A 67,756-nucleotide genomic window follows, 5' to 3' on the forward strand; every position below is an offset into this window, starting at 1 on the left:
AGTTCAACCAATTCTAGCCCTTACAAGCCATGAAGTATGTATGTCAAGTCTGTGTCCTTGCTGTCATCCCTGAAGACAAATAGAAATGTTTACACCTTTTGCTTCAGGTATATCATGAAATGAATACTGTTATTACCATTTTATTATTTAGCTGACTTTTGTCAAAACTGACTTAATGTTAGATAATTAACTTTAAACTTAAGCCTTTTTTATACACCACAGTAATTTTACTAAGTCAATTCAGGGTAAATACCTTGACCAATGATACTACAGAAGAGGAGTTCAAACCCAGAGACTTTTCAGCTTGCAAGACAACCATCCTAATCAGTAAGTCACCTGCTGCTACTACCATAACTTAAGATACACCACAGTATTCATATATTACTTGGCTGACATTAACTGAAAGACACTGCAGTGTTTTACCCAATTATACAGCATCCTACTTTTATTCTGGCAGCTTAAGGTTAGGTATCTTTCTCACGAGTGGTACATTAATAGCAGGTAGTGAGGCTTGAGCCAGTAACTTTCACACTGCAAGCACTTCCAGAATTGAGGTCTGTCAAAAAAGCCTTGCATTCAAGCAAACGAATTAAATACATGAATTAAAATTTGTGCAAAAGTGACAACAGAAGTAATACAGAAGTCACAATATAGAACATAGAGCTTCTGGCATAGAATCTTGCAGCTATATATTTGGGGGAATCAAACACATACTGAACTCTACCTCATTTATGCTCTGACATTCTACTGGCACCCAGATTTACACTTCTTTATTCATTTAGCAGACACTTTTCTCCAAAGTGTCAAATATCTCAGAAATTTAGCCCTGTTTATAGGTATTAATCCAGTAACATGAATTATCTGTTAGCTCATCCACGTATCTTTGGCACTTAGATTTTTCAGTGAAACATTACACCCATTTCTCATGCAATCAAAAGGATGCATCCATGAATTTTCATAATGCTTTCCCTTATGTAAACAAAATATTCTTCAAATACTAGCATTTTTTCCTCAGTAATCTGGGTAAATAAAAAAAGCAAGAGAAAATGTTAAGTCAGGATCATTCAGTGGAGAAAAAGGGTAAGATCCTCCTCACTGGAAAACATTAACTAATGACAATGTTCATGACAGCTTTTCAGGTAACCTTAGTATGTAGTTCTCTGTTTATTTGATGTAGCTGGCTAAATTTAACTATGGCACTTTGCTTATTTAGATGAGGCTAAATAATTTACTTGGATGTGTTTTTCATGTTCCAGGTCCTGGTTTTCATAGGGTACACATCAAACGACAGATTTGTGCAACGGTAATGCATATGGGCGGCGACAGCGATCAATTGCAATTTTTCGAACCATGAAATTCGAGCACTTACCCAGAGCATGGCGGAAAAGGTCTGTAAGTTGCATTAAGCAGAGACAGGTGTGACAAATGTGTGACTGTCTGCTGGCTAATCAGGGTGCAGTCACATTACCACTCAGAATTTAGCCCCAGTGACTGACAGGCCCTAATGTGAGCTGTCTCTGGCCTTGCACATCATTTTCAATTTAAACCAATATGTTTCTACACAAACTATCCACATCAATGTCCCCTCATATTTTACCCCATTGTTTTCAGAATATTGTCAAATGTTTTAATTTATCTATAGATTCTAGTTTAAATGAATACTGCCTGTAAATTTGTGCCATCCATAACACAGGTTTCTAAATGGTCTTTTTGCAAATGGACTACCCTCAACTGAAATTGTTGTAAAATGTCTCATATGTCCAAATGTATAAAATTAAAAATGCATTATACTAGAAAACCACTGAATGTGTTGCAAACACCCCAAAGAAACAGACACTTCTTTACCTTGATACCTTCTGGTGGCACACAAAACTTTACTTTCATTAATATGAAACCCTAACAAAATATAGAAGATAAAGAAAAGAGGAAAGGATTCCAGGGGAAGACTGGTTTTGGCCTATCTGGAAAGACTGGTTTATACTTTAACCTAATAATACAAGATCTTAATAACCTCATTGTAGAATATGCATTTCAGCAGAAACTGTCATAACCAATGTAATAAAGCCAATAAAAACAGTGGTGCAAAACCAATCTTTTTATATAAACACACAATATCAACTGTACAGTAGCTTTATTTCCCTTTTCTGGACTGCTGAGTGCTTAAGTGCAGTAATATATTGCTTTCATAACAGCGCGCAACCTGTATTTTCCTTTAGAAACATACTGCAATTGCAAACCTGTTGGCAGCAAGACCAAAAAAGTAATAGCGGGTGCACAACTTCCAAATAAATTCAAGTAATGAGATAAACGATTGGTACACAGGGGTTTTATGCAGTTGGCAGCCACCGACAAGCAGCCGCAAACACAGGAGGTATTTATCACGTAGGTCTCCTGACACACACACTAATGCATTACCTTCAGACTGCTGTGTGTTTGATGTTTGTGTGCAATATGAGGGTGTGGAGGAGAACTGTGCCTTAGGGGGTCCCTGCACTACCAGGCAGCTGCTCACACCTGGTCCCCATAGGAGAGTGCCCCCTCTCTCTACGGCTGTCCAGGGTTTGTCTCTAACCAGAGGCTGCAGCCAGTCTAGTAGCAAACCCCCACCGATCAGGACTAGCTTCTGCCTACAGGGCCTGAATCTGATATATCAGCCATTCATGAGCCCAGATGAAGGCAGAAGAAGCTGAGTGGCCCAAAAAAAAGGAAAAAAAAACCTGGCTGGGCCTAAGTTTCAGCGCCAAGATCAGCAGCCTTGTTCCAACAATTAAGCCCATGATGCAGGCCCACATATTCATCATCTTTATTCCCCAGTTACACTGTTCCTTTCATTGGATGATCTGTCCTGTCATTCACATTCCTCACTTGCCTGATGGTATGAAAGATCACACCATAACAAAAACTCATCTATGTAGTGCAAAAAAAAAAAAAAAAAAAAATCCAAACCTTTCCAAAACACAATTTGTACTCCAGACAAGTCAGAAGGATTCAAACATAGCTTAGGGGCCTCTTTACAAAAAACTAAGAAAGAACAGTCCTGGGTTGTGGTTCACAGCTATCAAGACTTATGATATTTGACATGGGGTACTGGGGTGTTTACATGGTTCCTGTAAAACCTCCAGCTAAATACCGGGTAAGGCACAATACACAACAGATTTTCACAGCGCACCACTCTCTTCATGAGAAAAAGCACCTATACTAGCGTGTTCAGCCTTTTACTCACAGCGTTAGCACCTGTCAGCTGACTGACTTGTTGTTCCCCATGGCTTATAAAAAATAATGATCGTGCAGTTAGGAATCAACAGTCACATCAATAAAAATTTATTGTGGGCTTCAAGGAACATTTCCTGCATTCTTAAACAGGCTAAGCTTTCACCTGCTATGTCACAGTTAACCAGAAAAAAAAATGATAAAACACACTGATAAAAAAATGAAGAAATAAGCCATCCCCATATCCAGTAGTATGGTTACATCGCAGTTTTTAAATAAAGTCTAACATTTTCAGAAAGAATCAGGATGGAATACATTGGAATAAATATGGGTGCAGCTCTTTGATTCCATGCCTACCCCTCCATCAATCTAAGTAGATTCCACTGGAGAGCACAAGGTACTTGTGTGTGTGTGTGTGTGTGTGTGTGTGTGTTTGTTTATTTAACGTTGGGTTATTTTGACAGTATTCTGCAGCAGAACTAAACATCAGCCCGTTTTCTAACAAAGGCCACGGTGGAAATGCATGGTGAAGAAACCTGTCTATTGGCTTAGCTGCTGCCAGATGTGATGATCAAACAGGCCCTCTTTCTTCCTGAAGACTGACAGTCTCTTGGCTCAAGTCCTGCCTCTCATGACTACAACGCGGACCAAGAAGAGACCAAGCAAAGAAGGGACCAGCAAGACTGGAAGGAGTGCCACAGCTGCCAAAAGACCTTTTTCCACTGCATTTCCGCTTGTACAGGTCTAGTTTGTTATTCCACTTTGCAGGATTTAGAAGAACTCAAATTACAGACTATAAACTCACTAGTAGAGTACATAAAATATTACAGAATATTAAACAACACTATCAATATTTCAAAACAAAATGCTTTGCAACTCAATTGAGCCACTGGCCTTCTTCTGAGAGCTGTTACAATTCACAATGATCTCATTTAACTAGACCGGTATAACGCTTTTCCTTTTTACATCTGGCTGGTTTACTGCTGTTTGACTGGGATAAAATGCCTACAAACTCAATTATCTACACCACTACTTTCTGACATCATTGGGCTAATACAAGCTACTCATTTCAGCGCCTTTGTGTTTTCTGCAGAGGGAAGCAAAGCTTCTCTTCATGATTGGATTAGCTTCAGATATGGTGTGTGTCTGGGAGTATTACACTTCAAATGCTCAATGTTCCTCTCCAACCCCTTCGCTTGAGGCACATGACCACAATATTACACACAATTTCTCTGCCCCTGCAAAGCCTGAACAAACACACAGAAGCCTTTCCTTCAGCTCCAATAGGCCAGCTACACCAGGGGCCCATAATCAACTCCATTGTTATGGAAACAAACACTAGTACTGACCCACCTGCATTACAGGACATCAGCCGCAAGATGGAGAAATAAGACATAGGAGGCAACTTCATACAAAAACAAGTTCCACTTTAAAAACTTTTTGGAGCATCAACAGTCAAGCTGTTGGAGATAACACACAGCTCTCTGCTCCAGTTAATGGAAAGTCACTGTTCATATAGGGACCAGGGTTTTAATGTTTATGATAAGAGATTACACATCAGAAGTAAACAGTAAGAAGTCTCAAGAGTTCCATGTAGGAAATCCAACTTATAAAAACAAAACACTGAATTTCTTATCAAAGCAAAATCAACACAGCTCTTCTACAGAATTTTCAGTTTTGTGTGTAAAGTTCCATGTCCATTGGACAAATACAGAACAAATATTGAACAAACAGTGAGACTTCAAGTGTCAGAAGACCAATTAGGAACCTGAGATGAAGCGATCTGCACTGACAAGACTTGATATATGCACAACCACAATTAAAATATTTCTCCAAACTCAAATCAAACAAACTCCCCGTTTGTCATTCTGATGCAGCTAAACAGTGCAAACTTATTGCCACTGAAAGGCAGGACACCTTATTGACAATAACAGCGAGGGAGACACTTGACAGTCCTACCTTTGCACTGTCTGAATACAAGACAAGTTGTCTAGAAGTCCCAGGCTGTCTGTAAACAGGGACCCTGACTGACGCGAGACCTAAACTGTCACTGGCGACTGATTTGCCGAATTGACAGGACGGTGGTGCCAAGTTGAGGGGATTTTTTTTTTTTTTTTTTTTAAATTTGACTGCATTAGACCCTGAACCCCATTTTCATTCACTAATTGTTTTTTGAAGGAATGACATGCGTCTTTTGCGCGCTGCAAGAAGTGTCAGCGCCTTTCATATGAAAGGTTTCACAGCAGCAAGATTGCCCTCCAGCACCTCATTTGATGTTTGAGGACTGTCACAGCATCCATGACTCCTTAAAAATCCATATTTATTTACATGCAAAGCTAATAAATAAAAAACCAAATGATTTGAAATTCAAACATCCACTAAGCCTGTCACTCAAGGCCCATTTCACTTCCCACTGCAAGAATGAGAACAGAGGAATTTGTGTCAGGCCAGGACACCGTGCAATGCCATACTTAGACTGCGTTCAAAAAAAAGGAAATTAAACACTTCTGACTGGCGTGACGGAAACACTCTGTTCCGAAAGGCATTCGCATTTAGGCATTTCTATTTTTTATTTTGAATAATGAAACCAGCCTGACCATAAACCCTGTGAATGTGTGAATGACCTACATGCAACACAACTGCTCTTTGTGTGTGAGATTGTGGCATTTAAAGAGGTTGGTTGTTCTCAATTTGAAGTGTGTAATGGCACAACTAAAACGCCCTACAAAAGGGGTATAGTTCTGAATAATCCATTTCAATTCTTTAGCCATGGAATGTAGCCTCAAACTTGTCATCCGTCAAGATGTGACTTGTCACTTGACTGAGAAATGAAGACCTTCTCAGAGCATTGCATAAATGAGTAAAAGGAATATCCACATTTATCCCCCACACAGCAGCATGTGCTACCAGATTTGCCATGGAAAGCAAAAAACACATATGTCCTTGAGCTCCATTATGGATGGCACAGATCTTGATATGAATGAAACTTCAAACATTAGACCACATGTGAGACATTTCATGTTCACACCTTCCTAAATTTTGATCACAAGTGTTTTGTAAATACACCATCACATCCAGTAAATTGAGAACTAATAACTCATGAATTTGATAGAACTCAGTAGTTCTCAGTAGTTAAGGAATAATAGTGCATATACTGTATACTTAAAACTATAACATTCACACAAGTGCATGTACAAAAAAGAGGAAAACAAAAAGTTGAAGACTTAATTGCCATAATTTTTTTTTTTTCATTTTTTTTTTTTTTTTTTTTTTAAAAAGAAAGAAATCCAGGATCCACCATTTGGAATTCTAGACATACCAGTATCAGAAGCGCACACACATTAAAATGTCTCAATACTTCTTAATTTGTGTGGAAGACATACTGTACAAAGAAAGACTTGATCTAACAGTAACTTGAGTAAATAGAGGAACTCTTGAAGGTGATAGCTTTGGCAACACTGCCACTCACTGTACGAAAGCATGCAGCACACACATACACAAACAACCAGCAGAAATACTTGCCGTCACTAAAACTGAAATATTTCATCTTGCCAGGTTTTTCTGTTTCTCATTTGGAATATCCCAAATCAAAAAGAGAAATTTTAAAAATCAAAACATATTGTTTATTACAATATACTATTTTAATCCAATTCAAATCTGAAGTTCCTTGTATTTTATTTATATTTTTAATTATATTTTTGTTGAACATTTAGTTCAACAAAAGTAGCAGTAACTACTAAATGCAGACTATAACAAACAACTATCTTTATGAAGAGCCTATCTACATATAAGTGTTTATAGCACATTTTTGCTCAAGTTGACTAAAAAAAAAAAACAAACATTTTTTGTATTTTTGTATCAAATTCAACAAGACACCATGTAGTCTAGAAAAAAGAGGAAAGGCCTGTCTTGGCACAACAATGTTCCTTACTGTGTATTAATGTAGTACGGTGACAGCCAGAAGCAACAAAGAAAAAAAAAAAACAGCAGAGGGGCTGAGAGAAAAACGAGCACGGAGTTTCTACATTTCCCCCTGCAGATGGCAAGATACATCTTTTCATTGCTATACCGACAGGGAGAGTAGCTAAGGGACCAGGCCCTGTCTGTAAAATGTGCCGGGGAACAGTAGGTACTTGGCACAAGCAGCAGAAACAATTAGTGTCACACAAAGAGGGCCGTGGCTGCGGGGAAGACGGGAGATGTGAGTGCGCAGCTTAATGTGTTCAGAGAGGAGACCTGAGACAAACACACTCACTCCCAGGCATTATTCCTCATCATTACGCATATCAACTAGGCTTCCTCTCCTCTCTCTTTTCGCTCTCCAAGGCACCACTTGCTTAATTGACGTGTATTTCTGTGTTAGGAACACGTCTGCATCCACGCATTCTTAATTATGGATTGGCGGAGGGCATGTGTCCAATGAGGACCCCCCCCATCTCAATTTTCCATTCATATCTACATAATTTTATTACACCCCAAGTGAGGGAGAAATGAGATCAATTGAGAGACAAAGTTGCTGTCATAACTTCTAATCAAATGTAATTGTTCAGGTGTACACCTTATTTGTATTCTGCTTTTAAACAAGGGGAATGCATAAAAAGTTCATGTCAGCATTGAAAGAAATTTTCCACAAATAATAATTCACGGTAATACAACTTGATATATATTACTTCATTACAGTTAATTACTGTGAGTTTGACCTGGAAACCATCAGTATTCTAGTTCTCATCCTTATTCAGTAATCTCTCACATAATTACAGTTGTAGCTACAGTAAGAATAGGAATAATTTGATAAAGGATTAACAGATTACAATACATACAGGTAAACAGCTTCAGTTTTTTTAAATAAACTATCTGTTAAATTTCAACTTTTTTCACGCTTTAACTTGTAATGGATAATTCCACTTGTAAGGGCATCAAGAAATATTCTGATCAACTCAACATTTTATATTAGGGGTTAATGCATCTGATGCATAGATTAACATCCAAGCAATAACTTTGCTTGCTAGATCACTACCATGTGACTTAAAAAAAAAAAAACAGCAAGTAAAGACTGAGTGTTCATCTTTCAGCAAGTGTTTTAAATGGCACCTTTGATTTTCATTTAATTACTACTTCAAAGTTGAATTCCATATTTCCTTCAGCAACTTGAGTAACTTTAAAAGTTCATAAGTAGTACTGGGAAATTGCAGTTTAATACTATCAATCATGTTTATATGACTATAACAAAGGTGATGCATACTGCAAGTATAACGTAAGTAATTAAGGGCCATCTATTATAACGCAGCAAGGCTATAAATGAGCCTAACTACCCTTTTCACTCTGCCATGACAAAGCAGGAACAAGCAGTACCGCAATCGTTACAGGGTTCTGCCCACTAACGTCACAACTGTCCTTCACAATCGCATTGCCATTTTGACTAATACAGACAACTGGAGAGTTTGAAGGACACCTGGGAGGAGTGTTTTAGGGGACAACTGGTAGTGTAGTAGTTACAGCTACTGCACTGCCTTCAGAACCAAGGTCTCAGGTTCGATTCCCACCTCCGGCTGTAGTACCCTTGAGCAAGGTACTTACTCATTTTGCCGTTTCATTTCGCCTTTCGGAGCCATTTTACGGTGGGTGGTGACGGCGTCCAGTGACTGGAGAAAAACTGGTAATTCAGCAGCGCGCCGCTTGTGTGTCTTGTGCAGTGAGTATATAATTAATTAATGGACTTAGTTTACACGTCGCCGGGACTCACGACTACACGCCACGATTACGAGTGCCATTTGACGATATTAAGAAGTCATACTTTGTGGCTAAATCGTTTGTATATTTTAGTTATATGTAATGTTGTCCTGGAAGATGAACCAGAAAAATTAGTCAGTCAGTGTGAGTACTTAGAAGTTAGATAAATAAACTAGCGTGCGTAGTACTTACTTCCGATTTTAAAGTCTGTATTCTATTTCCCCGATATTCGCGGCGTTTATACACCTTACACGAAAAGAAAATTAATTAGTAGGCTGGTTTAATGGCGCTAGTAGAAACGTTCATATTTTACTAATGGATTAGTCATTTTTGTCTATTTACCAAGAACACACAACAACGATCACCTGACAAACGCCACCCCCCTCTACCCCACACTCTCAAGTATACGCGCCACATAAAACGGTGACCGGCGCTCCGCCTTTGGTCGGATTGTTCATTTGAGAGAATATTCCGTACGTGGCGGTAAAATGTCCCCGTCCGGAAATCCGGAAACCATGCGATGGACAGAGTAAAGCGCTGCCGTGAAGTGCCCATGTCGCGGCTTGTCCATATGCACTGCTGGGCGTCGCCCTAGTCACCGGCTACTGCCAGTCAGTGTCGTCTTTCCTGGCCTCCGCAGCGGTGAAGGTTTAACTATCGTACCCAGGGGAGGGGACACAGCAGCCAGGATGGGACTCCAGTCTGTCGCAAGGCACCCCAAGCGGGACTCGAAACCCAGACCCACCAGCGGAGAGCGGCAGGCACAGACAGGCCAAACCCGCTGCGCCACCGTGCCCCCATGACAATACATGTACACGTAACTAAATCACATGTACAGTCAAGTTTTTCCATACTGACAGGTCTTCTTTAAAATAAAGCCTTAGAGAACTTTGTTGTGTTTTTTAACCACAATATGCTACGTTACACATGTTCTTTCTCACAAGGGAAAAGCTGCCTCTCATCTGTCAGCATGAACATTTTCAAGAGCCACAGCGCCGGTGCTAAAGACAACCCCCTGATGCAGTATGTGCTCAACCACTCCATGAGGGAACACCCCGTGCTGAAGCAGCTCAGACTGGTAATTATTTCACCTCCTAGGACAAGACGCCAGTCCTAACAATGCTGACAAAACCTAAGAGGATCAAAAATACATCAAATTGGTCGTGCCCATGCATAAGCAATTTGACATGGTTGAGGAAAGTACCACAATATGGCCAGTAGATGGCAGGCTCTTCACAAAAATTAAACATCACACTGGTAATATAGTTTGGCGATTTTTCCATGTATAATCGTAATTTGCTGCTGTTCTCTATGGACAGCGGTGTCTGACAGCTATTGTACTTAACACGCACACATTTATTAGATGGGTTTTGTTTTGGCCTAATGTATATTGATATATACAAGCAGTTAGTACTACATACCATTAAAGGCTGTGTTTTTTCTAACTTCTTGTAGAAGACATTTGAAAATCCCTATAACTACATTATGGTTCCTTGTGAACAATCTCAGTTCATGGCCAACCTAGCGAAGCTGATCAAAGCTAAGAAAGCAATTGAGATTGGTATGTATTGCTCTCCATTTCACTTTCTCATGGACAATCTCTGAAAATACTAACACAGACAACCCAGTTGCACCCTTTGCTCTTGATAAAAGTATAGCATGCTATACAGACCATATTAAACAGGTCTAATTAAATGATTGAACACCCAGGACAGTCTGCAGTTTGGCTGATACAGTGATTTTATACAGACTGCTGCCAGAATATAAATCAAGAAGTCCATTCAGTGGCCACATGGAATAACTAGTAGGGTACATTAGAAGGAGTAAAATTAAGTATATTTGGAGGCCTTTCTGGATAGATACATTGTCACATTACTTCCCATCAAACATAAGGTGAAAAAATACTTTTCCTTGAAAAAAAATACATGCATACCCATGGCCACTTCTTTATTTAGCAAGTGTCCTTTCAGGCACATACAAGCATAACAAAACAGCAAAAAAGATGCCACCAGCATTTCTCCACACAGGAGTGAACCCCACACACATATATTTGCCAGTAACTACTGTCTGTTCCAGGAGTGTACACTGGGTACAATGTTCTAAATATAGCCTTGGCATTGCCCGAAGATGGTTGTATTGTGGCCTGCGACATCAATGAAAACTATGCCAATATTGGCAAGCCTTTCTGGGCAGAGGTAAGCAAAGTTTACTTATCAAGATTTACTGTCTGAAGCAACATTTCAAATGGGTTTTTTTTCCCCCCTCTTCAATATGACAGTACTATAGGTGAGATGAGAAAACCTGTTTTACGTTTCAACTTGCATTGCTGCAATGAGTGTAAATGACTTGCCGTATCAGCTCTTCTAACAGAATCATGAACCTGGGGGAAAAAGTTGTTACAAATGGTCCTCACTGTTTTAAAACTGGGGGCACATGATGTATGGTTGAGGCACCATATGATAGATAAGATTCTTGTGCAGTAATGCGCTAAGCATCCAGGTAACATACGGCAGTGTTCTAAAATTTACAGTATGGGTCGCAAATCCTATAGAAAGTCCAAAAAGTGTCATTAATTTGTATATTAGAACCACTTTCACATTTCAGTTATCAGATTTCTCTCCAAAAATTACAAGAAAGATCTGCTTTAAGAGTTTATTTCATTACCAGTTTTTTCCAAGACTGTAAACCCTATCCCAAGTGAAATCAAGTTAAGAATAGACTTCCAGTCTCTGTTGTGTTCATAAGTTGAGGACTCGCTGTATATCCACTGGAATAACTGATGTCCATGCAGCAGAGACAAAATCGTGTTGCGGTTGCTGCTTTTGTACATTAGTGATAATGCAGAAATGATAAAGGAAGTCGATGCATCAGACCCATTGACTCCATGATACCTCAGGCTACACCAATGCAATGAACATTTGTTTTCTGGGTAAGGAAACCAACACTATAATTATGAAAGAAAACAAAACATATTTCACAGTCATCACAGGACATCATTTTCATGAAATTTCTCTTGATCATTTGTAGGCTGGCGTTGACCACAAAATTGACCTCCGCATACAGCCAGCACTAAAAACACTTGGTAATTCACAAATAAATCCAAATTTTCTGAATCAATCATTATGTGCACTGTTCTACTAGACTCATTCTTTGGTGCTCATTGAGCAGATGATCTCCTAGAAGCTGGCGAAGCTGAAACTTTTGACTTCATCTTCATCGATGCTGACAAAATAAATTATGATTACTATTATGAGAAGTCCCTTCAGCTTATCCGGAAAGGAGGGATCATAGCCATCGATAATGTGAGTATCCCATATCAGTTGATTAAAAGAAACTGTGCAGTCCTGGACATCAGTGACTTTTTTTAAGTCACTGTTTTAGTTTAGCTTTATTCCCCAGTGTATAAAACTACACATCAAGGTTATAGTACAACATGGTAGTCATGCTTTAACTTTTGCAACAGAGGAACCACCTTATTTTCTATTCTTGGCAACTAGCAGCAGTTATTCCATTGTGTCACAAATCATTATAATGATAAAATTATTTCACTTTGTCTTTCAGGTTCTTTGGAGCGGCAGAGTTATTAACCCAGCAAAGGATGATTTAGACACCCAGGCCCTTGATAAACTGAACAAGAAAATACATAAAGATGTTAGGGTTAATGTGAGCATGCTCACTGTGGGAGATGGTTTAACTTTGGCTTTTAAGTTATAAATCAGGCTACAGTGAAAATCGGGTGGGGAATCTCCATTCCAGCAACATGAAATCAGTTTTTCCATTCAATACCTGAATAAGATGTATCCTTTTTAATATTCTGTATGATAATTTGTGTGTGAGTGTCACAGAGAGAGTGTGTTTCACTGATATATGGATGAGTGACCCATTGTGAGCAGTGTCTCTAGCAGTGCAAGTCACCTTGGTGGATAAGGTTTGTGGGCTAGTAACACTACATAGTATCCATTGTAAGTTGCTTTGGAGAAAAGCATCTATTAAGTGAATAAATGTAAATTTGTCAGAATCTGCTCAAGCCAGAAAAAATATAGTTCCTTCCACTGTCCATAAACTTTCATGACCTTTTCCATTATATGGTTTACATACCCATGTAAACCATAGGCTTAAACTGTAAATAACAGCAGGCCAGTTATTACTAAAATGCCTTCTAGTAATTTAGAATGGAGAAAAAATCCTCTATTGCATGCACACAAAACATTGTTTCTCTCAGTTTACTCACACTACACATTCATTTTTCTGGTTCATCTTCCAAGGACAATGTATGATTTAATACTGTCAAGACATTTTAGCACTATGGGACATGAGGTAGGCTCTCTTTTTGAGTCTTGTAGTGGTTAATCTTTCAGGAGGAAGTGGCGATCAGGGCAACCATCTGTAACCTAAACAAGGCTGAAATACATTTCTTTAAAATGGTTTCTCCTGATGATCTTGATGAATAATTAAACTGTCCTTTCTAATCCATCTTATTTTGTCTTACTCTCAGTTCTGCTATGATAATTTGCGTATTTCATCAATTGTACTATGATTATCAGTGTTAAAGTTTTTACATGTCTTCTATGAAAATCATTTTTAATCTTTACCTACCATGTTGCTCTTGACCAATTGATCATTTAACAGATGAGATGTCAATTTCAGTGTTCTCTATTTACCTGATCACTGTCTCTTCAGGTGGTCAGTTCTACATAAAAGCCAAGAATTAGTTAACATGTAACCAAAAACTGAGTGACTGAGCAGTTAGATAGGACCTCATCTTTTGGAAAGTGATGATATGGAAAGTTAAAGGTTTCAAATCATTTCAATGAGGAGGGGGGGAAAAAATGAGTTCCACAGATCTCAAAAATCATGTTGTCACGTGGACCACTGTTCCATATGATAAAGTCAGTAAACACTGCAGCACCACATAAAAAGCATTCAAGTTTCTATATGGAAACTGTACTGCAGCTCACCAGTTTGCAAACATTTCTGCTCAATTTATTCCAATAATTTTGCCTTTTAAGACACCAAAATCTTTCAATAGTGTAAAAGATACACTCCCTACCATACCAGATGTTGTCCGGTACCTCACCAGAAAACAGCAGTGCCAACACTTTGGTGTGGTTCATGTCCTTTTTTACATACTTCAACTTTATCAATGTATGTTTAAAAACTTCAGGGAAGATATTTTGCGAAGCCTGCATACTGATCAATTGGACTGATTTAGTCAAACACTTCTGCTAGATGCTTGGACATCAAGACCAGACCTAGTCCATATTACCCTCAATGTGTGAGCAGGATACACACACACACACACACACACACACACACACACACACACACACACACACATTTTCAGAACCGCTTGTCCCATATGGGGTCACGGGGAACCGGAGCCTAACTCGGCGCAAGGCTGGAAGGAGGAGGGGACACACCCAGGACGGGACGCCAGTCTGTCACAAGGCACCCCAAGCGGGACTCGAACCCCAGACCCACCGAAGAGCAGGACTGTGGTCCAACCCACTGCGCCACCGCACCCCCCTTGAGCAGGATACAGTTTCAATCTAAAAACTAAACAGTTGGCACAGATTTCTTCAGCAACTTGGAGAGTTCATCCAAATTATCCATTTTGTTTAAGATCTCTTAGTATATATCAGCCCACACTGTACAAGTGAACTTACTCTGTACTTCGCACATATGAAAAAGACACAGTATTGCAGTGTTGCTCAGCAACCTCACTTCAGGAAATCAGAAGCTCTGAAATAATGGAGCACCTTGAATCTACAGTTGCTCCTGTTGGTGTGACATATGCAATCTTTCATGTGTTGGACCAGTTTAGACAGAAAAATTCAGCTTGTCATCTAAAAAAAAAATTGCTTCTTTAACACTGAACAAGTCACATATTCCCAGCAATGGAAATAAAGAACCAAATGAGCCTACCTGTGCCAGGCTGTGCAGTTTTCATACTCATGAGCATCTGGCTACCCTTCATTCCTAGACAAAAAGAAAGTTGAAGACTACAGAATTATTAACACTTTATTAAAAGTAATGACCACTACATTAAAGTAAAACCTCGACTAGTCTAATCTTTTCACAATGTAAATGTTCCTCAGAAAATACAAATAATTTCAAGAGTGACGCTGTTGCCACTGCTCTGTCTGGGATCAGTAGAAAACGTCGCGTAAATGCAGTCAATTACAAGTATAATTAGTAATCTATATAGTTCCTGATAACTAATTATCATTTTGCTATAATTGTTTTCATTAACGTACAACAGCCATGGCATTGGAGTGAACATGGTGTATACAACAGAACAGTACATTCCCTAATGTTTACGTGTGAATGTGCAGTTTCTTTTGTGTTAATATGTAATACGTAGAAAAGGCATGTTGTGGAAGTGATATTTTATTTAAAAAAAAAAAAAAAAAAAAAAACGAACATCCGATACCGAGTGGCGTTGAACTAGACATCAACATCCAAAAATCTTTCAGATACAGAAACACAAGTAGTACAAGTTTTTCTTGGTTTGAATTTGCATGAAAGAAAGAAAAACATTTATTAATTGCTTATTTGTAATGATTTTCGTGTCAGGTTTGGTGCTAGAATTTAAAGCAACGTACGGTGGCGTCGTCGACTTGACTTAACTCTCTCTCTCTCTCTCTCTCTCTCTGGCGATAGACTCAGACCGGTTTCTCATAAAAATTTTAAACGTTTCATTCGTTTCCTTCTCTTGGGAGAAACTTTTACTCTTTCCTTCTCTAACACAAAAACGTAAATGTTAAGGAAACCAGCAGTTTCCCCTCAACAAACTGGGAGCGATGAAAAACCTCCGCTCCGATCTGGCGCGAACGACCTGTTGCGCGCGCAGCTCCTTGGCATTGCGCCAGGCTTCAGGTGAACCCAATTACGGTATATTGGTGCAATTACACAGAACATTACTACGAATTTTTTCGATCCCTTCTCAAAGCCTGGCAAGTTGTTAGGCGCCTTTTTAAATGTATCCATGATAAAGAGAAAATGAAGAAAAGAAAGCTAAAATAATGATAATGCACGCTACTATCTGACAAAAACTAGGCCTAACTGAACGATCCAATCCATGAAGATCTGTTTCCACTATTCCTAGGCCACAGAAAGATCAGCCATAATTCTATATTCATCAGAAACTTATACATGTCCCCAACACCAGGGAGCCCAGCAAAGCCCCAATCTCTACACACCAACCTCTATGATTCCTCAGTTTCATCTGTGGGCTTTTCATTTGCCTTTAAACCTAGCCAAGTCTCATCCACTATCCAGGAAACCTTCTTTGGATCCAAGCTCAGTCCAGAACTATAAACTAGCCTCCCCCTTCACTTTTCTTTCAAAAACCAACCACAATAAACCACATAGTTTATTATCTGTTATCTGCATTCCTTCCTCAGAATGATCTCCTTGATGGATATTAGTTTGGATTCAAGATCAATCATTTCACTGAGACTGCCCTTCTCACAGTGCCAGAAGCTCTCCAGTTTGAGTTGCCTCCTGCTCCTCAGTTCTAATACTTGACCTCTCTGCAATACAGTATTTGGCTAAGTCAGCCATTACATCACTAGAGCAACTTGGAGTCAAAGGATCACCACTGAAATGGTTTCAATTGTATTTACCAGGTAGACTTTTTTCAAGGTGACTTGGTGAAGCTCCATCTCTGACACCTGGTCCTAGATGACCGATCACCATCTATAGCTCATCTTTTGTAAGATTGAGATTCTGTATCACCCTGCTGGTCATTTCGGCTGTTGGAAGCTCTCTAACAAACTGGACAATGCATTCAACTCTTCCACTTTGTCAGTAGAAGGCCTGGAGGAACCTGTTGACTGAAGTCATTCTTTTGTACACTGAAGCCATAACCTGATCTTGCAAATGCTTGGTCTGTAGTAAAGTATGAGCATACAGTATTAAAATATGGAGAAATCTTGTCTGAGTTATTGTAATTCCCTTCTGTCTGGTCGTCCAGTTTGTCACCTAACTTGTACAAAAAACACAAATGCCACAACATAAGTTGTGCTTGACCAGCTGAAGCATTTCCATGAGTTTACTTCCTCTTGACTCTCCATTACCTTCTTAAGACTGTCAATATAAATTTCAAGATTGCCTACAGCCTAAAAGATGATCAAGGGTCAGCAACCTGACACCTCCAGGACCTAATCAAGCCCAACAAAAACTGAAAGTCAGATGATTCTTGGTGTTAGCTCCGGTGTGATAGAAAAAATACCTCCCCAAAGAACTGCTAAATCACTCTAAGAGTACAAGGTTCTCAAAATCCATCTCTTTCTGACCTGTTTGTCAGGAGACAAGATTTCTGAAAAGCTTTGTAAATTTATCCAACACCATCTAATATGATAATCTGGTTTTGCTATTTATATTTCTTTTCTGTAGGAAACAGCTTGAGTAATGTGTGTTAGTTGAATGGTGGTAAACAACCTGCATTTTTAGTTATGTGTCTATGTACAGCTCTTTGTGGTTGAATGTACTTTTCTGTATTCTGAGTTTTACTTCATTTTAGAAAAAAGTATCTACAAAAGGAAAATATCAGTCTATCCATTATCCATAACTCCTTCTCCAATACAAGGTTGTTGTGGTCTGAAACCTATCCTGGAAACAGAAGACATATGGCAAGGTATACCGTGGATGGGATGCCTGTCTCTTGGAAAACAATAGCGTGCATATCCATTCACTCATACAGACACACAGCCGGCAATTCAGACTCACAGATTCACCTTAACTGCTTGTCTTTGGACTGTAGGAATAAATCAATACAAACATAGGGAAAACATGAAAACCACATAAACTGAGCTAGATTTGAACTCATATCCAAACCCACAAGAACTATTCAGTACCACCTCATGGGGTCTGACCAGCCACATTTTAGAAAGCAAAAATGCATAAACGTCCACTGTTGAAAATGTGAATTTCTTTAGATTGTGCATGTAACTTACCTATTACAACCAGAATTTACAAACAAATATATGGAAACTACATATTGACAGGTAACCATGAGGCAACTATAGGGATACGTTTTAAGGCCAAATTCTTCTGATATTTTCTCATGTGACACTAGGAGGACTCTTAAGCTCCCAGTTCCAACCCCAGTCCAAGCCTGTGGCCACCACTGATGCTTTTCCCGTCAATGAGGGCCGAGAAGTTCAGTTTCACACCTGCAACAGAAGTCAAACCAAATTTTCAAGTACTTTTAAATTAACCAGTCATGTGGAATCAATTTGTATGTTATATTGTTCCGTCATCCAAAAACAACATAAATTGACACTGATCAAGTCTTTGCACCTTATGGCAACTCATCATCAGTGCAAATAAATTTAAAGGTAACAGTCACAAGTCATTGCAAAAAATAACCATAAACTTGATGTGTGTACCTTATGTCTTCAAATGATCTTACCAGGTTGTAGGGTCTGACTGTAATCTAGTCCAACCAAACCTTCATTATTAACTTTAGCCTGTAAAAAAGGCAAAAGGCCCTTTACATTTAAAAAAGTCAGAGAAAAAAATGAAAGTCAATTAAAAATACCCCAAGAATCTGGTGGCAGTGGCATTAAAAACCACAATCCCAATAAAACTTCAAGTTTAAAAGAAATATGGCTTGTAAGTTTTGGTAAAATCCTTAAAACATCATTATAAGAAGAATGGTCCCTGCAACAGTTAAGACTGACAAAAAGCATGCTGAAAATGCGCACAACACTCACATTGATAGAAGTGTTGGAATCCAGCTGATATTTGGCTGCAACGCCAAAGCGTGTGCTGATGCTGCCTGCAGTCCATAATAAACTGACAGCGGTTTCCAGATTGTCAGCAACTTTCTGGTAAATAGACCCTCCAAATTCAGAGCCATTTTTACTGAAATAAAGGAGACATTACTTGAGAACAAATTAACCTTAAAATACTGAAGTGTACAGATGGGAACATCTCAGTGAAGATAAATAATTAACAGTTCACTGACATTTAAATGTTAGTTCAGTTATTTCCTACATTTTGACGACAGCAGAGTCAAACCAAGGACTTGAAACTGCCAGGTTATTTATCAGTAGTCTACATGCTGCTCTGTACAGAACTATGTAGCATTAATAATTTTCACGTGTGTACACTTGCCAAAATTCCCCAGTGTTCTGGCCTCCACACTTAATTTTTCCCCCCTTAGCATCCCAGAATTCTTTGCATTCTAACTTGCTTATTTGAAAGTATACCTAGACAACATTTGCAGTTTCTACTAATGGCCTCATTTGTTTTCTAACAAGAAATTAATTTAAAATGCTATTTGCTGATCAGTCTTACACGTTGGCATGCAGCTGGAAATCTCCACTCTCGTAACCAACAGCAAAATTTGTCTGTGCCACTTTAGATTTGGCTGTGTCAAAGGTCATTTGGCAGCCAGCAAGCCACCCGTTATATCCTACAACAGCTGCTCCATGAACAGCTGTAACATGGAAACCAAGGTCTACATCACAGCGAATGTTGATACAGTCACACTCATATGCAGTCTTGACCTTTCCCCTCTTCATGCTGGAAGTATGAAATCATTTTATTAAAACAAGACCAGAAGCATTCAAACTTCACGTTGACATGCTGTTAACTTGAAAGCGATCAGTCTTCCAGAAATAGAATTTAAATTAAACTGACCATTAGATTTTGGGTTTAAATGATGTTCTAATTTACTTATACGGTAACCTTTCAGACACAGAAATTTTTAAATGCTTAATTTAGATTGGCTTCTGAAGATTTTTGCAAAATCACACAGTGTAAGAAAAGTTGTCATGCATCATATGCTGAAATGGAGTATTCGCGCCATCCAGAAAGGAACAGTATTAAAGCCGACAATTATTTCAATAGATAAACCATAGAGAACATTATTTACTGGCTAACGTAAATGAACTGAATCTCCAGAAGCTTACCCGGTACTCAGGGAGAAAGCGGTATCGAATGCAATCTTTAAGCCTTTGGCAATCTATTAAACAAAATTAAAATTCTAAAGCTCTCTGCAAAGTTTTCAGGACAAAGATGCACAAATTTGACCGTTTCCTTTACACACATTATCTTTTACTGTTATTTCAGCTCCAATGGTTTTGTCAGCATTCAGCTTTTCTGTAAAGGCCACCTCATAGCTTGACCACTTGCATTTCATCTCCACGATCATATCACCAGTGCTGGTGTCAGGATGGCAAGAAGCAGAGCCTTTCAGTTCCTGCACAAGGCGTAATACACAGACAAAGGTTCAAAGCAAGAAAATACAGCTACTCTTTTCAAAACCAGATGTGCATTAAAAGAAAACCAATTAAAAGCATTTTGTTAATACATTCATTGAAAATATACATTAGTTTGCAACTTTTAATGACAGTGAACTATTTATAGCATTTCAACTTACCAGTCCAATTAGAGGCTTTGTTTTCACATCAAGTCTGAGAACACCGAAACCTGAGCGTATTCAACATTACACATGTTTTGTGCGATGGTAGTGTCAGAAGCCGTATAAAGAGATCCCGTGAAACAACAGAGAACAGACATATGTTATAAATGAAGACATGACACGTGAAAGAAATTAAGTTTGGTCTTTATAAGAAAGTGCTACATTTTGACCTGTTAATAACACTGTTGCCATACTTTCTAGAAGTGCTCTGCTGCCAACATGATTTTTTCAGTTACATGAATAGAGCAGCTGTCAAGCACGTTCATGCATTCTATACAGGGTTTACGATGTGAGATCAGAAAAATTTTACCACATCCTTTGCTGAAGATTTCTTTGGCAGATTTGCCAAGGTCACTGTATGAAGGAGGCACAGTCATTACACCTATACTAAATGAACAAAGAAGCGGTTAATAAAGGAAACCTGTTGAAATTATGACCTGCTAAGTTAATACTACTACTCCATTTTATGGCATGCACGTTGCCTTAATTAAACTGTCACAAAAATCATTTTTGGGTAAGCATTTAGAACTTTGACGGAGCAAATAATAAACTGTGTAATGAACATTGTTAGGACTGCAGTAACATGTATTAGTAATGGACAAAGACAATAGCCAAAAAACTCTACATATAGGAGCACACATGAATGGGTTTTTGTGATAAAATTTGACTGAGAGAAGAGAAATTGTAGAGTTTTGTATTTGAAAGGGTTTGATTTGTCTCTCTCGCACATGGCAAAATTTGATGAGGAAAACTTTGTATCTCCTTCTTCGGAGAGAGAGACCACTTTTTTAAACTGAAAACAGAAAAACATACCTTTTCACTACAGCGACTTTAGGAAAATGATTTTCCCTCACAGCTCTCACTGTGGTAGACCTCAAGTCAGGTTTTTGCAGCTTTGCTTTATGTAGCCTGCCAACATGCATTTCCATGACAACATTGTTGACATCATTAAAAATTCTGAGCTGCCATTTTCATATCACATGGTATGATAAATGTTAAAATGGGAGAGGCGTAGGATGTACAAAACTACAGAATTATGAAATGCTGGGTAGCAGTCAAAGTAAATAACGTGGATCAGAAAGCACTTTTTCAGTAAGACTTGAAAGAAAATTATTCCTATTATTAACATTTTCGGAAAAAATGTACAATTTATCAGTGAACCGCATATGCAACATTACATTTACATCTATTCACTTAGCAGATGCTTTTGTCCAAAGTGACATACATCTCAGCAAAAGTACAATTTATGCATTACATAAAGAGAAAGAGACACAGCTGCACACATGTGACTTAAGTAAATACTCTTTCAAAGGCCACATGTAAGATTTATTGAGATCAATGTATTGCTTATTAAAGCATGCTTATTTGTGGTGGGTATGATATGAATGTTATGGTAAGCTACTTACCTTTTTATCATTTCATGTTTTGAGCCGAAATGTGTTGTATAGAGCAATTTTTCAAAAATTCAGAGGAATATGTTGATATGATACCTGTATTAAATGATCACAAAGGAGTTCCATCCTGCTAATGCTGAGGTGTTGTCTGCAACCTGTAAACATCCAGCATATCAGCAATGAAATGTTGTGGCTGTTAAAAGTCTGTTAATACCTCAAAGTGACAGCAGAGCAGACAAATATATTTCTGGGGGAAAATATACACGATGCAACACTCCACAGGAAATTTTAAAATCATATACATACAGCTTAAATATCTAACCGGCAAGTATTTGTCAAAATTTAACGACTGGCAAAACGTGTGCAATGCTGGAAATGATCCAGCCGATCCGTTCAGACGTCGTAGCTGTCACAGAAAGATGGACAGTGTCGAGTTAGCGTAACATTTTTAGCACTGTGTGTAGTGGTATACACATACAGTACTCCGCTTTTCAGCAGTTCTCACAGTCTTCCTGCACGTCTGTATTCAGAGCACTTGATAATGTGCACTTAAACATAGGCACAATGCTTCTTGAGATTATTGCATTAAATTCACCAAGCAAAATGAAAGATTTCACACACAGCCCACACACACACACTCTACACACCCACCCCACACACCCCACCCGGTGCAGTTTTGCTGGAGCGCACCCGCTACAAAAGATGCTCCCGGCGCGCGCGGAACAGCAGCTCTGCCCTGCTCTGCTGCACCATGGAGCGTTTCACAAGTTCTCCTCCTCATGGTACAGCTCAAGCTTGGAGGAATCCCATCTCTTACTCTGCAGCGATGCCCAGCCTGTCTTCAGCATTGGGAAGAAAAGAGGAGCCCGTTCCTAGAGCTTCCATCCTGCTTTGCCCATCCAGCTTCGCGGAAAACATGCATCTTTTGGAAACCCCCAATAAAATGCTGGAGAGGGAGCTGAAGGAAGGCCGGCAGAGGAACTCAGGAAGACTTCAGCTCTGTCGCAGGTGTACAGCCCTGAGATAGCCAAGCTGAGAAGATCGATCCATGATGAAGTCGCTCTTGAAAAGCAAAAAATGAAGGTCCAACAACAACATCTAGAAGAAGATATTTGCATTCTATGAGGGACTCGAACCTGTCCAGAGCAGATTTAGAAAAGAAAGGCCGGACTCTTGTCAAGTCGAAGAGAAAATAATTCTGAGCAGTGACCACCGAGAAGAGATGGCTGAAATCACGACGCAAGTAAAACACCCAGAGGTTTCAGCAGAATTTAAACATTGTGGAAAAGAAAATATTTGCATGGTTTTGAGGGATCTTAGGAAAGAACTTGAATGCGAGGCAAGTGAGAACATCCAACAGCCAGAACGATATTTTCAGGCAGGAATCGCAAAACTGTCAGAAGCTGCAGAAATGAACAAAGAATCTATCCAAGTAGGGGAACAACAAATTAAGGAGCAAAGGCAACAACTCCAGTCCAAGACCCTTGAGCTTGAGATGGTGAACTGCAGGAAAGAAGCTCTGGAGAGGAGCAGCATCTTGTCAAAACCACTTATTTATTAGCAGGTATAGCTGTGTCTTAGCTACCTAATTCACTGATTGTGAACGTGGTGACTGAAACATAACAAATCATTTTAGCTTCTTGCTGCAGATTAATATATCCAGTTCCATCAGCTTTGTCCAAAAGAAATGTATTTCATAACCTGTACCACTTTCCTGTTTCATCACCTCTCATACCCCTGATTCCCTTTTAGGACACAATCAGACAACTAGAGAAAGAGCTAAAAGACATAAAGTGTAAACTGTCCATCCACCTGGCAGAACACCAAGACTTGCTCAGTGTGAAAATGGAATTAGACACGGACATTGCCTCTTACAGGTAAGCAGGTTGAAATTTTTGAAAAATTAAATGATTAAGATGTAAGAGTCATGGAAATAAAATTGTAAGTCGCTTTGGAGAAAAGCGTCAGCTAAATGAATAAATGTAAATAGAACTGCTAGTACTGTATTTTAAAATCTGTGGAAAAGGAAAAAAGTCAATAGGGAAATCATTAGTAAAAGTTTTATTTTTTTTAAATAAAAAATAAATTAAAAAAAAAAAAAAAAACTCTTCCCCTATTTAGGAAACTCTTGGAAGGTGAAGAAACTCATATTTTCTCCATTTCTGCTTTACAACCAGTATACAGGATATTGCCTGGCTGTGATCTTCTCTGTTACCCCAAGAAGAGCACAACATCCAAAGCAGAACGACAGTTTAAATTAGTTGAACAGATAATAAGAGACAACAAATGAATTTGAGATGACAGAATGAGGAGAAAGAATATAAGGAGACGAAAGGTGAAGGAGATTATGTACAGGCAGAGAACATGAGGGGCAAAACAATGAAAATGCTACAGAACTCCCAGAGCTAAGACACACACACACACACACACACACACACGCACTTTCTGACCCGCTTGTCCCATACAGGGTCGCAGGGAACTGGAGCCTAACCCGGCAACACTGGGCGCAAGGCTAGAGGGGGAGGGGACACACCCAGGACGGGACGCCAGTCCGTCGCAAGGCACCCCAAGCGGGCCTCGAACCCCAGACCCACCGGAAAGCAGGACCTGGTCCGCGCCACCATGCCCCGAGCTACCATGCCCCGAGCTAAGAGATATTGAGAATTCCGTGAAGGAGTCGCAGAAACACTTGAGTCTTAAAAGTAAAGCGAATGAGGCAATAACAACAGGTTCAAAAGACGAGCCGGAAGACTACCTTCAAGAAGTGGCGCATCCAAAAGGGCGAGACATGGGAGTTGAAGGTACAGTTCTCTCTTAGGTTACCTCCATTGAACCACAGATAAATTCAATTTTAGGGCCAAATGAAGAAGTTAAAAGTGAACATCAGCTTACTGGTCAAGGAGTAGAGGTCATACATGTAGAAAATGTCTCAGACCTAAGAAAACAAACCAAAAACTACCTTAAAGTTCACCGATCACAGCTGTGGAGTGTACATACCATCCAAAAACAAATGTAGGTTTATTAATATTTAAAGAAAGCCTGAGTCTAAGTATAGTAGTAAATGAAAACAGAAGTAGAACTGATAGTGCTGCATTCCACGTGCAACAGTGCAATTTGAGGGAACTGAAGAGGAACCACCAGTCACTGCCAGTGAGTGATCCAGCAGATAAAGGTCAGAAATAATAACAAAAGTTGAAATAATTATACATAAAGAATCAGAAGACCCTTTGAAAAATTGTGTAAGTTGTTAAGTTGTTTCAACACAGAGGAAACTACAAAAAATGAGGAAGCTCAGTGTCACTGTAATCAAAAATCAAGTGAAATGATGGGTTGTGATACAACGGAAATGAAAGATGTTTCAGAATATAATACACAAGGAAAAAAATGGAGACATACTAAGAGTGCAGAACAAGAAATGCCCACAAAATACTGTATATAGTAAGTGACTGGTGATAAAAAGTTAGACAACAGGTGCAGCAAAGATGGTTAAAGACTCAGAATGACATCTAAAACTAGAGTTCATTTCTTTGGATAAGATTTCATTTTGTGCCAAGGAAACCAGAGAAGTTACATCTGCGCAAAAGGACTCAACAGTAGAGCAAAGAGGAAGCTATGATCCAGATTCTGCAGAGAAACCAAAACTTCAACAAGCATCAAGAATGCCAAAGGGATTGATGCAGCTAGAGAAATCACAAGGTGCCAAGGAAGGAAAATCAAAGGAAAGCCCACAAAGAAAGGCTTTTGACAACAGCAGTGGAAACGTATAGGTTGTAACAAGTGACGGGAGCCGATGAACCTAAAACAGATCCAGCAACTGAACAAAATAAAAACATTGTTGCAGATGAAGTGAAATGAACTGAATGTTGTACTGCACATTGGAGAAGAGGGAAAAAACAGAAAATGAGAATTGTTTAGCTAGAGTGGGGACAACACAAGAAACAGCTAGAGACTAGAAACAAAAGTGTCCGCAATGAAAAGTCAGACCTGATCAATGAAATAGGATTAATAGAAAAATACTATACTGCCTGCCAGTCTTTGATATATAATACATACATACATATAATTAGAACAAGAAATAAGAAATGTAAAAATGAGCAGACGACGCATAAGACGCATTATGCTTACAGGATGTGCAGCATGTTTGTGTGTATCTGTATTAATATCATCTTAGTGCAAAAACCTCACAAATAAAACTAATGATCTATATATAATTTGTATATTTGTCTCACACAAAAAAATTTTCTTGAACCTTGTCGAGACAAAGTCAGTTTTGTTGTAGTCTGGTGAGCTGATCATACACAGGAAAATCATTCCACTATGCCAAAAAGTATCTAGCCAAACATTAATTCAAAAGGAAAAAGTTTAACATTCAATGAATACACACATCAATAATGATGTGATATGATGACAACTGAAAGGGCTCAAGCCCATCAACTGTTTGGCTATGTTGAATTTCAGAATTCCAAGCTTACGTACTGTTAGTACTTTAGGATTTAGTGAAATAAGTGAATAAGCTGGGACACGAAGTGCAAAATGTCCACCCATCAGGAAGAACATCAAGAATCTCTGCAGTTAGAAGCCAGGATCTTAGCCATTCAGTTGTTAAACATGCACTGAAGCTATATAGCACCTTCACAAAAAGCATTCAGGAGGATGTCCAAGAAGCTGGTGGGCCTTTTATTGACACACACATGCAAATCTTCCAGAAAACAGTTTGTTCTGACTGGACAAACATGAGAATCAGGCCATTTTGGAAGTATTTAGCTTGATCCTCTTGCAGGGGAGGGGGGGAAATAAGATCAATTAACAATAGATAAACACCTTTCAAGTGTGCAAGGATACAGGAAAGAAACCATTTAGAGGCTAATCACCATAAATGAGCATGAGCCAATGTCAACAACACAACTTTCATTTCTCTTAGAAACAAGCACAGTTTCAATGAGAATCAAAAAAATCAGGAGTATTATGCCCTTTGTCAGTTGACCTTCTGGAATTCCACCCACAATATAGATCATACCGTTACAGTCATGAAAATTGACCAACAAAAATGGGAAGAGGGCCCAACAAAAAGCCAGGCTAACCTAGGTAAATGATTTCTAGAATCACCCTAAAAAAAAAAATATATGCACCATGGATTTAATTTCAAATACTTTATTGAAAAGCTCAACATACACAGGAGGACTTCTGAAGTCTGTCAGCAATGGTTTCAACCAGTCAACAAGGTGGGGGGCACCAATGGTTTTAGTACTGAACTCCAGCCTAATTATTCAGAAAAAGCCTTTGGCATTACTGTGTACCTTCACTGCCATTTTAGCCTGGTAGGTAGACAAAAATTCCAGCCACCTACAAGTATGTAGGTAGCCAACTTAAGAGCTTTATAAATAGGCAAACTACAGAAATAAAGAGCAGCCTTAAAAACTTTGAGGAGGTTTTGCTGTAACCACCAGTTTCAGCATGGAGTAATGCTGGTGGTTGGTAAAGCATGACAAAAATTTGAGCATGTTCTATGTGTAAAGGAACAGTGGACAAATATGCATTAGGTGCTGTATGAAAGTTCACATTCTACTTAGGATCATGTCAACAATGTAGTCAAATCAGAAAGTCAGAATACCCTGCTTGAGTAACAGCACGGTTTCTGATCAGCCAAATCTTAAAAAGCAAAACATGCACAGATGTCATCTTTCCAGAAAGGTGTATTTTACATTGTCAGGGCAGAGAGTGTTTGATACATTGAAATGTATAAATAACTGACCTACCACAAGCAACTTTTATAAGTATGAACCAAATATGTGGATACCAGCTGACAGGTAACCATCTAACAGTACTACAGGGTGACATATCTTGGTGCATCAACATCCCTTTAAGAAATCCCCTGCTGGTTCAGTTGGAAACACATTTAAGGCCAAATTCCTCTGATATTTCCTCATCTGACAGAAGGACGACCCTTAAGCTTCCAGTTCTAAACCCAGTCCGAGCTTGTGACCTCCAGCATTGATGCTCTTCCCATCAATAAGGGCCGACAAGTTCAGTTTCACACCTGCAACACAAGTCAAAACAGGTTTTAGTTCAAATTTTAAATGAAGCCAGGTCACATGGGAACTTTAGGTCAAATTTGGAGTTTTCATTAAAAGTTCAGAGGACAAAAAACTATGCTTGTGTGAACATAGGTGCTCATTACAATTACATGTTTAATGACGATTCTAAGAAATCCTTACCAGGTCGCAGGGTCTGAGTGTAGCCTATCCCAACCAGACTGGCATTGCTAACTTTAGCCTACAAAAATAAAAGCAAAACACACAATAACTGAAGAATGTTCTCTACAACGATTCAAATATGGCAGTGGTAGGATGTTTACCAAAAAAACCTATAACGCAAGGAATACTTCACATTTAGAATCACTCATGACTCACCAACATAACATTACAATTATTCACTTAGCACATGCTTTTCCTTCAAAATGGACCAATTTCTCTCTTGAATGTCTGCCCTACTGACTTCCAGTGGTACTTTCTGTGCCTATCATGGTGTCCTGAAAATGCAGAAGACACTCACACTGATAGAGGCACTGGAATCCAGCTGATATTTGGCTGCAATGCCAAAGCGTGTGCTGTTGCTGCCTGCAGTCCACGAAAGGTTGACAGCAGTTTCCAGATTGTCAGCAACTTTCTGGTAAATAGACCCTCCAAATTCAGAGCCATCATTACTAAAAGAAAAAAGGAAAAAAAAAAAAAAAAAAAGGCAAACTTGAAACATTTAGATGGAAAAAGGCAAAATACTTAAATAAGCACTTGATTTCCTACGTCTTACAGCAGGATCAAACCAAGAACATTAAATCGAATGCCATAAGGCTATAAAGTTTGTACTTAACCTATAGTCTAAATGCTGCTCTGCATAGACCTACACACTGTTAATCTGCACTTCATGCTTTCCACTTCAAATAATTCCCTGTCTTGAGCTCCAAACTTAACTCTGCATTCCTGGAAATCTTCACATTTTATCTCATCTAGTAACATAAAATTACATTTAGGCAGCATGTACAGTTACCACCAATGTCAGTTTGTTTCATAAAAGGAAATAAAATTATCTGCTGATCAGACTTACACATTTGTGTGCAGCTGGAAGTCACCAGTCTTGTATCCAACAGCAAAGTTGTTCTGTGTCATTTTAGATTTGGCTGTGTCAAAGGACATTTGGTAGCCAGCAAGCCATCCTTCGTAGCCAACAACAGCTGCTCCATGAATGGTTGGGCCAGCAAAATCGAAGTCTACATCACAGCCAAGGTTGACATATTCACGCTTATATGCAGCCTTGACCTTCCCACTCTTCTTGCTAAACAAATTAAATAAAAGTAGGACCATTAAGTTGATGTGCAGCATATTTACAACCAGTCAGGAGGCCACAATTGACCTGGATTTTTGAAATTTAAAAGTTTTAGCTTACATTTGAGTAAAATATCAGTTTCAGAAAGATACCCAAAGTCATTACTCATATGACATTACAGCCCTTGTTAGCTTTCATTGAAGCAGTTTGCAAAAGAATCTTTCACAAAATTAATTAGAAAGAGAAAAAGATCATGACCCAATGTCAAGGTGAAAATGTTATTGAACCACTGAACTAAACCATAAACAGCATTATTCACCAGCTAACATGCATGAAGTAATTTTAACATCAGCAAACTTTAGCACCATAAATATGCTTACCCAGTGTTGGGTGAGAAAGTTGTGTCGAATGTCAACTTTAACCCTTTGGCTATCTGAAGTCAAACAAAAAAAATAAAGAGAAAAAAAGATCACAATGTTTTGGCAGTGATTTCAGGAAACAGACCTGTATATTTAACCGTTTTGCTCTACATACCTGATCTTCAATCGTTATTTCAGTTCCAAGTGTGTTATCGGTGTTCCACTTCTCCGTAAAGGTCAACCCATATTCTGACCACTTGTACTTGGTTTCCAGATTCCCATTTACTTTGCTGGTGTCAGTATTGGAGGAACCAGAGGTTTTGAATTCCTGCACAAGGTTAAGACACAGGCAACAGTTCAAAGTGTGACAAATTAAGATTATAAAGGAAAATGGTTTTTTAAAATAAAAAAAAAAAAAAAAAAAAAAAAGTTGATGCACTATGGGAAAACTATACATTTAGCAACTTCTCATTAAAGCAAGCTATTTATACTACTAGAACTTACCACTCCACTTGCAGACTTGGTCTTCACATCAAGTTTGATCAGACCAAAACCTGGCAGCATTCAAATGTACACATTTTCAGTAATAAGCAATACAATGACAACTCATTTAAATCAGAGACCAGCATCCTAAAGTATGTGACACTACACATGAAACACAAGGCAATTCAACTCTAATCTTTCTTCAGAGCAGGATGTTGTAACCTCTCAAGGAAGCAATTACACATCTGCAGTACATGTGAGCAAATCATATAACCCAGAGCCTGTACAATGTACTGCAGGAATACAAGTATAGTTTAACACTTATCATATATCCTCACACTGTGACCAAAAAAGCATGGCTACAATTTCAATCTTCAGAAGTTAGCAACACCCAAATCAGGAAAAACGTATTACCATATCCTTTGCTGAAGATGTCTTTGGCAGATTTGCCGAGGTCACCATATGATGGAGGAACAGCCATTCTCCCTGTAGAGCAAATAAGCAAGCCACTAACTTGAGAGCGAAAGTTTTACCACACTAACCTTAGACACAAGAGCACATGTAAAAAGGGAGGAGACACATTAAAGAGAACAGGTGCAGGCAATTCATGCCACAAGAATGCCAAGTCAACATTCCGGTTTTAAGACGGAAGGCCTTTTCAGATGTGACACCGAGTTCTCCTGACAAGCATCTGGTCGCGGCGGTTCAGGAGCATTAGTTAATGACAACGGACAGATCGCACCTCCGCGCACAAGCCGCACCCAGGCTGCGGTGAAGACGTTGCTTTCCTGGAGCTGGATGAATGCCTAGAACAATTTTAATACCGCATGGTATTTGTAATCTAAGCCAAAAACAATGAGAAGCCAGAGACTTAGAGCACAAAAACATTTGTGTTTTGCCAAGAACGGACGAACCTTGAGGGATCATTGAGAAACTGACCTAAGGCAAAGCGTAAAATCCACCGCTGTCTTTTCCAGTTTCAAAGCAGATGCCGATACTTCCTTTACCTCAAGGGATACTTTTATCCAGCCAGAGAATTTAGACGCAAGCACAACCTTCTCAAGGACAAGGAGGAGGAGGAGGCAGGGTTACACCCTGCAACGTCCACCTCCTCGCCGCATCAAGGGAAGGGCCGGGTTCATCTGCCATCCACGTAAACCGTGTAAAACCCACTAAGTAAGCGGCATACGAGTTGATACAGGTGGTCTGCAGACACACAAGATCAACTCAGGTTCACCGAGACAAAGAATCACGGTCGATGGTGGGGACTTGAGGAGCAAGGTTAAGCTAACAGGACGTAGCCATCTTTATGGAAAGTGCTCTGGACCATGGCATGTGACATGATGTGTACAGGTGGATGTCAGTTCTGGGCGATTGATTTGCAGCACAGTAAAGAAAGTTGACGCCGCCGGTTTTGTGTTCAGAGATACGTGTCACACATTCGCAACACGGAAGGAAAGACTCGAGTCAAAGACGACCTTCTTCTTCTTCTTCTCTTCACGCGTGAAATGCTAGTCATGACGTTTCAGGTGCAAATTAAGAAGAAAGAGAGATTTAAAAAAAAAAAAAAAGCGTTAAATATAATCAAAAGTTATATCTAGACTATTGGCCGTATGTCACGGCACCGGGACGTTTTGCCAAATGATGTAAATAAAGATGTACCCCGTTCGGTTCGTCAGCTGACAGCTCCATCAGGCGCCCCGCTTTACACGCTACGACTACGTACCGCCGGCCATGGGGGCATGATGATGATGATGATGATGATGATGATGATGAGCATGTCGGAACGCACAGCGGCGGCACAGGCCTCCGCTTTCATTCCAAACGAACGGTCTAACTAACGACGAAAACACACCCAAGTGTGTCAAGACACGTGAAACACAAATCACACTTAAGAGCAAAACTCACCAGGCAGAGAGAAACCAAGATTGTGTGCCGGAGAGCTGTACTGTGCAGGCCCAGTTAGGCGTTCCGCCGCCGCAGTGACCGTCTCCTGCTGGAGGGCGAAGTGAAGGAGACGGAGCGACACCGCTGTGGGCCCTCAAAACCACCACCTGCAAGGACCCCTTACCGGCAGCTGTCTTCTCGGCGCCTGACTAAAATGCAACACATTTCCACGAAAGGCTCATAAAACAGAAATTAATTCAACTCCAGCGTGATATGAGTCAAATTTAAAGTCGGTGGTATTTTTTTTTTCCGAGTAGGTAATACGTCCAAGCAAACAAAAACACACCATTTAAAAGAACTTCCTTCCCGCGGTTGCGAACGAACGAACACACACACACACACACACACACACACACACTCTCTCTCTCTCTCTCTCTCTCTCTCTCTCTCTCTCTCTCTCTCTCTTACTAGTATTAAGTGTTCAGTTTTTATCATCATGTTCTTCAAAGCTCTTTATGTTCCGTTTTTATCATGTGAACCGCAAGTGAAAAGAAAGTTATTTTACTCTTAGTTACGGTACAATTTCGGGAAAAGACGTGACACAGATATCCAACAAGCCAGGCGATTTATGTTATTATTTCATGTTGCATGATTTATTTACCCATGGCATTGATTTAAGCGTAATTTATTTTTACTGTGTCAATTCAGCATTGTCACATTACAAGACAAATCAGTTTCCAGCTCCAAACTGAAACACCGCTATAAATGTAGAAAGTAAAATTTTTTTTTAATAATTCCCAGCGCTGCTGACTGTATGATTATGAAAATACTAGTGCGTCGAAACTTCCCTCCTGATGACGTCACCAGCGTACGGTAACTATTAGGCTTTTTCAAGTAAAACATGTTGAAGACGGAGTGATTATGAAAGGACAACATGAAGGGCACTTCCAGCGCTGTAAGCCGGCGGATGGAGATCGTCTGAATCCCCAAATAAAATACACCGATTCCTCGCATAACGGCATCATTTCATTGCTTTAACTTAAGCCTACATCGCTGCGTTTAGGTACATTTCCGTTGCGGTGGCCTGCATTTACCATCATCTTAACTGCTTTAACCCAGGCAGGGTCGCCATGGTCCGGAGCCTATGCCAGCAGCAGCAGGCACTGGGCTAGGGTTAGGGTTTCGTATTAAAAAAAAATTATCCCTAATGATCTAAAATGAAACAAAATACCAAAAGTATATTTGTATGTGGCAACGATGTAACACCAAGACAATTTACAATAGTTATCCATTAACCGGCTGCTCTGTTCAGGGTCGCGTCGCTCCGGAGCCTATCCCGGAATGACTGGGCGCAAGGCCGAGGCGGGTACATCCTGGCCGGGACATCCGTCCATCGCAGGGTAGCTGCGTGCACACACCGTCGCACCCAGTCACACACTTCAGCAGTCCCCCTGAGCTGCATGCCTTCGGAGTGTGTGAGGAAACCAGAGCGCATAACATGCAAAGTCCACACAGACTGAGCAGAATTCGGACCTACAACCAAGCAGCTGTGGTGCAGTAAGGCGGCAGCGCTACCTGCTGCGCAGCAAAATTATTGCCGATGCCTTGTCTTTTAATGTTATATTTTCATTTCCTCATCATGGATAGCCCTTGTCCAGTGTCCACAACATTTTATATTTCAAACTTGAACTCCAGTTGAATAAACAACAGTGGAACTTTTCTTCACCGTGACAAACCTATGCTAACGTTAGAAGAAAGTGATGTTTTAATAAAGTCTCTTTTATAATCTTTTGTTAATGTGATTTATATCATATCCCTCTTGTTTTAACGTGCTCCTGAATAGCCTTTGTGTTAAACTCTGCTCTACTCATGTTGAAGAAGTGCTGCCCGCTTGAGTGTTCTGTTTTGCTCTTTTTTCACTCTTTCTTAAAACAGAAGAAGGCCCCTGGTGTAGCACTTTTATCCGGTGTTGAAATGCTCCTCTTACTCTCTGAACTTGGGAGAGAGACACTGTTACAGGAGCCAACGGTGCTGCGAACACAGCCGAAGAAACACCCGAAACCACTCAAAGTTTCTTGCCTTCTTTTCAAGAAGCTCTTCTAATGTTTTGTCTTAGTTTTACTACTTTGCCCGACACGCTTAGTTACTTTTTTCTAAAAATTACTAGTTGTAACAACACAGTACAGTCAAGTGCCTTTGTTTTATTAGTCATTTTTTATTATTGTTTCACTCACTGAACTGTTTTGTAGTAGTGTGCAGCATGGGGCACCTACACTGCACCAGGGCTGAACTGTTCCTTTTAAAAATAACTGAAATGACACCAGAGCAATAGCCACTGCAGGTCTTGGTGTGGCAACTCTTTTTCCACCCTTTGGGGGACTAAAAATGGCTTTGCAATGTGCAAAAATACCACCATTGGAAGTTCACTGCTCGCCTCCAATCTCTGCTATTCATAAAATACTGTAGTAGCAGCAAGGCTCTTCTGTGGCAAGCTGGTACTTGTAGCAGGTAAACCTTCAGAACAGTCTGAGAGTGAATACAGAGCAAACCAGAAAATACATTAGGATCAATAATTAGGCTCTAAAATGACCACTAATAATAAGAAAGTTGAAGCCAAATGTAGGTTTAGAAATTGTGTACACTATATACATTTGTGCAATTAATGCAAAACCACTTTAAAATTCTAAATAGTTTATTTACATTGCTGAAACAAAATACAGAACTCAAATATTATTATTGTCTACATCAGGCAACTAACAGACTTATTTATTTAAAGGTATTCTGAAAACGGCTAGTCAGTACAAATGAGCAATATTAATACTTTGAAAAATGACATCACATCATGGAAGAGGGGGAAAAAAAAACTGAAAAGGGACTAAAAAGGAATCCATTTCGTTCTGTTCTGTTTATATGTACAAGTTGTTACATAAAAATGAAGTGAGACGAAAAAAAAGTGGTGACTGCATATCTGCATGGGTTTATTTCCAGTCTAGCATACTACTAGTTTTACCTTTAAAGTAGTAATTACTGAGGAAATAACTGTGAATAGGAGAAAAATAGCCTCTATTCAAGGAATCAGTAAAGGTATGTTAGCTTTTCCTTTGAAATGTTTAAGGGAATATAGTAATCTATAGCCACTTTCCACGACCAACGAAAGTGTAAACAAAAATACCATAGCGGTACAGATGAGCATAACCTAAAGTTGCTCTGTTCAACATGAGTTTTTCTTCCCCCTCAAAGGAAACAAGTACATAATACTTTAATTTTATTGGCAATTTAAATACCTTCTAACTTTATTTTGGCTTAATTTCAATGAAAGTCACAGTAATGTTTTGCCTTGGTATTCCATTTTTTTCCAAAATATTTTAACAAAAAAAAAATAAGAATGAAAACATTAACAAAAAAACATTACAATATCTTCACCACAGTGACCATTTCAAACAACGCACCACAAAAAATGGAAGATTATTCATGTTTCAACATTCTCCTAGCACTATCATGGCGTTATTAAGAAAACAAAGGAATGTAGCTGCTTTCTGCATTGCGCGAGTTTTACTCATCGTAATCATGTAGAAAGTTCTCGCCCAGCCCTTTAACCTCATGCAATAAAATATAAGCAATAGAAAAAACATTAATATAGTGTTTAACATTGCTTTCTCAAGGAGCCTGTGCATGTTTGCAGTACAAATAACGTGTGAAAAAGTTACCTGATTTACCACTTTATACCTTGAACAACAAACTTCTCCTGAATTTAATTTTGCAGTTTTATATATACACATTTCTCACTTACATCCCTCCACATGGCATCCAAGAGGCTTTGAAGGCAGTTTGTGTACTGCTGCTACCTGACCCCAGACAAACCCAATTCCGGTCAAGGGGCAGCACACGGGAGCAGCGTGCGCATCAGGATATTGACCAGACATGTAGATCCACACCGAATACACTTAATAAATACACTTAATAGTTTCTATTCTTAATAGCTCTTCGATAATGCAGGAGCATATCATGCCAGCACGGTAACCTCTTCACCAAACCACTTATAGTTTAACAACCTCAAAATCAGTGCCTGTTTATAGACTTTATGTAACTGCAAAAAACCATGTGGGAGTAAAAATTTTTATCAACGAGGCAGTGAACTTAAAAATGGTCATATCTGAAACAATTCTAAATTTAGTATATGTGTATATATATAATATATATATATATAGTTTAATCTTAAGAGATTCTCAGTTAATGGAAGCAGGGTTTCAGACACTATGTTAGAAAACATTACAAGGTGAATATCAGTTATAGATTAATACCCTCATGCTGACAGGTAACAGGTATGAAATGAGGCAGGGAGAAGGCAGAGTGCCAGCCTGTGGTCACTCTATGGTCGAAAGTTCGTAAGCACTATACTTTTACAATGAAATGATAGTGTCCCCAAATCTACAGCAGACTGGCCACCAGTGTGTAACAAAGCAGCACTGAACGTTGGTCTTGTCCGCTGCAGAAGCCGTCGCACGCTAGCCTATGAGCCTCTTCAGGACGGCCGGCCTGGAGAAGGGCCAGCAGTACTCGTTGGGAACGGGGCCATTGACATTGCACTCGAAGAAGGAGAACATGGGGAACCAGATACGTGCTCTGCGGCTCTGCTGGTAAGCCCGTGTGTTGGCCAGGGTGTGGTAGTACAGAAAGAGTCTTGTGGTGATGTAGAAGGCGATGAAGACGTCAATGGAGTAATGTTCGTGGGCAGCCAGGATGAAGAAGATGCCGAACAAATTCAAAACCCACGATAAGGTATGTATGAAGTTCCAAGTCCTTGGAGTGTCTACAAGCAAAACATTTAATTGGGAAACCCATGAGTATTCAGTATTGCATCAATTCCTGTAAAAATATACCGAGTACCTCAGTACCGTGTTAGGTGATACCTATTGTATTAAACTCACACACACACACAAATTACACTGCTATACACATTAAAATAATCCAATAACACAACTTCATGCAGAAAATGCCACCCTGCTCTCTGATCATCTGCAGTTCTGCCAAATGACATTTGATGGCAGCAATGGAACAAAAACTTGCCCTCATTTTAGTCTCTTCTGAGCAATTTTCTCCATCTACTTCCAGCGACACTTTTAAACTATATTGCTTTAAATGCCATTCCCATCTAAGTTGCACAGAATACTAGTAATGTAGAAGCGAACACAGGTGGCATGGTGGTAGAGCAGGTAGCATTGGTGCCAAACAGCATCCGGGCTGTGGGGTTCGACATGGATTCCAATCCAGTTTGGTCTGTGTGCTATTTATGTCTGTGTGGGTTTCCTCCAGGTGTTCCACGTTCTTCACACAGTCCAAACATGTGTGACAGGTGAACTGGAGAATGTTGGGTTCTCTGCAGTGTGCATGTGTGTCATCCACTGCTCTGCTGTAAAAATTGCTGAATGACTGTAGGAAGTTTAGCACAGCGTATCTAGCAATGTACAGGACAGGGTAGCACAGCAGATAAAGGTAGTGCCTCCCAGCTCCTGAGCCGTTTGGTGGGCGTGAAGATCGAGCCCAGCTCAGGGTGTGTGAAGTTTCTACGTTTCCTGTGTTCGCACACCCCGCAGACATGCAAGGAAGAAGACAAGGGCAAACCACTTTGGTTCTTCCATGCCTACAGTCACTATGAGGCAGCCTTGACTCCATGGGCCTCCATTTGTGCATCTAGCAGTGCAAGTCACCTTGGACCAAAAGGTGTTGGCTAAACACATGATTAATAATCATTGCATGTCTCTTTCGGGGGGGGGGGACTTAATAAATAAACTTAATAAACTTAAATAAATGTAAAGCTATTTTTTTTCCATCACAGTAATGCTGTAATCCATGTCAGTGAAAATTAAATTAATCAGTGTCATTTACTCATTTAAGCAGAACTGAATGCTGTGCACTCACACTCTGTCACAAAGAAGTTGAGCATGGTGAGGACCACCGTGTGACCGCTGAACATGTAGTCTCCGCAAGTTTGGACGCCCGTGAGTGTCATCCCAAAGCCACTCCAGATGGTCATTGCCCGCTGAAGCTTGGCCCATATGTCGCCGTAGACCTACCGGGAACACACTGTGTTACCACAGCAGACCAAACACACAGCTTAACAGACAAAACAGTTAAACAGAGGGCAGGAGTCCAGCTAACTATGTGGCCATTACACCACTGGCACAAGGTGGTTGGGCAAGACCTACTATGACAGCGGAATACAGCACTCTCTGAAACAAACTAATCTTTTTTAAATCTGTTAGCTCTGCTAATCACACAGCAAATATGAGCCACCCTGTTTCAATATCATCACGTCATGTGTTTCTGAAGCACACTGTTGCTTTAACCTTAAATTTTCTATGAGAAGTGCTTCTGGGGTCGGGGGGGGCCCCACCTTCCCGGAACACTGAAGATGCTGCCCTGGCACTGAGAGGGAGGTAACGAACATGGTGACGCAGCGCAGCATGAACACGGTGCCCATCAGGCTGCACATGCGCCGCAGCAGGATCGACCTGGAGAGAAGAGATAACAAGGGAACATTTTCATATCCGCATTTCCCTGTGATAACACCTCCAGAGGCAGAACTTTCATTGCACTTTCTGCACAACTTTCTAAAGCACTTGGCGAGCGGCCAGCGGAGACACACCTATCCGCTGACACCTGGGCGACTGGTTCAGTCAGCGGTGCTTCAGAGTATCAGAGCAAATACTGAGCCAGACATGAGATCATGAAAAGGACAGCTTCTCAAAGGACAGAAAGAAAGAAAAGTAGAGAGCAGCCACACGCTCACACCCAGTGCTGACACTTTTCTGTTTCACCTTCCGTGTGATTTCTGCTTCCTTTTCTGAAAAGGTGTGTTGTTCTACGTAACAGATGGTGTGTGACTGCAGGTAGCTGTAAAGACGCCCATTCTCCTCTCGAGAGCCGCCCGTAGTTGGATGGTATGATCTGGCAGCATTGTGACGTTGGTCTTTGAGCACCTGCCATGGCCCCGAAGGCTGCGGTACGCTACCTGTGCTTGTGGAGCAGTAGCACCAGCAGCCAGATGTTGCACAGGATCACGCCGCAGGCCTCAGCCATGGCGAAAGCCCATGGTATTCTGGGAACGCTGTGAAGAGGCCAGATAAATGGGTTTTAATCCTCTTAGCCCTGTGGCAAAACACTGGCTTTGATTTGCATTTTGCTTTGACCTCTGATGCCTTTCTGCAGAGCAAAAGGACAAACATGTCTGGAGAACAAGACCATTAGCAATTAAACATTGTACTGTAGTCCTTCAAAAAAAAAAAAAAAAAAAAAAAACCCCCACTGTGTCCTGGCAGTGCTGTTATTCTTCATGCAGCATCCCTGCCATATGCCATAAAGCATTTACTTTCTTCTAGCCAGTATCCACATATGACCTAGTTTTCATTAACATCAGGAAGGACTGTCCCAATTTGGAGGAGCATCATGCTGATCATGAAGATCAGCATCAACTGCCGTGAGTCACGTACTGCCGAACGCTCTCTACTCCTGTCAGCTGCAGCCCTCTAATGCTCCTTTTCTGCTCATCTGACAAACAGTTCTGAGGAGGACCCTTCATTTTTAGGGAATTTAATCCTCAAAGATTAGTGAGGCGCTTCCCTTTACCCATCTGACGAATGACAGTAAGGATTAAAAACACAGACGTGACATCACTCATGGCGACACATTAGAGACTTTACATTCCAAGCAAAGGAAATCAGAGAGAAGGCTTTTGCCCTGGACACTGGAATGAGAGAAACAGCAGTGGGAAATGAGGCCAGGCGCTCCTTGAACTGCCATTAATAGTGCATCGGGGACTGATGTATTACTTCTCAGCCAAGCAGCCAGAGAAACTTGAGAATAGACCGAAACTCTAAATAAAAGTAGCTTCAGGTTTACACATCCTTCACTCTCGATTATTGCCTGCGTCTACCTCCACCAAGTAGACGGTCCCAAATTTGAGGAAAACATACAATTATAAACATACTTTGTTAACGACGTTCTTTGGCTCATACTCTCCTGAAACCAAGCTGTTCTCTTTGTCCGCTCTAGAGGACACATTTTGAACCCTCTCCAGGCAGACGTTGCAAATTAGCATCGGCTGGTACAGCGTTTTCCTACTGCTAGTATTAATTTGGCCCTGAGAGGGTTAAGGGCATCTCCCTAACTGTTTGTTTATTATTTACTTAATCTGCATTAAACTGCAGCCATCAGCGAGGACACAGCGTGGAGACTGTGAGAGCCGGCGCTCGCTCATCGAGCTCTGACGTACTCATGCCGTCTCAAATGTCAATCTAAAATAATTGGGAGAAATAATTAAATGCAACATTCTGCGCAGCTGCTCACATATATATTCCAATAGACTCTCTGCCAGGGGCTTCTTTGTGTCTTGAAAGATCACAGAGCGAGATGACTGCCTGCAAAGTTGTCCTGGAGCAAAGAGTGGCCTAGATTTTTCTGACTGAAGGGCTCAAAACCAAGTGCTAGAAATAGACTCCAGGAGGATAAGTCTCAGAAAAAGAGCCAAAGAAATGAGGCCTGTTCCAAAGTTAAAAGGGCAGCAGGTAGTCGAAATGTTAAGGACACCGCCTTGTAACCTGAACGTTGCCGCTCAAGTCCCAGGGGAGTCCTGCTGTCGCAGCCGTGAGAAAGGAGCTGCGTTTCTGCTGTCTAGGGACATGTCATTCTAACTTCTCGTACGCACTTACTGGCCACGCAACCAAATAAAGTAGTGACCTGTCTAGAAAGATGTCCGGCAGGGGTGGATACGTGCGCATGTCAGGCACTCTCTCGTGCACGATCACCATGACGAAGGAGGTGAAGCCAAACACGAAGATCACATAGACGGAGCTCACGACCGTCTTCCAGTACTCGGGGTCCAGGCGACGCGAGTGTTGCTTGTGTTTGCCGTTGGCATACTGGTGATACTGGTCGGCAGGCAAGCCGTCGGCGGCGCCGTCACAGTCTCGCGCCGGGTCGCCGTTGCTCAGCCAGTCGGCGTTCTGGGAGGCGTGCCCATCGAAGGCGATGCCAAGCTCTTCCAGCACGTCCGAGTACTGCTTCTGCAGCTTGCGCAAGGACAGCATGAGCCGCTTGATGTCCCCCAGCACCTTGAGCTCCAGCGGAGGCGACCGGAGGTCATACTCTGTCAGGGTGAGCAAGCTGGTGCCATCCAGCCTGTGCCTGTTACACAGGAGGTCCACATAGTCGCAGAAGCCCTCTTCCTTCAGCCACTTGGCCACATGCTTCGTGCTCCAGTGCTGTACGCTCAGCTGCCTTCCTGCCATTTGCCTTGACTCTGAGGGAAGAAAACACACATCAGGTCATTCCCGACACACTTCCGTCCCAGTTAGCAGCTTCTCTTTCAACACTGTCTGCAGGTAAAGTACTGAACTCTGGCCATGCACTACACAGCATTGTTTGCTTCCAGGGCAGACAGAAATTATGGCATTTCACTCCCCCTTTACGAACCGTGCAGACATTAATATGTAGCACTGACACCAATGCATCTTAGGGCCACGGCCCTAATCCAGTTATCAGACTAATGCAAGCAGAATTCAAAATGATGATACACAATTATTTTAGCACCACCTTCTTTTACAAATGTCTTTGGACTGCAAATCGGGAGAACGAGCAAAGTCCACACACCCCCAGCTGAGTGTGGCCAAGCAGCTCAGGCACTGTGAGGCACCAGTGTTGCCCACACAAGCAGGCTGTAACATCCAACATCAGTTTTTTTGCCAAATATAACGCTAAGTGTGTGTGAGTGAGTGTGTGTGTGTGTGTGTGTGTGTGTGTGTGTGAGAGAGAGAGAGAGGGAGAAAGTGTGTCCAGCAATGGACAAGCACCGTAAGATGTACCAAGCCTGGAGCCCTGTCCTTCTGAGATTAACTGTGGTCCAAAGTAACCTCACACTGCACAAGGAGATGAGTGATGTTGGAAAAAATTAAAGCTAAATACTGAAATGTTTGTGATCAGCTACAACTGGATATGGAAAACTGTATAAAGAAACATGGAAAACATTTATCTGTGCTAAATGAAAAAATGTGTAACGCACTCGTCTTGGTTTGCCGCTGCAGCTCTGCGCACACGGCTGTACAATAACCGGACACAGGAATTGTGAAATTTCCTTGCAGTCAAATTTCACTTTAAATTTACATATCACTTCAGAGCCAGAGACAGCGCGAGAGCTTATCCCTCCAGCTGATGGAAAATGACTAATGCGTCACCAGTACTTCCACTGGACACAAAGAGCTGCTTGACAGCGAGCGGCAGCGTGACCGCACTGAGGAAGGCGGTGCGCTGGCGAGAAGATGGCCAAGGGAGGACTCCTTCACAGATGGAAAGGATGAAGTCGTCATTTCTGTAACGACACACAGCTGCTTGGGCAACGTTGCCATCTTCCTGTATTATTACACTGCGTTGCTACAGCAATGCAGGCAAACCCAAAAGCAGTGGGTAACTGAAATGCATTTAAGGCACTCAAGTGCAACAGCGAGGAGCTCCAATACACAGTATGAACAATGAAGGTCAAATCCAGTACATCGGCTGGTCTCCTCTGCACAAGGCTGCCCGGTACCATTCCAACAGAAATCACACTTCTATTACCGTATTCACAACATGGGCATTTCGAGCCCTTCACCAGAACAGCACAAGCAGTGTAAAAGGAGAGACTATTCTCAACTATTCTACTCTCTACTTAACAACTGCTGCAATTAAGAGGTCACGGGTTCAAATCCTACCTCATGAAGCAGTACCTTTGGTGAAGGTGCTTAGCCTAAGCTGCTCCAGTAAAAAAAATGTAGTACCTGGCTGCACAACTGCCCATGTTCAAGCACAAGTAGCTGTCGGTCATGTGGTCACATTAGTGCAGAGAACATCAGTACCGCGCAAACACACAGCCATCGCACTGGAGACGCACGCAAACAAAGACTCATGGCGAAATGACAAAATGTAACCGCTGAATGACACTGCTCATCAGTTGACCTTTTCTGAATGGAGCCCACTGCTTCATTCTTCCGCGAGAGGAACAGAGAACAGCTCAATGTTTCATTAAGAGTGCGAGTCATCAGGAAATACAGCGTTAAATTAACTAACAACTTTCCCTACAGCCTGTATTCCAAAGCTTTCAAATGGAGGCTCGATGACCTTTCAGTGTGCAGAAAAGGATCAATTTAAGGCGTGACTCCTGCACACCAAGCAGTGGAAAAGGTTGCGCAACAGCAACACCACATTTGTTCTCAAAAGAATCTGGCTACAGAAGAAAAAAAAATAAAGAAACTGAGCAACACGAACTGTCAGCACTGCTGTCTGGGAGACAGACAAGATTAACAATAGATGTAGAACTCAGAGAGAGGGAGGGAAAAAAAAAAAAAAAAAAAAAAACCTGTGAGTGCAGGGTTTTGTCGCATCGTAGCCTTCTGTCCTTCAGGGGTGGCTAAAGACCTCGAGCCTCAGAGCCCTTGAAGCCCAAGGGAAGTAAAACTGCGACAGAACGGGGACGGAACACATACGGCGTTCGGGACAAAGTGAAAGTTCACATTCTTCCCCTTTGGTGGGACTCAATGACAAAACAGCACAGATTTCTTGGTTCAGCTCCTGCGTTCGCTGTACCAACTGCCGGACCTGAAACAGCAGCAAGCTTTTGCCACAAGGTCCTGCAAATAACTTAAGCATTTTGGAAAAACTCATCCATAAATGATGGTCTGAAAGACTTTAGACTAAATGTTCCTAATATTTAGCACGGTTATAATGAAACCTTTGCTCCAGTCACACCCACATGCCACGTTCCACAGCCAAGTGCGTACTGTCAGCTCTCACGGCCCATGTCTCACACTCCCAAGCGATAAACAGATGAGTTTGACGCCCAGTATTGCGGCAACAGCACGGTCACAGAACGCCTCTGGGGCTGTACTTAGCGTACCGTTGCCAAATTCCTCCACAAAATTTCAAAATAAAATGAAAACGTTATATTTACATAGAGTACACAGGGTAAATTCTCCTCTTCCATTACTGACGTGGTGCATTTGTCCAGGTGACTGTACAGAGAAGTACTGTACTTCAGAATAATTTACCCATTAATACAGCAGGGACATTATTCCTGGAGTAATTTGTGGTGAGCACTTTGATTTAGGAATTACAGCAGGGATTCAAGTGAAAGACCTATGACTGCACCGCAGTACCGACAGTGCCATTAGTCTCGACGCTGTAAAAACACAGTTAATGTTACAGTCAAAAGTACATTTTACTGCTGCTAAGAGGAACCTTGTTGAATGTTTGACTGAGAAGAATCTCAAAAACAAACAAACAGACTCATTCATAATAAAACACTGTTCACACGTACATTTATTTACTTAGCGAACCCTTTCCTCCAAAATGACAAAGTGTTAAGGTACTTACTACAGCGTTTTACCTGTTACACAGCAGGTTCACTGTAGGTAAATACTTTGCTCAAAGGTACTAGAGCTGGAGTGAAACTCACACCTGGAGGGGGAGGCTCTAACACCCACACCAACTGCTGCCCACATCTTGAGGAATTACTCAATGGAGACTCATAACACACAGACTGCGTGTCTTCCTTCAGTTCCTGACCTACGAAACGCAGGGATGAGGGCGAGATGCCGAACGAACGGCGCTCGGTTCGAGCCCTGGCGGATGCCGAAGGGGACTCGCGTTTCAGGATGTATCCTGTGTCCGTCACGAAGCGCGGTAACTCTGCCGCGGACAGTAATCGCACATCGAGCCCCGTAGCGCTGGACAGGAAGCCGGGACGCCCGCAGCGCTCCGGCACGGTAAACGCCTCCCGGCAGCGACGCCGTTTTGGGTCAATGAAGCGGGACGTCCCTCAAGTTCCCTCCTCACGCTAATCGGCACCGACTGTTATCCACTTTCTCTTAAATGTCACGAAGCTCCCAGGTCCAGACACCACCTGCCTACAGGGAGGTAAGAGCAGAAAACAGAGTCAAGTGTCACAGGCCTGCAGAACAGTCTCACCTTGGAGCTCTTTGGGCACTTTTACATGAGCAAAAACACAAACGGCAATGCGGGCTCCTCCGTGTCGCACACATAACCCAGATGCATGGAGAAAACGCCGCTTCTACAGCTTCATCCGGGGATGATTCTCATGGACCACAGAGGAACGAAACCTCACGACACCTGTTATACATCTCACCGCATTTATTCATTTACCCGACACTTTCTCCAAAGCCGGCACCTGTAACGTTAAAGTACTTACAGTTATTTACCCATGATTTATGGAGCTGCCGGGTCATTTTGCTGGAGCAATCAGGGTAAGTACCTGTTCAAGCCAAGGACGCTACAGCTGGAGGTGGGGATCGAACCTGGGACCTGGGACCTTTGCTCTGGATCCAACTGGCAGCAGCTTGAGTGTAACCAGTACAGTACCAGCTGACCTGTCCCATCATCATCATCATCATCATCACAACATGATCACACAAACTAAACTTAATTTAGTCTAAACTGCAGCTACCAGCAGCACAGACAGAGTCACCAGGGGCCAGGGCAGGGGGCACGATGAGACACAGGACAGTCACTGAGTCAGACTCAGAGTGTGACACACACACACACACACACACACACACACACACACACACACACACACACACACACACACAGCAGCAGCAGCAGCAGCCCCGCTGGAGGAGCCCCCCGGCCAGAGAAGCCGCCGCCCTCCTCAGAGAATCCAAACCCTGCACCCAAACCCGAACGCTGCTTAGGTGGCTCTATTGTAGCAGAACAACCGGGACTGTGTGTTAGGAAGTTTCACACTCACTCAGCTCACTCAGCTGTGGGTGTGTGTTACGCAGACGGGCGCGCGGCGAGAGAGAGGACGACCATTTATTTAACACAAGAGAAAGAAGAATCATCATGACACATATTTAAACCACACCGTTTCTCCACTACACACACAGCCGCAGCAAAACACTCACCCGAATCGAAAGCTTCGCTCATTCATTCGATAACATTAGCAGACTGTCATCTACGTGGGGACACCGATGACATTTATAGCGAAAGAGGCTCACATGGCTTCGGAAGCTGCCCTGATTTACGCTGCGATGGGAGGGAGGGCTGATGCAAATCATCGCTCTCTGACTCGGCCATCAAACGCGCATCGCGGCAGTAAACAGGAAGTGCGCGGGCGGAAGTGAGCGACAGGAAGTCTGGCAAGAGCAACCGCTGGCCGAGGAAAGCGCGGCGTCACAACGACGGCAGCGGCACCTGGTGGACGGAGGTGGAATCGCAGAAACGGTCCAAGTCGCAGTGGCTCTTGACCTTTCTGTCTTTCTTGTTGCTTCCAGCGTCTCTCAGGCTGTTATTGTAGGAAATCACGTGTGGCGTGTGAGGAATGGCGCATTTAGGCGCCGCACTTGCTTGCTCGCGCAGCCGAAGGCCCGCCGGCCACACAGCGAGCACGACGACAAGCGGAGGCCGCCGCCGCCGCGCACCTGTTGCCGTCACTCACAGCGTTTCCAGCCCAAAATGGAAGGAGGGCACACATCCGCATCCGCACCTGACCCGTGCGCGCTTTGCTTTCGCGTCGCATCGCAGCACAGCGAGAGAACGGAGAACATGTTCAACATGTCCACCGGCGACGGCTTCGGTAAGCGCGAGTCGCCTGCGAGTCCGCAGGAGAGCTGCGGCGCGGCGTCGCCGGAAGAACCGGAAAGGCCGACTTCGGCGGAGCTGGAACGCCTCCTGTACAGCGGTAAAAGTTCCTGTAACCATGTGGATGAAGTGTGGCCCAATTTGTTCCTCGGAGACATGTGAGTGGTGTAATATACGGCCTCTCCTCTACTTATGACCTGTTCGACTTACGACCGTCCGTACGTACGAACGTGAAAACGTATATATGTAAATATATAATAAATTACGCTCGGTCGTACGTCGGCCGCTGTTAGCGGCAGCTCGTGTACGATGGTGACCGTCGCGCGATATCCCGGCATCGTGCGCGTCGCAGCATCTCTCTCAGCTGCCGTTCGGTAAACGCACGCTACTCAAGTAAATGCGAAAAAATTTCGTGCTGGATTAAAGCCTTACGTGGATTTATCCGTTTTATTTTTCCATGAACTCTGTGCTCGACCGCAGCAATCCGAATGCAACGTCACCTTTGCGCTTTTATATTTCCACAAAATACGACAGGTGCGCGGCCCACGACCGACACGGTTTGTGGAAGATGGGCATCACTCACGTCCTGAATGCGGCTCACGGGAAAATGTACTGCAAGGGAAGCCACGACTTCTACGGTACCACGGTACAGTACCGCGGGGTGCCTGCCAACGACTTGCCGACGTTTGACATGTCGCCCTACTTCTATTCCGCCGCGGATTACATTCGCGAGGCCCTGGACGCTCCGGGTGGTGAGTCCCCGCGGCACGAGCCAAAAACACACAGTATTTTCTTAGCATTGAAAAAGGCGCATCTGTCGAGTACACCCGCCGGTGTGTTGCGCCCACTGCTAGTTGCAGTTTCCGCCGAACCTGCGCTTCTCCTACCGATTCGCTTCATCGAAGTTAAGCGTCCGCGCTGAGCGCAGCTGCGTCGCGTTGCTGTTTGACACGAGACCCTCACGTGGTTCCTATCTCCTTTATCCTCAGCCAAGATGTTTGTGCACTGTGCGGTCGGAGTGAGCAGGTCTGCTGCGCTGGTGCTGGCCTTCCTGATGATCCACCACCACTTCTCGCTCATGGATGCCATCAAAAAAGTCAAAGAGAGCAGGTGGATTTTTCCAAACAGAGGATTCTTGAAGCAGCTACAAAAGCTGGACGCAGACTTGTGCAAAAAAAGAAGGAAACCGGTGCTGAGCGACGAGTGACACGGGCAGCAAACGGAGGTCGCGCCGCTTATTGAAACAGGTTAAAAAAGCATTAAGTGGAAAATAGGGTTTGTTTCTGTGATTTTTCCCAGCCTTAATATGTTCTCTAAAAATGCAAGTATTAACCTTTAGGTTACGTGAAAACCTTGTAATTTTTGCCGTTTTTATCAGTTCCCGGAGACCTCATTTTTTACACTTAATACTTTAAGATAACTGTGTTTTAAGATAACTGTGCCAATGAAAGCGTGTAGTTTTTAGTGAAAATAAACCTTTGACGGCACGCACTGGTTTATTTTCAATGCGTACAGTCATTAAGACAAGTGAATGAGTTGCACGTCTCGGTGCGATGTCACGAACGCACAATGTTTCGCTTCTTCTGGACAAATTTAACGTGATACACTCACCGTACACTCAGGTCTCCTGCTTGCACCACATGTGAAAGGACACACTGCCCTGTCCAGTTTGCAAAACTGCTGAGCACAAACCTGGAGGAGAAACCCGTACTTCAAATTATTTCAGGTTTCCCGCAATAGTTCGTTTGACCCAAATCCGTATCTGAGGGGTGAAAGGCTCCAGTTGTCGAGGCGCACGGGGGGGGAGGACGGGACGGTGCACGTTGGGCCGCGTGCTAAATTCGGTAACTGGCCGAGCCTCGGCGAAAGCGGCACCTGTTCGCATGAATCATCGTGTTTGGGAGGGAGGAAAAGGAGAGCCGGGGCGGCAGAGGAAACGCCAGCAGTTTGTTGATTTGGTCCCAGTTCAGGAGTAAAATGACGACTTCCCAGGGAAGCAAACATGGGTACCTCTCTGTGAAGGATCTGGAAGACGTTTTGGACAGTTGCAAATTACAGCTCACCCAGATAGATGAAGTGTGGCCAAACATTTACATCGGCAACGTGTAAGTACCTACCGCTTCCCTGCTTCTTTTCGACAGATGTGGACTTTCATAGAGGAGTGCAAGAGAATAAGAGCTGACACTTGCAGTAATTATTCAAATGCGGTCGTATTTAAGGTTCGGACCAATACGAGCTCTAGAAGTTTCCGCTGTAACGCCTCCGAACCCTGACGGCGCTTGTACAATATTTCAGTCGCATCAAGTGCACGTCGTGTTAGTTCTTGCAGACTGCGTTTCACCAAAGCCATCTTGAATCTTGCACGCGGAGTGAGAGCAAGTGAAAAGCGTCGAGTTTCCAGTCGCAGCTCTCAGGAGCCCTGCGCTCCTGTCTTTCCTTGTCCTTCCAGGTCCGTAGCGCAGAACCGGACGGCCCTGCAGAAACTGGGCATCACGCACATACTGAACGCTGCGCACTCCAAGCAGGGCAGCATAGGGGACCAGAAATTTTACGGCAGCAAGTTTGTCTACTGCGGGATTCCAGCGGACGACTCCTCTTACTTTGACCTGGACGTGTACTTCCAGCCAGCAGCCGACTTCATACACAAAGCTCTCAAAGAAGGAGATGGTGAGATTCGCGAGTTGCGGCGGCACAAAGGAGACTGAAAGTGTCCAGAGGCCTTTGTGACGCGAAAGAAATTCATTCGTGGCTCGTGTCTCAAAGTTGTTTTTCGCATGATGTTCTTGCCAACAGAATTCACTGTGAATGTGCAGCGATATTAATTTGTTCCCTTCTCTTTTTCGCCGATCGCTAAGTTAATTCTGTGGTTCGCTTGAAATGAAATGAACGAAACGTGTTTAAAGTCAAGATACTGGTCAGTTACCTCGAGGGGTTCTGATTTACAGTATAATTGCTGTGCATGAGAGTTACTCTTTTTCCCCTGTAAAAGGCTGTAAAATAGCGTGTCGACAATATTCTGCCGTTGTTACCACGTTCACCCCAGTACAGGCTGCGTACTGTGCTGCTCTTGCGGGCCTTCAGCAGGGAGTACCGTCGACCGCTTCACCGATGCGATGGAGGTTCTGTGCCAGTCCCTCTTCAACTCCATCTCTACCCCCCAGGGAAGGTGCTGGTGCACTGCATCATGGGAATGAGCCGATCGTCCACCCTGGTGCTGGCGTACCTCATGCTGTACCACCACCTCCCTCTGTGTCACGCCATACAGAAGCTCATCAAGAAAAGGGCCATTTATCCCAACAGGAATTTCCTCGCACTTCTGTTGGACCTTGATCTTCAGCTGAGGAGGAGGAGGAGGAGCAGGAGGAGGAAAAGTGTGTGTGTTCTTTCGTGAATTCGAAGACCGGCGCAAATTTCGCCGAGCGTGACGGCCACAGACGGGCGCTTTCGCGCAAAGGGACTTCGTGACACAGCAGCTGATGTCGGCGTCACGGTTTCTGCTCCACGCGCCCATGCTCTTTCACCGCATTCTCCTCTAACTGAAGGCGCTACTGTGCGGCGCACGATTCATTTGTACAATATTTGTAAAGGGCCCCGAAGACCGAGGCGTTTCTGCTCATACAACGGAAGTTACAGCGGGAAACTGTTTAAAAACTCAACAGATGCTTCTTTTGCCGGAGGAGTGTCAGTTCTCCCGGAAAGGGGAACGTGGCCGCAGATCGACCACGTTCTTTATGCCGATACCAAACCGCGGGTACGTCAAAGCAGTTGCTGATCACGCGACCGATAAATGTACCAGTTCGACATCCCTCGTCATGCAGGCCTATGCAGACCTCAGGCAAACGATGCTTTTTACCCCATTTTAAACACGGTCACTGGAGGCAATTTTAATTCTTGCGTAAACGGTATTTTGAGCGTAAATTGCAGGCTCTTCTGGGCAGTGACGCAGTGGGCTCTTGCTGACACTCCTGAGATCATAGAGGAGTGAAGAGAAGCTCGAGGAACTAAAAGAATGAGCGAGTTAAGAATGGCGGCGCGTCCCTGCATCCCTCCGTGTCCGACAGTCGCGTTGCCACATTTCCCACTGTCCCATGAGACACAAAAATAGCCACGTCTAGAGGTATTACTTCTACAGTATTTCCCCGACATTAACATACTGCTCAAGGTAACATGTTATATTTTGTCGCTAATGTTACTGTAATAAACATCTTACATCAATAACTGTGTTTTACATTACTCGCTGGAAATGTACATTTACTTTTATTCGTTCATTCGACACCTTTGTCCAGGGTGACTTAGTGTTACGTGGGTGAACTGCGCTACTTACAGCAGGGTCATTTTTACGATATTGATTCAGGGGAAATAGTTTGATCAGAAGGTACTGCAGCAGGAAGGAAATGTGGTATTCATTAAAAAATGAGAAATTCCTCTTGCAAGTCATTGACTACTTGCTGCACTTCCTGTTCTCCCATCATAAAATAATATTAAAGATGCAATTAATTAAAAAAAATAATTGTTATTGATTCGAAAGCAGGTTAAGGAAAAAAGGAGGTGTAAATTTCTCCAGTCAATACTGTACGCGCGTTACAACTTGTCGGCCCTCCCGGGTTCCAACTGAAGCGTCGCCACAGTATCCGTGCGTGGGGAGGAGGCCCGGGAAACGCACACTACACGCACTGACCTGCGTGCCCTTGCGCGGCTGACAGGCCTGGGATCCCGTGCACCGTGTTTACCACAGGGCTGCTCCTGCAACTGGACAAAGAGCGCTCTCCTCCATTGTGTGTGTGTGTGTGTGTGTGTGAGAGAGACTTTTCTCTGCTGGCGGGTCAGGTGACCTCCAGAGAGAGCCAAAGATATTGCCAGAACGCCACTGACATTAGGGTATTAAAATAGAAAGCGCTGAGGAGTAAACCGCACCGTGGTCCCACCGCAGCTCCTGTGACGTACTACTTCTTTCTCTACTGCATGAGGTCTCGACCAGAAGCATATTCAGGCAAGTGTGTGTGTGTGTGTGTGTGTGTGTGTGTGTGTGTGTGTGTGTGAGATCAGTACATCCCCAGGTCAGAATGTTCATGATTTAGTGGGGAAGTGAACATTATCAGTGTATATTTACGAGAGACTGGATCAAAACAACATGAGGAAGACAAGTGCTGTAATTACGGTGTATACAGTATCACCGCACTTTCATTGCTCATAATTACATGTATAGTTGAGGGCCCAGAAAATGGATAACTCTTAATTAACATTTATTTGCTTTTTAAACACTTTATTAACAGTATTAACATTGTTGCGAAAGCTTTGATCTGATATTTAGCCTCTGCTCACAGTCCTACTTTAGATAGCGCTTACTTGCAAATATTATTGTGAATATTAAAGCTCTTCTTCAGCGATCACTCAGCATCTATAAATTAATATGAATTTGTTCATGAAGCCATCGAGCTGGAACTTATGCACCTGGACAAAGCGATTTTAAGAAGGTGTTCGTTATGAAATAACCCCACGAGGGCCTTTAAAAAGTCCGGTTTAACTGGTCACCCGATGAGCAGAAGCTCGTGTGATTAAACGGGACAGGATGAGTCCATCGAAAGGATCGAGTCACGGGTGGGCCGTGTGGAACTGACACGAGTTCATCGCCACGGTGAGGCAGCACGTGACACGCTGCGCCGCGGAGCTGCCGGGACCGGGGAGTCGAGTCGCCTGCCGGTACGGACCTGCGTTCAGTCGCCCTCCGCGTCCAGGGGAAGGCAGGTCACGCGGCGCACGTCTACCTACGGAGCCGGGCGAGAGGGAGAGTGCGTTCGCTCCGGATGGAGGAGGGCGCTGCCTGAAGACGGGGGAAAATCAGCGCCCCTCCAACACCCAGCCTGCCCCCCCCCCACGCAACTGTTCGGTCTTGTGCTGCGGGGGACAGACCTTCCAGACAGCAAGAGCTCCCAGCAGAAGTTCTTGAAAAACACACACACAGCCACACAAATGCGCAGAAACGCATACATCCCCCGTCCCCGACGTTCCGGAGCACCTGAAGCAAGGAAGCGACACGCAGCAGTGTGTTCTGCTGGCAGATACAGCCACATCGCTGAGCGTGTGGAGGGCGTTCGTGTGCCTCAGAGCAACCCGCTCACCCCCTGGGGCTGCACACGTACAGAGATGGATAAAGCTACCAAGCAGATGTCGGAGCGCTCTCCTTTAAGCTGTGCCAAATTTAGAAAAGGTCGCTGAGCCGCATGGCACGTTTTGCTTCCGACCCCCCATCCCCGCGGACGTTGAGAAAGGCCCCCGGCAGCACCTCTGAGCGGCAGGGGTGTCCTCTGCACGAGTCTCCCAATAAAGTGTGTGAAAGAACGGCACGGCATGGCACGGCACAACAGATGTGCAGCATGAGCACCAAACAGCTGGTAAAACCATACAAACATGACGAAGCGACAGATCCCCACCAAGCACTCATGCACAGATATGTGATCGCCCAACCAATCCTGTTCTACTTGTATTACACACTTTCGGGGGGCTTGGCGGCGTCTGCCGATCGTAGATCGGTGCTGTGTTGGTGTGTATGTGGGGGAGGGTGAAGGGGGTGGACAGGCCAGTGGGAAAGCAGCACGTCCTGATGCAAAATGTCCAATCTGCATTTAAATGTTCATTTTATTATTTATTTCTCCAAAAATGTTAATTGCAGTGATTTACCCATGTATACAGCTGAGGAATTAATCTCCCAAATTCATGTCATCTCCCAGGCAAAATGATACACGAGCATGACAAGAACCCAGAAGGAGAGCTTGCATCGGTAGCAACTTTCATATTTACTGGAATATGGAACTGGAGAGAAACGGGTTCGTGAACAAACACACACGGATTGTCTTGCTGACACGTACAATATTATATCTTATATTAAAATATAAGGATGATGAATTCCTCTCCCATGTGCAGCATCACCACAGCTTAGTGCTCCATAATGGAATAAAGGCTTTCGCCCTTCATCCCTTGGACCACATTCCACAGCGTAAAGTACAGTAGGTGGAAGAAAGGCTGAAAGTGGGCGGCGAGGTGTCGAATGCAGTCGCAGCGTCCTGCCCCGGTCACGAGCGTTCCCGCTCCTCTCGACTCATTAAGCGTTTATTCACGAAATTAATCTGACTCAGTCGAGCACGGTCTGAACTGTGAAGGTTGTTCAATGAACGGCGCAATGACACCCAACTAATTACAAGGTGTGTTTGAACAAAAACTGGTGCAGGCACTGTGTCACCGCAAGAGTGCTCCAAAACCTGCTCCAAAACACACGTCCCGGACACCCACGTGCAAATTCGAGGCAGCTCCGACACTTATGTTTCCTGCACGTCTCCGGAAGTGTTTTAAAAGCGTTTCGCTCCTGCCTCTCGCGACATGTTCTCTTATGTCCTTCTTAACAGGAGAAATCAGCTGTCAGCCCTGCCCGGTATGCCCAACGGTGGCAGGTTCGAGGTCTGCTCAGCGCAGAAGAGCGGCGGGTACGAGACCCCCTCGGCATATGACCTTCAGCGGCTGATGTGGGTGCGCTCGGGGAGCAGCGCTGCCATGGACGAGGTCAGGCCCAGGATTTACATCGGAGACATGTAAGAGAACCACGGAGTCTCAGCCGAGGGCGCCGTGTAGCACGGCGGCCAAAGAAACCGATGCGTAGCCTGCAGGTTCGTGTCTGGGTTCACATCCCTCCAGCAAGACATCGGGCTGCACAAAAGGGTAAAGTTTATGTTGATCTGGATGTAAGGGCTGCATAAAGAGGAGCATTATTATAACAGCCACTGTGAGCTCCTGGCAGCTGCAAGACGCAAGTGGTTAAAGACCATCGGGTGCTCAGGGCATCTCAGAAAGCTCTTCTGATCCATGTGTGCGAACAGTTCAAGTAACGTTCGGTGCTTTGCCTCCACGTTGAGGACGGCCGTCGAGGAGACGTCTGCGTGCGTTTGCCCGCTTGCGTAACCAGCAGTAACGGCTTGTCGCTCCATCACTAGGTGGGCAGCCAAGGACAAGAGGATGCTCCAGTCACACGGGATCAGTCACGTGCTCAATGCTGCCGACGGGAAGTTCAATGTGTGTACGGGGCCCGCTTTCTACAGGGACACCGGCATCGCTTACCACGGTGTGGAGGCCTTTGACATGCCCTCCTTCGACATGACTCCTTTCTTCTACTCTGCAGCCAGGTTCATTAAGGAAGCCCTGAGCACGCCTACAAGTGAGCATCCGTATCTAGAGCAGAGCACACCCTGGTCCCTCAAACACTCTTCATTTTCCCGCATTTTATCAAAAGTATCGCAGGCGACGCATCTCTACCGTTGCGTCCGCAGCGAAAACTTTTCCCATGACCCTTGCATTAGAGGACCACTCAAAACAGGCAGACGTAACTCATTAAATCCTGGGAGGAACCGGACTTTTGTATTTTGTACACCCATTGTTCCACGAGTGCGAATGTGAAATAGAACAATAGACAGTGTGGAAAATTCAAGGTGCACTTTGACACTGTACATCTAACGTAAACACACAATTATTAACATGCTCTAAACAGTTTAAATTATGGTTTGTCTGGAATAGCACACATATCATATAGTATATTGTGGCGTGCAGCGCTTTGGGTTCGGATGGGGGGATTTCACAACGAACGTTTATTCGAACACCGGCACGCAGGAAAATAACGCTCTCTATCCGAGGACCCCTGTTCCTCCAGGATGCGGGCCTCAAGCCAGCCTGCTTAGCACCCTCTACATTTTCTCCTTTTCTTACTGGCAAACACTGTCACCCCATTATATTCCCCTTAAGTCCCCCCAGTGGTTGAACACTTCTTTACACACACACACACACACATTTTCTGAACCGCTCATCCCATACGGGGTCGCGGGGAACCGGAGCCTTCCCGGCAACACAGGGCGTAGGGCCGGAGGGGGAGGGGACACACCCGGGACGGGACGCCAGTCCGTCGCAAGGCACCCCAAGCGGGACTTGAATCCCAGACCCACCAGAGAGCAGGACCAGGACCAGGACCAACCCACTGCGCCACCGCGCCCCCCTCACTTCTTTACATTTTTCCCATAATCCAACTGTTTACAATAAACAAATCTTCCCGCTCAGACTCACAGTAACACAGGTTGTTACAATATAACATTATTAGACCTCCCATCTGTCAGAAGTGTTTCAGTGTCTGAGGGCTACAATAGTCCCTGGTAAAAATATTAATTCTAATAAGGCAGTGTAATTATGCCTGAGCACCAATTAGCATAATAAGAGCAGTAGCTTGAATTTGCTTGGTCATTCGTGCTGAAGTGCATTCGTATGCAGATATAAATAAAACTCAACTGACGCATTGTAGTGTTTAGAAGTCAGAGCTTAATCTCGGGCTTCTTTCATAAAGTGGTAAAATATGTCTCTTCCGGGCTTATTAGTGGAGGTCCATTCCCAGGTGGCAGAGGATAGGGTAGGACTTAGGACCTGTTCCAAAATGCAGAAGGACTGCAGAAAAAAAATTTTAATCCATTTCAGTGCAAGCATAAAAAACAAACTTTGTAAAAAAAAAATGGATAGGATTAATTAAATTGGATTATATTTCTTGGAGGAATAACTGTGGTGCAGTGAATTAAAAAAATAAAAGGACTGTGACAGAATTAGAATGGAATTAATTGAAGCAGAGAATAAATGAATTTAGGAAAGAAAAGGGGAAACGTTCTCTGGAGCCAAAGTCAACTGCTGCTTCAGAGCCGCTGCTCTCCCTCAAAGGCTCTGCAGGGGGAGAAGTTCTTCCACTGCAAAACCGTGCTCGGGTCCGCAGGCCCGCAGGCCCGCCTGCCCTCCCTCCTCCTGCGGGCTTCCGAGGAGCTCTTCTCGCCGCCGGTAGCGCCAGTACCTTCCCGCTGCGCTGCTGCTGCTGCTGCTGCTGCTGCATGTTGGGACAGAGATCACGCTTTCCTGGTGTGTCGAGTCCATCGGGATTTTTCAGAAAGGTTCCCAATTTGCTGGCTCAGGGCAGTACAGTCTATTAAGTGCTCATGTAGCCAAAAGACACAAAGACACACAATGCAGCTGAGAAGTCCAACCGGTAAGGCCTACTGATGGAATTGTGTGTGCGGCCTGTTCTTCACCTGTAGGCAAAGTCCTGGTCCACTGCGCCATGGGCCTGAGTCGCTCCTCCACCCTGGTGCTGGCGTACCTCATGATCCACGAGCACATGACCCTGCCGGAGGCCATCGCAGCTGTCGCCAAACACAGGAACATCTGTCCCAACTCGGGCTTCCTGGAGCAGCTCCGCAAGCTTGACCAACAGCTTCACGGCCACAGGAAATGAATATGGCAGCGAGCGCAACGACGCCGAGTTGCTGGAATGCTCCTGCCGAGGAGCCGCTTCCAGCTGTTAAAGGGCAACCGAAGAAGGAAGCTGTGAGGCGAAAGGCTCTCGCTCGCGTTCTCGCTGCCTCCACTGGGGTCGTGAACAAAGGGCGGCGGCCTTCCTTCCCACACCCCACGGTACACCGTACTCCTCCTGTGTCATTCGTTCCCTTTCCCGCTTGTTCGGACTTCCCTGTTGGGTTCCGGTGAGCACAGCGCCCATCGCGACACTGACGGTCCACGTGCTCCACGCTGCGTCCGCACCTCCTAAGAGGCGGCAGGTTCCCTTGGTTCCGCCTGTTTGGTGACCGTTTGCCTCCTACAAGCGAAACATCCCTGTCACAGCTGACAAAATGATCATCATCCCCCAGGGTTTCATGTCTTGTGTGTTACAGTTTCCCTTTTAAATGTACGTAAGAATTCATTTTTCCTTTATGTTCACATTTGAGCCCTTGTTTAACATTCTCAAGGAGTCTTGTGAGAAACACACCTACGGAATAAAAAGGAAACACATCAGATAATATCCCTGCTGAGAAATAACATTTTTCTTCAAGATTGTACGCCGAACACGATAAGATGCATGTAAGGATGTTGACACATTTGTTTTCTTTCAATAAACGTCTTTGACAATAGCACAGGCCTACTTTATTGTGTGGATTTAGCTTTAACGGGATTCCGTTTCCCTCTCCCATTCGACCCTGTCGTCAGAGCTTGGTGAGAAGAAGTACGATGCTAGAGAAAAAGGGGCCCTAAATTTTCCACAATATTATCATTTTCTAAAAGATAAAACCTGAGACACGGCGAAAGGGACATCAGCGTTGAGCACGATCCAAATGGCTTCTCGAGGACCTTGTTTTCTCAAAACTGCATCTCCACCCCTCGCAACTCATGTTCAGATGAAAGGTCTTCCTAGACCTCTTTTTTGGTCAAGTTTCCTGCATCTCGCCTCCTTCCTGCACTTTCCACCTTTGGGGACTTTGTGAAAAAATTGTTGCTTTCAAGACTTGTGTCTCTCAAAGCCCCGAAACACGTCCACCGAACGCTATCTGTTCGCCCGCTGCACAAGTGTCCGTGACAAGTGAGTCCGAGTGCAGCGTCGCGTGGGCTCTAGTGCCCCATCGCCACGGAGACTCTCAGCTGTGTACTTACGCGGGTGGGGGAGGGGGCCGGTGTTTGGAGCGGCGCGGTTTTTCGGGCCTCTCGGAAGTAAAAAGGGAAACAGCCTCCGGAAATAAAGGCTGCGCTCTCTGTCGGCGCCTCCCAGGGCTGGAAGGGCTGCAAAGAGGAGCTGACCTTCGCTGGGGGGCAGGAGGGACACCGTGAGCCACAGGTAAGTCCGGAGCACCGTCAGCGATCCGGGACAGCGATCCGCTTCGCTCCGCAGGACACGCGCCATCCGTGTGCTCCAGTAGAACAGGGAGAACTAGAGTACGTTTGTCGGGTCGGTTTGTTTCGGCGGGAAATCGGTGTAACTTCTCTCATTTACACCATGTTTTAGTCAGGCTCCACAAAACCGTCTTCCTGCTTCGGTAAAAAGCCCGATAAAACCGTAACAGCAGCCTTCTGTGTCACTGTGATGCTGCCTCAAGAGGTTAACCGCCGCAGGCCGGGTCTTCCCGAGAAGATATTCAGAACTTACCGTCTCTTTGGCCGGTCCTTTAGTCGGCCGTAATTTGGTAAGTACACCGTTTTTACCCCTCGTTTCAGAGCGAGACTAAAATGTTATTAATAAAAGGCAAAACATGCACAGCGTTTGTTTGACCCCAGGAAAACACACTCCTGCAAGGGGAATCAATGAGAATCGATGCCTTCTGAGGAGATTCTGCACCGTACCGCCAGCTGGCTTCCGCACGATGGAACAAGAGGAATCGCCCTCAAGGCAGACGGAGTGCGAGTACCAAACACCACCTACATCTGACCTTCTGCACCTCCTGCTGAAGAACAGACACCCCACAGGGCCCATCGACGAGGTCTGGCCCGGCGTGCACATCGGTAATGAGTACGTAGCGCCGAGCGAGAGCTCCTCCACGATTAGGCAGGGCGCGCAGATGTTTGTGCGGCGCAAGCGAACGTCCAAGAGGGAATCTCGGCGGAGAGAAAAAGGAGCAGCGAGGTGTTGCTGTGGTGAACTTGGCAGCGGTACTATAGGGAGAGAGTAAAGAGGAAAACCTATAGCGTGGTATTTTTCGCGGTCGGGCCGAGTTTCTACACCATCCTGAGGCGCCAGAGCAAAGTCCTGCATTTATCGACTTGCGTTTCCACTTTGCTTCAGTTCCGCAGCTCGGGACAAAGAGACACCGCGTGCCTCGGGAATCACCCACGTCGTGAACGCTGCCCACGGCCCCGATCGCATCGACACGGGGGCCCGGTTCTACGCAGACGTGGACGTGGACGTGAGCTACTTTGGAGTAGAGGCTGCAGACAAGCGGGACTTTGACCTCACTCCCTACTTCTGTCCAAGTGCAACATTCATACAGGCAGCACTTTCTGCAAAAGGCAAGTGCACGTTTCGCACACCTTCTTTTCGCTATTTGCTCAACACAAGTGAGAAGCTCAAGACGACGTTCAAAAGAAGCGCATCATTCATTGAATAATAATGTTTGCAAATAATCTATTGCTCATGAAGGCGCCATGACAGGGTCCTGCTAGGAGAGAGACGTACGGATGTATGCCAAGTGAAACATCCATTTACTTATGAGGAGCACATGCACGGTGCTCTTTGCCGTTTCACCGCTGTGTCTCTCTTTCAGGAAGGGTGTTAGTTCACTGCGCGCGGGGAATCAGCCGATCCGCCACGCTGGTGCTTGCCTGCCTCATGATCCACGAGAAGCTCACGCTGGTCGAGGCCATTAAAGCTGTGCGACGGCACAGGGACGTTCTGCCCAACAGCGGCTTCCTCGACCAGCTCAGACGTTTGGACGCAACCTTGTCTTTGGGCAGGAAGACAGAGTCGGGAGCGGCTCCACAAGTTTGAGCAACACCACTTTCAAAGTGCCCCGACTTCGGTTCTTACTGTTGTTCCCTCGTCCCTGTTAGTGCAGCTCCCGCAAAAGGAACATTTTTTCTTTCATCTTTCATCCCTTTTGAGTGACACATTTCTCACCGTTACACTTTGTCTTGTATAGTATTTACCGGACCAAGAGAAACAGCACAGCAATTCGAACCGTGTGCCAAAGCATCACGAATGCACGCGTGCCAATGCACTAAAAAATATTGATCGAGAACAACGCCTCATGTTTTTAAAAAGAGTGGAGAAGCAAAGAGCTGCTGAAGAAGCTGTAGGTGATCCTGTGTCTTCTGCATCTACCAGTTCTGAGCCGACGAGAGGACGACGAGAACAGGAACCTGCTGAAGGACTTTGCCGAGCGGTCCAAACGGAACCAGCTGCGGTTCAGCCCTGGAAAGACCAAAGAGACGACGGTGGACTGTAGGAGGCCCCAGGGTTCGGTGGGCTCTGTGAGGATTGACAGTGTGGAGGTGGAGACAGTGGGGACACCTGGACAACGGGCTAGAGTGGACACGTAACGCAGAGTCCCCTTTACCTTCCGAGGAGGCTCAGGCCCTTTGGAGCGTGCAGGTAGTGCCCTGTCGCACCGGCAGGTTGGATCCGGTGCCGTGTTTTCCGCAGCCGGGCGCCGGCGCCACAGCACCGAGACACGGGGTGCCGGCGGGATCTACAAGGTAAGGAGGAAGGCCGTCTCCGTCCTGCGGTGGTGTAATGAAAGGGAAAGGGACACTAAATGAACTTGGGTGCATCATGGACGACGCTCCCATCCTCTGCTGGGTCAAACACAGGAGCACAGACTGGTCCGGTTGCCGAGTTCCACCGAGCGCTACCAGAGGTCACTTCCGGTCACCTCTGCTGGCAGCCGCCAGCCATGTAACAAGTGCTCACGCTGTTTGGGGGGGTGAGCACTTAATGACCAAGCGGTACCGTGTCATCTCAAGAGCCCCGGCATCACCACAGCTCACCGTGCGCTCTCTTGCGTGAGCAGAACTTGTTTATCCCTGTGTGTGTGTGCGTGTGTGTGCGTGTGTGTCTGTGTGGAGTTTCGCATGCTGCTGCAACCAAACAGAACTTCCCTCTGGGATTAATAAAGTCTCGATTCAATTCAATTCAATTTGATTCAATCAGTGGAGCGCAGCTCCCCCCCAGCCCTTTACCTTATCCTTTACCTTCCACTTGTTATGAGATCAGACCTTTGAGTGTCGCACATAAAACCCTTTCAAATCTAATCACAAGTGTAACGCTCTCTGTGCTCCTTGCATTTTTGTCTCTGCTTCAAGGTAAGCTACATTGTTTTTACATTTGTAACTATGGTTTTACTTATTATTATGCTTGTATTGAGGGTTAGTGAATACAGCGTAAAGAGTACGGTGAAAGAAGAGGATACTGGAGCCGCGGATGAACACAAACACCCTGCTGTAACTGTCAGAGTGGGGTTCCACAGTACTGTCTTTTTCACAACGTGTCGTAAATCCACCTGTCAGGTGGCTCAAAATGCGCACATGGAGCAGCTCAGCAGAAGGAGGGGCTGGACACACACACACACACACACACACACACACTGACCTCACCTGGAAAGTCCTGTCCAGTTTCTGTAGGACAGCTGCTACAGTAACAGTTACAGTTCCGGCGGTTTTCAATCCCGCCTCGGGCTGCAGTAGCCTCGAACAAGGTACTGGCCCTAAATTACTCCAGTAAAATGACCGGGCTGTATGAAAGGCTAAGTAATTGGAAATATCTTGACATTGTTAGTCGTTCCGGAGAAAAGTGTCGGACAAGTGAGTAAATGTGGTAAATGTTCCCACCTGAAGAGCCCCGTAGCCCCAGCGTCCACGGAGCTCTGCGCGTTACTCACATTTACATCGCTTCTATTTCTTCAGGAGACCCTGTTCCTCCAAAGCGCCGCACAGCTTAGAGGACACAGAAGTGTGTGTCGCCAGCAGACAGGGCTACGGATACAAACACACCATTCTCACAGCCCGGTCCCTTAGCCAAGCACGACCATTTTTTACCAGAGTACTTTACCCGAGTCCCCTGCACATACGTGGAAATGATGACGAGCCCCTCGGCTGCTCTGCGTCACGCTCGACTTACAAACTCGTTTCGAGTAACGAATCAGCTCTCGTTGCCAATTAAATTCCCAACTCTGGGAACAACAGGGTACAAACCCGTCTCCGACACGCGTTCGAGGGACCGAGCAGCACCTAGAAGAAGAAGGTTTTAAAACGGCCAACATGCACAAACAATAATCGGGAGCATCAGATTGCATGCGGCAGTAAGTGCTCTACCGCGGTAACATGACACAACAGAAACAGAGATACTGAGGAAGACGGGAGGAAGAGGGATAATGAGAAACTGGCGAAAATGGACTGTTTCATAATAGCAGCGTCTCCTGACAAGCTGCCATGTGCTCTTTCTCCACTGCGTTGGTCACATCACTCCTTGATCCTCTTTCACTCACATATATGCAGCCACTGCTCAGGTACAAAAATCTTTCTGGAATATTAATCCTTCGGGTGACGTGTGGCTCACCAAAGCTACAGCTGCCCCGCTGTAATTGCTTTTGCATCAATATGTATGAGAATATGTTAATCACTGACTTTCGAATACTGTGGAGGACAGCAAGTCAATTACACCTTGCTTGCTATCAGATTTTGAAAATTAATTTGATTAAGTATTATTACTGACATCCATTCAACCATGTCAGCTACTATGGATCTCGTGAAATAAGTCATATTATTTGACTTGGAGCACTTTATAGTCTACTTGTTTCAAGTACAAGAATTAAAAATGAAAACGTGTTTCATCCACCATCTGTGACATCACTGAGACCGCTTTCGCAGGGGGTCCGAGGCCTACGGTGTGAGGTCGGGTACACTGTGGACAGGGCACCAGTCCATCTAAGAGCAGTCGCACGCTGTTACTCCCTCAGACACACACTAAGGGCTATTTAGAGTCGCCGAGTCACCTCAACAACTTCTTTGGACTATTGGAGGAAACCAGAGTCACACCCTGAGATAGATCCATTCGAATGAGTGTCCCTCTTTATGAGGGGTTTCGCTTACTGCAATATCCATGTTTTGTCTGACATTAATAAGGAGCGGATGTAATAACTATAGTCATATGGGGGGTGTGGTGGCGCAGTGGGTTGGACCACAGTCCTGCTCTCTGGTGGGTCTGGGGTTTGAGTCCTGCTTGGGGTGCCTTGCGATGGACTGGCGTCCCGTCCTGGGTGTGTCCCCTCCCCCTCCGGCCTTACGCCCTGTGTTACCGGGTAGGCTCCGGTTCACCGCGACCCCGTATGGGACAAGGGGTTCTGAAAGTGTGTGTGTGTGTATAATAACTATAAAGGCATTTTGTGAGAATAAAGAATGAGGGCTACGTTGTCACCAAGGATGAAATGAAAACTACAAGGGACTGCTGCATGCATCCTGAATTTAACCTCAGTAAATACCCAGCTGGGGTAAGCCAAGTGTAAAAGTGAACTCTCACACTGTCCTGTATGGCTGCAGAGTAAATTATGAACAGCAATACAAGAACAAGTTTTCCTTGTTCGTTTTCCCTGCTCAGGGACTCCAGGCAAAGTAGGTCCAACGTCTCCGAACGGCTAAAGTCACTGACGGGGAACGCAGAAACTGCGGACTGCTTACACTATGAGTGAGGAGAATACGCAAAGCACAGTGTTGGCTGTTTTACTACCTTTTTACATGGCTCAGCACTTGTCCAGGGCTCTAGAAGGTGGAGACTGAAATGCTCATTCCCTCCTAACAGCTGGAGCACTAAGTCCCATAATAAAACCTGAGTTCTTATGGCCAGACGAGCTCCTTAGTGTTCCGCTAATCCAATTAAAAGCCATACAACGTGAAGTGTTTTAAGTTTACGACTTTGAAACCTATCAGCCTTGATCCTCCTAATCCTGCACCTCAGAGAAGAACTTATTAAAGAAGTGAGAAGCGTGGGAGTCTGGCACCACAGAGGTACAGGCAGAGGAAACGCCCAGAAACATCGCAGCTGAGGTCACTGGACGGCAGGAAGGGCCCGGCGTCCCTCAGGGAAGCTCAGCACAGGGAGGGACGGTGGCGTTGCCCCCCATCTGGAGCAGCAGGTCCCTCCGAGGCTAAAGCTGCTGCGTCCGCAAGTTGACAGCCAACCATGTGGCCTGGGAGTTCTACCCTATTGGCCCTGCGGTGTCTCACTAAGGTCAAGGTCCGTGGATCAGCATCCTAAAAATACTCTTTGAATGCCATGCCTGTTAGCGAGCAGCTGCGCAGCCCCTGCAGACGGCCGGGGTGTGAGCGAAGCCACTCGCTACTCGCCTTTCACGGTAGGGTCGGAGGCGACGGATGTACTCGACAATTTCTGAGTCGCGCGGCAGATGTCCTTAATCGGTGCGCTTTAGGAATGTAAACTAGTCGAAAAGGAGACCAAGGGGAAGGGGCGGTGAGTCATTGACGTGCTTGTAGAAAACCACCGTTACAAGCTCTCGTTCAGCGAGGATTACGCCGCGGCCATTTTTATCCCTTTAAACCCACAATGTGCTGTTGCCCATTAACGACGGCGCAAACTTCGACTGTGTTGTACTCATTAATCGCCCATTTGAACAGACAGTCTCCATCTATGGCAACAACAGGATTAAGAACTTCTCGTACATTTCCAAATATTTAGCTAAAACTCAACTGGGCGAGAGGGGGGAGTGAGATTAATCTTTTCTGCCCAGATGGTACCTTTAAAATTCTCAAATAGAAGTAACGAACGAGTTCTGATAAAATGCTGCGTACATTCTCAAAATTAGTCATGAATTTCAAAAGTAGAGTAAGCGCAGCCTCTAAATAAAACGTGCAGGACATATTGAGGGAATTCGAAAAAGTGAACTGATCTTTGTTGGTCCTCTAGGAAGTACATCATTGACGCTTTTGGACATATGCAGGAAAAAAAAGACTGGAGAAAATGGCTTCTTATTGCTTAACGACCTCGCGAAAGACTGTGCGCGAGGAGGTGCCGAGCGATTCGGACGATGACTACGTCACACCAGGGGGATACGAGTTGGAGAAGATGCTCTGTCGCCCTCCCAGCGTTTCATACGCCCGTGTCAATGAGGTCTGGCCCAACGTCTACATTGGCGATGAGTAAGTCGCACGTCAACGTTGGTATCCAAGAATAGACGACAGATAACTGCCAAAATCCAAAACTGCACCCTTGAGCGCAGACACCAGAGTTCTCAATGACTTCTGCAGAAAAATATGGGCAATGTAGAAGTACTTTTGCTTTGTCTGTAAACATGCACACAAAAAGAACCCGTGTAATAGTTTCCATCCACATTCGTGGACTGCACACGCAAGCGGCTCGGAATTGACAGCTGCGACTGCTTTACCGAGCAGACAGACGGCACGGAATCGCCACAGCCTGACGCGCATGGGCGTGACGCACGTCCTAAATGCTGCCGAAGGAACGCGCAACAGCGTGGACACGGGCCCCGACTACTACGGCGGCATGAACATCCAATACTACGGAGTGGAAGCAGAGGACGTTCCCACCTTCAATCTCAGCCACTTCTTCTATCCTGCTGCCCAGTTTATCGACGATGCCCTCGGCAGACCTGAGAGTACGTTTAAAGGACAGATGTTAAAGCCGCTTAATCAAGTCCAAATCCTACATGAAACGGGTTGTTTTAATGAATCTACCTCATCAAAATGTCGAATGTATTCCATGGCGAGAGGCACATTTTACAGTAGCCAGTAAGTTACTAAATTAGGTGTATTGACTAGTACAAAAAAAGAAATACACAAGAATGTTTTTTTTTTTTTTGCCCCCCCCCGTACTGTGTGATTAAGATTATTGAACACGGTAACGTCTTCCTTGGTGTTCTTTCAGACAAGCTCCTGGTGCACTGCGTCATGGGGAGAAGCCGGTCAGTGACGCTCTTCCTGGCCTACCTGATGATTCACGAGAACATGACCCTGGTGGACGCCATCGAACACGTCAAGCAGCGCAGACGCATCCTGCCCAATTGGGGGTTCCTGAAACAACTCCGGCAACTGGACGTGCAGCTCCGAGGACGAGCGGAGAACTCGGACAACGAAGGCAAAGGCGATGAAGGTGATGACGCAAAGAGTGAAGAAGGGGAAGAGGATGACCAGGATGTCAAATAAAACTGTTCTAAAGGACTTCTTATGAAAGACTTGGAAAATGAGCAACCTGTCATTAAAAATCATGGCGTTCACCACTTGGTTTCTGTATAGAAATGTTTACTCTTTCCACTCAAATAGTTAGCTTGGCTGGCCAGACTTAAAAACAAATGTAAAATAAAACAAATTAATTCAGCTTTTTCATGACACTGTGTTTAATACAATTAGGGCTGCTTTCAAATAACTGTAAAGTAAAACTGGCCACTGACTTTTTCATTGTGCCAGTGATGTGCTGCAGGATGAATCTGAATGATGGTACAATGTTCAATATGGAGGGAAAAAGGAAAGCACAGAATGTCAAATCAACACTTGTCCAGAGCTTCGCTTCACTGAATGAACCCTGTTAAACAAGGGAGAGGAGTCGGTCAACAGCGATCATGTACAAAAAGGTGATCGTAGCACACAGCAGAACGGCTACATCGTTCCAGTTCTCCTTACAAGACAAGTGCCCAAAACGGCTCATCGGGAGAGTCGTTGGCGTAGTCATTAACGATTGACCCATTCACTCCAATCCAACCATAATCAAAAACCGATCATCAAGAGCTCAGGAAGAATTAAAAAGAAAAAAAAAGCATTGAATTCACAAGACTTCGGTGGGCTCACCACCTGCCCGAGAGGACATAAGGGGCCGGTGCATTGTGATTTGGGCAGTGGTCGGGGCCGAGTGCCCGGCCGACCCAAACCCCGGGTGCCAACTCTGGCTTTTGGGACTTGGAATGTCACCTCACTGGCGGGGAAGGAGCCTGAGCTAGTGCAGGAGGTTGAGAGATACCGTCTAGATATAGTCAGGCTCACTTCCACTCACAGCTTGGGTTCTGGAACCACTCTTCTCGACCAAGGGTGGACTCTCCACTATTCTGGCATTGCCCAGGGTGAGAGACGGCGGGCGGGTGTGGGCTTATTAATAGCCCCCCAGTTCAGCCGCCATGTGTTGGAGTCTACCCCGGTGAACGAGAGGGTCGTCTCCCTGCGTCTTCGGGTCAGGGAACGGTCTCTCACTGTCGTTTGTGCTTATGCGCCTAGTGGCAGTGTAGAGTACCCAGCCTTCTTGGAGTCCCTGGAGGGCGTGCTGGAAAGCGCTCCCACTGGGGACTCTGTCGTTCTACTGGGGGACTTTAACGCCCACGTGGGCAGCGACAGTGTCACCTGGAGGGGCGTGATTGGGAGGAACGGCCTCCCTGATCTGAACCCGAGCGGTGAGTTGTTATTGGATTTCTGTGCTAGTCGCAGTTTATCCATAACGAACACCATGTTCATGCATAAGGGTGTCCATCAGTGCACTTGGCACCAGGACACCCTAGGTCGGAGGTCAATGATCGACTTTGTAGTCGTTTCTTCTGACCTTTGGCCACATGTCTTGGACACTCGGGTGAAGAGAGGGGCTGAGCTGTCAACTGATCACCACCTGGTAGTGAGTTGGATTCGATGGCGGGGGAAAAAGCTGGACAGACCTGGCAGGCCCAAACGCATAGTGAGGGTCTGTTGGGAACGTTTGGCGGAGGCCCCTGTCAGAGAGGTCTTCAACTCCCACCTCCGACAGAGCTTCAACCAGGTCCTGAGGGAGGTGGGGGACATCGAGTCTGAATAGACTATGTTCCGCGCCTCCATTCTCGGGGCGGCGGTTCGGAGCTGCGGCCATAAGGTCTCCGGCGCCTGTCGCGGCGGCAATCCCCGAACACAGTGGTGGACACCGGAAGTAAGGGATGCCGTCAAGCTGAAGAAGGAGTTCTATCGGGCCTGGCTGGCTCATGGGACTCCTGAAGCAGCTGACAGGTACC

General features: G+C 44.2%; 9 protein-coding genes across 21 annotated transcripts; 6 read left to right on the top strand and 3 right to left on the bottom strand.

Moving 5' to 3' along the window:
- Window positions 1-8,613: 8,613 nt before the first annotated feature.
- LOC108939462 (catechol O-methyltransferase domain-containing protein 1) lies at window positions 8,614-12,827 on the top strand. Of its 4 annotated transcripts, none has more exons than XM_018760826.1 (7): window positions 8,614-8,779; window positions 9,885-10,018; window positions 10,396-10,501; window positions 11,017-11,135; window positions 11,968-12,022; window positions 12,109-12,242; window positions 12,502-12,827. In XM_018760826.1, exons 2-7 carry the CDS (start codon window positions 9,911-9,913, stop codon window positions 12,652-12,654), a joined length of 675 nt encoding a protein of 224 aa, XP_018616342.1. In that variant the 5' UTR covers window positions 8,614-8,779; window positions 9,885-9,910; the 3' UTR covers window positions 12,655-12,827. The 4 variants fall into 4 exon arrangements, with proteins under 4 accessions (XP_018616342.1, XP_029104488.1, XP_029104487.1 ...); XM_029248655.1 differs by having other exon boundaries at window positions 8,697-8,902; XM_029248654.1 differs by lacking the exon at window positions 8,614-8,779 and adding an exon at window positions 9,724-9,751.
- Window positions 12,828-18,030: 5,203 nt separating this feature from the next.
- On the bottom strand, window positions 18,031-20,754 carry LOC108939530 (voltage-dependent anion-selective channel protein 2-like). Its single transcript, XM_018760920.1, has 8 exons — window positions 20,688-20,754; window positions 20,336-20,385; window positions 20,003-20,155; window positions 19,866-19,918; window positions 19,249-19,476; window positions 18,663-18,813; window positions 18,359-18,416; window positions 18,031-18,119 (listed from the first exon to the last, which is right to left on the bottom strand). The coding sequence occupies exons 1-8, from the start codon at window positions 20,752-20,754 to the stop codon at window positions 18,031-18,033; spliced, it is 849 nt and encodes a 282-aa protein (XP_018616436.1).
- A 6,152-nt stretch (window positions 20,755-26,906) lies between these two features.
- LOC108939729 (voltage-dependent anion-selective channel protein 2) lies at window positions 26,907-31,962 on the bottom strand. The gene is made up of 9 exons (XM_018761308.1): window positions 31,842-31,962; window positions 30,348-30,419; window positions 29,955-30,004; window positions 29,626-29,778; window positions 29,472-29,524; window positions 28,873-29,100; window positions 28,324-28,474; window positions 27,987-28,044; window positions 26,907-27,808 (listed from the first exon to the last, which is right to left on the bottom strand). Exons 2-9 carry the CDS (start codon window positions 30,412-30,414, stop codon window positions 27,717-27,719), a joined length of 852 nt encoding a protein of 283 aa, XP_018616824.1. The 5' UTR covers window positions 30,415-30,419; window positions 31,842-31,962; the 3' UTR covers window positions 26,907-27,716.
- Window positions 31,963-34,614: 2,652 nt separating this feature from the next.
- samd8 (sterile alpha motif domain containing 8) lies at window positions 34,615-45,961 on the bottom strand. Of its 2 annotated transcripts, XM_018761120.2 has the most exons (6): window positions 45,770-45,961; window positions 40,557-41,118; window positions 38,833-38,928; window positions 38,215-38,332; window positions 37,740-37,890; window positions 34,615-36,630 (listed from the first exon to the last, which is right to left on the bottom strand). In XM_018761120.2, the coding sequence occupies exons 1-6, from the start codon at window positions 45,789-45,791 to the stop codon at window positions 36,326-36,328; spliced, it is 1,254 nt and encodes a 417-aa protein (XP_018616636.1). In that variant the 5' UTR covers window positions 45,792-45,961; the 3' UTR covers window positions 34,615-36,325. The 2 variants fall into 2 exon arrangements, with proteins under 2 accessions (XP_018616636.1, XP_018616637.1); XM_018761121.2 differs by lacking the exon at window positions 38,833-38,928.
- Window positions 45,962-45,967: 6 nt separating this feature from the next.
- On the top strand, window positions 45,968-48,964 carry LOC108939649 (dual specificity protein phosphatase 13-like). Of its 2 annotated transcripts, none has more exons than XM_018761123.2 (4): window positions 45,968-46,603; window positions 46,980-47,197; window positions 47,435-47,692; window positions 48,895-48,964. In XM_018761123.2, exons 1-3 carry the CDS (start codon window positions 46,320-46,322, stop codon window positions 47,650-47,652), a joined length of 720 nt encoding a protein of 239 aa, XP_018616639.2. In that variant the 5' UTR covers window positions 45,968-46,319; the 3' UTR covers window positions 47,653-47,692; window positions 48,895-48,964. The 2 variants fall into 2 exon arrangements, with proteins under 2 accessions (XP_018616639.2, XP_018616640.2); XM_018761124.2 differs by lacking the exon at window positions 48,895-48,964 and adding an exon at window positions 48,068-48,143.
- On the top strand, window positions 48,405-50,705 carry LOC108939651 (dual specificity protein phosphatase 26-like). 2 transcript variants are annotated; one of them, XM_018761128.2, is made up of 3 exons: window positions 48,405-48,550; window positions 48,895-49,112; window positions 49,607-50,705. In XM_018761128.2, the coding sequence occupies exons 1-3, from the start codon at window positions 48,423-48,425 to the stop codon at window positions 49,834-49,836; spliced, it is 576 nt and encodes a 191-aa protein (XP_018616644.1). In that variant the 5' UTR covers window positions 48,405-48,422; the 3' UTR covers window positions 49,837-50,705. The 2 variants fall into 2 exon arrangements, with proteins under 2 accessions (XP_018616644.1, XP_029104486.1); XM_029248653.1 differs by having other exon boundaries at window positions 49,494-49,726.
- Window positions 49,039-57,837, top strand: LOC108939650 (dual specificity protein phosphatase 13-like). Of its 5 annotated transcripts, XM_018761127.2 has the most exons (4): window positions 51,445-53,269; window positions 53,846-54,028; window positions 54,428-54,648; window positions 56,549-57,837. In XM_018761127.2, the coding sequence occupies exons 1-4, from the start codon at window positions 53,250-53,252 to the stop codon at window positions 56,743-56,745; spliced, it is 621 nt and encodes a 206-aa protein (XP_018616643.1). In that variant the 5' UTR covers window positions 51,445-53,249; the 3' UTR covers window positions 56,746-57,837. The 5 variants fall into 5 exon arrangements, with proteins under 5 accessions (XP_029104484.1, XP_029104483.1, XP_018616643.1 ...); XM_029248651.1 differs by lacking the exons at window positions 51,445-53,269; window positions 56,549-57,837 and adding an exon at window positions 49,039-49,112 and having other exon boundaries at window positions 54,428-55,200; XM_029248650.1 differs by lacking the exons at window positions 51,445-53,269; window positions 56,549-57,837 and adding an exon at window positions 51,251-51,435 and having other exon boundaries at window positions 54,428-55,200.
- Window positions 57,838-58,205: 368 nt separating this feature from the next.
- LOC108939596 (dual specificity protein phosphatase 13-like) lies at window positions 58,206-59,418 on the top strand. The gene is made up of 2 exons (XM_018761030.1): window positions 58,206-58,785; window positions 59,059-59,418. Exons 1-2 carry the CDS (start codon window positions 58,529-58,531, stop codon window positions 59,378-59,380), a joined length of 579 nt encoding a protein of 192 aa, XP_018616546.1. The 5' UTR covers window positions 58,206-58,528; the 3' UTR covers window positions 59,381-59,418.
- A 4,664-nt stretch (window positions 59,419-64,082) lies between these two features.
- LOC108939657 (dual specificity phosphatase DUPD1-like) lies at window positions 64,083-66,070 on the top strand. 3 transcript variants are annotated; one of them, XM_018761146.2, is made up of 4 exons: window positions 64,083-64,117; window positions 64,687-64,919; window positions 65,172-65,395; window positions 65,665-66,070. In XM_018761146.2, the coding sequence occupies exons 2-4, from the start codon at window positions 64,741-64,743 to the stop codon at window positions 65,940-65,942; spliced, it is 681 nt and encodes a 226-aa protein (XP_018616662.2). In that variant the 5' UTR covers window positions 64,083-64,117; window positions 64,687-64,740; the 3' UTR covers window positions 65,943-66,070. The 3 variants fall into 3 exon arrangements, with proteins under 3 accessions (XP_018616662.2, XP_018616660.2, XP_018616661.2); XM_018761144.2 differs by having other exon boundaries at window positions 65,172-65,528; window positions 65,665-65,963; XM_018761145.2 differs by lacking the exon at window positions 64,083-64,117 and adding an exon at window positions 64,133-64,233 and having other exon boundaries at window positions 65,172-65,528; window positions 65,665-65,963.
- The last annotated feature ends 1,686 nt before the right edge of the window (window positions 66,071-67,756 follow it).

This window comes from Scleropages formosus, chromosome 24, assembly GCF_900964775.1.
Source record: "Scleropages formosus chromosome 24, fSclFor1.1, whole genome shotgun sequence".
Taxonomy (NCBI): domain Eukaryota; kingdom Metazoa; phylum Chordata; class Actinopteri; order Osteoglossiformes; family Osteoglossidae; genus Scleropages; species Scleropages formosus.

Coding starts and splice junctions, on each gene's coding strand:
- LOC108939530 (XM_018760920.1), bottom strand. CDS start 20,754: ATGACTGTGCCTCCTTCATACAGTGACCTTGGCAAATCTGCCAAAGAA. Junction 18,814..19,248: donor TTCCAGCTGCATGCCAACGT/GTAAGACTGATC, acceptor CCTTTATTTCAG/TAAAAATGGCTCTGAATTTG. Junction 18,120..18,358: donor CAGTCAGACCCTACAACCTG/GTAAGATCATTT, acceptor CTTCTGTTGCAG/GTGTGAAACTGAACTTCTCG.
- LOC108939651 (XM_018761128.2), top strand. CDS start 48,423: ATGACGACTTCCCAGGGAAGCAAACATGGGTACCTCTCTGTGAAGGAT. Junction 48,551..48,894: donor AACATTTACATCGGCAACGT/GTAAGTACCTAC, acceptor TTGTCCTTCCAG/GTCCGTAGCGCAGAACCGGA. Junction 49,113..49,606: donor AGCTCTCAAAGAAGGAGATG/GTGAGATTCGCG, acceptor TCTACCCCCCAG/GGAAGGTGCTGGTGCACTGC.
- samd8 (XM_018761120.2), bottom strand. CDS start 45,791: ATGAGCGAAGCTTTCGATTCGG. Junction 38,929..40,556: donor CCGGACATCTTTCTAGACAG/GTCACTACTTTA, acceptor GCCTCTTCACAG/CGTTCCCAGAATACCATGGG. Junction 38,333..38,832: donor CTACTGCTCCACAAGCACAG/GTAGCGTACCGC, acceptor TCTTCTCTCCAG/GTCGATCCTGCTGCGGCGCA.
- LOC108939650 (XM_029248649.1), top strand. CDS start 53,250: ATGGAACTGGAGAGAAACGG. Junction 53,270..53,845: donor ATGGAACTGGAGAGAAACGG/GTTCGTGAACAA, acceptor CCTTCTTAACAG/GAGAAATCAGCTGTCAGCCC. Junction 54,029..54,427: donor AGGATTTACATCGGAGACAT/GTAAGAGAACCA, acceptor CTCCATCACTAG/GTGGGCAGCCAAGGACAAGA.
- LOC108939596 (XM_018761030.1), top strand. CDS start 58,529: ATGCACAGCGTTTGTTTGACCCCAGGAAAACACACTCCTGCAAGGGGA. Junction 58,786..59,058: donor GGCGTGCACATCGGTAATGA/GTACGTAGCGCC, acceptor ACTTTGCTTCAG/TTCCGCAGCTCGGGACAAAG.
- LOC108939657 (XM_018761144.2), top strand. CDS start 64,741: ATGGCTTCTTATTGCTTAACGACCTCGCGAAAGACTGTGCGCGAGGAG. Junction 64,920..65,171: donor AACGTCTACATTGGCGATGA/GTAAGTCGCACG, acceptor TTTACCGAGCAG/ACAGACGGCACGGAATCGCC. Junction 65,529..65,664: donor GGCACATTTTACAGTAGCCA/GTAAGTTACTAA, acceptor GTGTTCTTTCAG/ACAAGCTCCTGGTGCACTGC.
- LOC108939729 (XM_018761308.1), bottom strand. CDS start 30,414: ATGGCTGTTCCTCCATCATATGGTGACCTCGGCAAATCTGCCAAAGAC. Junction 29,101..29,471: donor ACTTTCTCACCCAACACTGG/GTAAGCATATTT, acceptor TAATTTGTTTAG/CAAGAAGAGTGGGAAGGTCA. Junction 27,809..27,986: donor CACTCAGACCCTGCGACCTG/GTAAGGATTTCT, acceptor CTTGTGTTGCAG/GTGTGAAACTGAACTTGTCG.
- LOC108939649 (XM_018761123.2), top strand. CDS start 46,320: ATGGAAGGAGGGCACACATCCGCATCCGCACCTGACCCGTGCGCGCTT. Junction 46,604..46,979: donor AATTTGTTCCTCGGAGACAT/GTGAGTGGTGTA, acceptor AAAATACGACAG/GTGCGCGGCCCACGACCGAC. Junction 47,198..47,434: donor GGCCCTGGACGCTCCGGGTG/GTGAGTCCCCGC, acceptor CTTTATCCTCAG/CCAAGATGTTTGTGCACTGT.
- LOC108939462 (XM_018760825.1), top strand. CDS start 9,854: ATGCTACGTTACACATGTTCTTTCTCACAAGGGAAAAGCTGCCTCTCA. Junction 12,023..12,108: donor GCCAGCACTAAAAACACTTG/GTAATTCACAAA, acceptor CTCATTGAGCAG/ATGATCTCCTAGAAGCTGGC. Junction 12,243..12,501: donor GGATCATAGCCATCGATAAT/GTGAGTATCCCA, acceptor TTTGTCTTTCAG/GTTCTTTGGAGCGGCAGAGT.